This window comes from Pseudophryne corroboree, unplaced genomic scaffold (genome assembly GCF_028390025.1).
Source record: "Pseudophryne corroboree isolate aPseCor3 unplaced genomic scaffold, aPseCor3.hap2 scaffold_798, whole genome shotgun sequence".
NCBI lineage: Eukaryota > Metazoa > Chordata > Amphibia > Anura > Myobatrachidae > Pseudophryne > Pseudophryne corroboree.
This window is the reverse complement of record NW_026970377.1, coordinates 164,771-235,229: the sequence shown is the minus strand read 5'-3', so window position 1 is coordinate 235,229 and position 70,459 is coordinate 164,771. Positions and strand designations below refer to the sequence as shown.

Sequence of the window (70,459 nt, the reverse complement as noted above, 5' to 3'; positions counted from 1 at the left end):
TTACCCACTAAGGAGTGATAGTCACTCAATGGATGCCGGTCTATATGGATATTAAAACTAGATTGGCATTTCTTTATGCATCCATCTTCAACCAGATTATCACAGAGCCTACAGATACAATTTTCTTCAGCTAACAATCCATCACAATTTCTTCTATCGGATCGTTTTCTGATACTCGCCTTTGCTTGTTGGTTTGGTTGATCTTGGAAAACTACGCCTCCATCATCATAATCGGAACCCATTCCAGAACCTCTTTCGACCTCTATGGTACTCTCGCCGGAACAGACTGCTCTGGTCAACATCATGGTTAACATAAAAATCCGGATCACAGTCTCTTGGGGCAAGTCCATCTTTGAGGAGGAAATAGAGAAGAATGAGAAGGGGGAAAAAGAAATTTTAAGGGAGAGGGGATGGGAAGTGGAGAAAACAATAAAAGGGAGAGGGGAGTCGACAGCTGCTTTCGGTCTTCAAGGCTCAGGTGCCGCCTCAGTCCTCCTGGAACAGACACTCTAGTGATACAACCTCTACCGTCTGTTCCTTATCACGGGACTTCTCTGGATCAGCAACCTTCTTGCAGTGGGATGAATGGACCCAAGTCTCTCTCTCAGCAACCTTCAATGCTGTGGTGCTAGTCAATAAGACCTGGTATGGTCCTTCCCATCTATCAATAAGACAACCTGAGCGTAGAAAATTTCGTATCATTACATAATCCCCAGGTTCAATGTCATGACAATTACTATCTGGTAAATCAGGAATCACCAACTTCAGATTATCATTTTGATTCCTCAACTGTTTACTCATGTTAATCAAGTACTTTACAGTTACTTCATTGTTACATTTCAAATCATCCTGAGGGTTAATCATGACATGCGGTTGTCGACCAAACAAGATTTCAAAAGGGGACAGATTAAGAGGGGACCTGGGAGTGGTTCTGATGCTATACAAAACAATGGGTAAAGCTTCTGGCCACGTCAATCCTGTCTCTGCCATTACTTTACTCAATTTATTTTTAATAGTGCTGTTCACTCTTTCGACCTTCGCACTCGCCTGTGGACGGTACGGAGTGTGCAGCTTGCTATCAATTCCCATCAACTTACACATTCCTTGAAAGACATCACCTGTAAAATGGGTACCCCTATCACTTTCAATGATTCTAGGGATACCATATCTACATACAAATTCCTGCACAATTTTCTTAGCTGTAAACATAGCGGTATTTGTAGCTGCTGGAAAAGCTTCGACCCAATTCGAGAAAACATCTATACAGACAAGTACATATTTCAAATTTCTACATGGGGGTAATTGAATGAAGTCAATTTGTATTACCTGGAAAGGGCCGCCGGCAGGTGGGATATGGGATGGTTCTGTAGGTATTGCTTTTCCAATATTCTTTCTCAGACAGGTAAGGCATGACATTGCTCTTTTACTCGCATGAGAGGAGAATCCCGGGGCGCACCAGTATGCTCTTACCAATTTGCACATCCCCTCCTTGCCTAGATGAGTCAGCCCGTGAGCTGCTTCAGCCAGACATGGAAGGTATGTCCTGGGGGCCACTGGTTTACCATGTCCGTCCGTCCAGAGCCCTGAGGACTCCTGGCCATATCCCTTTGCCTTCCAGACTGCTCTTTCCTGTGTGGAACACAAATTCTGCATCTCACACAACTTCTGTGTGTTGATGGTATTAAATACCATCAACTGTGTGGTGTTTGTCCGTGTGGGGGTAGCAGCTGCAAGCTTTGCGGCTTCGTCTGCTCGGCTGTTACCAAGGGATACTGGGTCTTGGCTATATGTATGTGCTTTACATTTGATAACAGCCACTCTGTCGGGTTCCTGTATCGCTGTTAGAAGCCTTTTTATGTGAGCTGCATGCGCTATCGGTGTACCAGCTGCCGTCATGAAATTTCTGAGCCGCCATAGGGCTCCGAAATCATGGACTACCCCGAACGCGTATCTGGAATCGGTGTAGATATTGGCTGACTTACCCTTAGCCAATTCACATGCTCTGGTTAGGGCGACCAGTTCAGCAACCTGGGCTGAGTGAGGTGGGCCTAGCGGTTCCGCTTCTATGGTGTCTTGGTCATCTACGACTGCGTATCCAGTACACAAGTCTCCCGAGTCTGACTGTCTGTGACAACTACCATCCGTGTAGAACGTGAGTTCTGCATCTTCCAGTGGATTGTCACTGATGTCAGGCCTTGCGGTAAAATTTTGGGTCAAATATTCCATACAATCATGTGTATCTCCCTTTGCATTAAATCCTCCTTCCCCATCACTCTCACCTTCCACCCTTTGTGTCTGACCAGGCACACCTGGGAGAAATGTTGCAGGGTTTAATGCACTGCATCTCCTTATGGTGATGTTTACGGGGGCCATTAATGCCAATTCCCATCTTGTAAACCTTGCTGATGAGACGTGTCTGGTTTGGGCAGAATTCAATAAGGCAGATACCGCATGCGGTGTATGGATTGTGAGGTTGTGGCCTAGCACGACATCTTCGCTTTTTGTCACTAGCAATGCTATCGCCGCAACGCTACGCAAGCATGTGGGGAGGGATCGCGCTACCGTGTCTAGCTGAGCGCTGTAGTATGCAATTGGCCTGCTGGCATCACCGTGTTTTTGTGTTAGTACACCTGCTGCGCACCCAGCACTTTCTGTTCCGTATAGTTCAAAGGGTTTCCCATAGTCTGGCATACCTAGTGCTGGTGCCTGCGTTAGGCACTGTTTGAGTCTCTCAAATGCTGTTTCGGATTCGTCTGTATGCGAAATCCGATCAGGTTTGTTTGAGGAGACCATTTCCTGCAAAGGTAGCGCCAATATGGAAAACCCTGGGATCCAATTACGGCAATACCCACACATTCCTAAAAACGTCCTGATCTGTTGCTGGGTTTGTGGCAGTGTCATGTCTCTAATGGCTTGGATTCTATCAGCGGTCAGGTGTCTCAGTCCTTGTGTTAGACAGTGTCCCAAATATTTTACCTTAGCTTGGCATAATTGCAACTTGTCTTTGGAAACCTTGTGACCTGTGTCTGAAAGATGAAACAGGAGCTGTTTCGTATCCTTCAGAGATGTTTCCAGTGAATCTGAACACAGTAATAAATCATCCACGTACTGTATCAACACTGATCCACTTTCCGGTTGGAAAGACTGTAAACAATCATGCAAAGCCTGAGAAAATATACTTGGACTATCTATGAAACCTTGGGGTAACCGAGTCCACGTGTATTGGACTCCTCTGTATGTGAATGCAAACAAATATTGGCTGTCAGGGTGCAGAGGTACCGAAAAGAAAGCGGAGCAGAGGTCAATAACAGTGAAAAATTTGGCAGTGGGAGGAATTTGCATTAGGATGACAGCTGGATTAGGCACTACGGGGAACTGACTCTCAACTATTTTGTTAATCCCCCTTAGATCCTGCACTAGCCTGTAACCCCTCCCCCCACTCTTTTTAACAGGGAAGATGGGACTATTTGCTGTGCTGGACGTTCTTACTAGAATGCCCTGTTGTAGCAAGCGCTCTATTACGGGAAAAACTCCTAACTCCACCTCTGGCTTCAGAGGATACTGTGGGATTTTTGGAGCTATCCTACCATCTTTTACTTGCACAACTACTGGAGCTACGTTTGCCATTAATCCAGTGTCCTGTCCATCTTTTGTCCAAAGCGACTCTGGTATCTGAGATGTCATCTCTTCTACTTGGGATGGATTCCTATTTGTCATAATGGAATGTGACATTAATTTTGATGGGGAGTCTAACATGTCTCGTACTTCCTGAGCGTGATTCTCAGGGATGTCCAAGAATACACCTTCAGGAGTACAATAAATGACGCAACCCATTTTACATAGTAAGTCTCTTCCCAGGAGATTAGTTGGTGCAGATGCAGCCAGCAAAAAGGAATGCTTGGTATGCAAAGGCCCTATTGTAATCTCGGCTGGTTTGCTAACAGGGTAGTGCTGGACTACTCCTGTTACTCCCATGGCTGGAATTGTCCTACCAGTGGTTCTCATGCCCACTGTCGAATTTATCACTGACTTGGCCGCCCCTGTGTCTACAAGAAAGTTTAAAGTTTTTCCAGCTACATTGATTGCAATTTCTGGTTCGTTTCCAAGACTAGCAATCAACTTAACTGGCTGCAGATTACAGGTATGGCCACACCCCTATTGGGTATGCTGACCTCCCTGAATCCCGCTGGCAGCAACTACTTGTGAGGGAGTTAGCTGGGAACTACCAGAGGCATGCCAGTCTCTGTTTGGGGGATATCTTTTTGTTTCCCCTGTATGTGGCTCAAAACTCCGCCTCTGTGGACCCTGCTCCCAATGTCGTGTGTTGTGTTGTTGTCTAGGGGGTTGAAAAGACCTTTGTACATTCTTTGTTCTACATTCTCGTGCAAAGTGTCCCGGTCTGTTACAAGAAAAACATGTTATTACACTTGCCTTACCCACAGGATTCGGTGGTACATACGCAGGCTGCCTTGTGGTCAGCGCCTGTATACTTACGGACATCAACTTATCACTTTGCGACTCCCTGTGCCTAGTGATATTTCTGTCGTGATCAATAGCAGCCTCTCTCAAGGTGGACACTGACAGACCTCGCCAACATGGCTGCGTGGTCTGTACCCTAGCTTTTAATGTTTCTTTCAAACCATCCATCAGTACAGATACTGCTACTTCTCGATGGTTTGGGTTGGTCTTAATGTCTTCTATACCAGTGTACTTTGCCATTTCTAATAGTGCCCGGTGAAAATATTCTGTTGCCGTTTCGGACTCCTTTTGCTTAATGGAAAATATTTTATTCCATTTAACAACGGCTGGGAAATACTCTTTTAGCTGTAAATTTATCCTTTTTACATTATCCTTGTTGTACACGTCTGTAAGCGGTACATCTTTATCCAATGCACAATCAGCTAAAAACTGAGTTGCATCAACATTGGAAGGTAAACAAGCTCTTAGCAGTATCTGCCAATCCTTGTTGTTGGGTTCTACCGTGTTACCTAAATCCCTGATGTATTTTTGGCTAGCAACTAAATCCTTCCTGGGGTCAGGAAATTCGGACACTATTGTTCTTAATTCCATTCTGGAAAATGGAGTGTACATGGCAATGTTCCTTATGGGAGTGGCTCCAGAGACATCTGTTTTTCCATTGGGGACTGCTATTACCCTTACAGGAGCAATTCTAACAGCCTCTTCCTGTGTAGATTCTACAGCTTGTTGTGGTACAATTGTTTCAGTGTAGTGCATGGTGCCGTACTTACCCGTTGACACGACCTCACCTATCCCTCCGCTAGGGGCTTTCACTAATCTCGTGGGTGTCGCTGTGCCTACTGTGGTCTCTGCTATGGTGGCTGCAAGAGAGAGAGCTGAAATTGTTGCTGAATCGTCTTCTTGATCACACTCCTGAGGAAGGTTCAAAACAGGGTACATCTTGCACGGGTTAATACTTGCATGAGTTATTTGGTTAACATCATTAACATTTACAGTGTTACTAAGAGTTTGTGTTTTACAACCCAGTGCGTTTCTCTCCGCAATCAACTTTTCTCCTGCAATGTATGGTGGGGGAGGAGCTGTGGCAATCAACTTCCTGACTGCCCCAGATCCTGCCGCCAGAGCCAAACCTCTCTGTATCTCACCTTCCTGGTGCCATAACTGTAAATAATCATGATGCTGAATTCGTCTCTTTGCTGATTTTACGAGACATATCCTCCTCCTTAAATTTTGTAACACTTCTGGACTGAAGCTACCTATTCTTGGGAATTTGTCCCTGTCTTGTACAGTCATTCTCTCCCATTCATCACATAAAGATTCGGTGTGAATTCCATATTTTTCACACATTACATATCGTGCCGACCCAACTGGTCGGTTCACAGAATCAACCTGAACCAGGGTTGATCGCCCCCTACCTGAGCAACTGGCCCCCATAGTCTGCAGGTGTTGCTTAGTCCTCCTTGGATCTCTGTATCAAGGTTTTCAGCAAGCCTTTTCAGACAACCAAATTACTCCACAGTAGGCCGGCGGTGGCGGTTTACCGAGTACCCCACTCACTCGCCCACCTCGACCAATACGACCTGATCACACCGACGTGGTGCTGGCGTACTCGATACAGGGCCCCTATGGAACCTTCAGTTTACTGGAACATATGAGGGTTACCCGCAGGACACTTACTCTTTCCAGTAAAGGTGGGGTTGTTAGATAGTTCCTGAGTGACCAGCGAACTTCCCTTCCAAAAATAAAAAATTACACAAATCACGTCAGAATGTACAAATAGCGTTTGTGACCACTTTACTCTAATGGTATTAGGTCAGATCACTAACTACTGCACACAATTACGTGCGGTCCAATCGTTCAGTACACGAGCACTACTTGTCATGTACTGAAAGACCAATGGAATCGATGTTTCCGGCCGCGATTCCTTCAGCAAGAGCTTATGGCCTATATGGGTTCTGCACCAACACCCCAGGCGTTGTGCCACTGGACTTTTATAGCGGACCTTTTACCTTACGACCTCCTGGTCTTGTTACCTTATGACCTCCTGGTCTTGTTACCTTATGGTCCGCTATACTCTAATGCTCAAATATTATTTAACCAGGGATGCCTCCCTGGCCACCGTATATGTCACTTACACGTATGTCCCTTGACGAGTACCCGGCTTTCCTTTTGGTTCCACCTTAAAGTTATATAAACTTTTGTATACAAAACACACTCACTCAACACATGTACACTTTGTTTCTATATCTATTTCTGCGCAGAAATTGTCTTCAGGCCAAGAGTGTTACCAATTAGGAGCAGGATCTGTTAAACTAAATTTCAGATTTTCTAAAAATAGATTTGCGTTATTTACCGCTTCGCGTTATCTACCGCTGTGCGTTAATTATCGCCTTGCGCTAATTATCGCTTTGCGCTAATTCAACTTTTTCGTGACTTGAGCTACGTGAGCGTAACCGGACGCTACGTTGCGTAATGAACGCTGCGTGCGTCTGCCTTTGGATTGCGTACGCTAGTCTTTGTTAGCGACACGTGTACGCAATGCAAAGGATCCACCGTAACACAATATATTTATTTATCAATGTAGGTGATCCCTGATCATCTACCGCAATCCACACTGACTGCCTTGTATCTCAGACAAACCGTGTGTTTGTTCTATACTTTAACTATCACCTCTACTATTAAATAACAGCAAATCTCTTTTTAGCACTTTCTATCAACTATAAAATTTGGCAAACAGGAATAGTGATATACGAAAAAATGAAATACACAAGTGAAAAGAAATGCAGGTATGTATGCGTACGCAAGACAAAAGAAAAATAAACAGTTTTAAAAAGACACAAGCGTTTTGTTCTTACTTCCGGTTACCGGGTTCCTTCAGCACTCTTTATCTAAGCGAAGCAGACGCTTATCCCGTCAGCACTGTGAGACAACCTCCCACCCTTTGCTGGAGGGATAATGTCTGCTGATCTACCTAGTGCAGATGTGAGAAGTATAGGACGAGCCCGCAATTGACAATGCTAAATTCCTTTGTCGTATAAACAACCCTTTATGAAGCTAAGAACACTGTACGCTGTTTACTTAAGAAGTACCGTAATGGTACGCTAGTTGCGTAACGATCGCTCAGCCGTAGGCGAGACGCTCAGGCGTCACGTTCGCTCACGGCCCAGGGATCACAGGACACGTTATTGGTTATGTCTAGGGGAATGATTCGCTATGGCGTAGCTTACGCTCGAGACCACGAGGAGGTCACCAGCGATGCAGACGCTCACAACACTATATCTTTATGATAAAACCTTATACCAATGAAATACACTGAATACCTTAATGTGAGTACAGGGTGTGAGTGCAACCTTGTGTAACCTGACTAACTACAAAGCTGCTTGAGCGTCACCGACGCTCAAGTGAACACTTATCACTATAGAAAATACACAGATACTGGTTTAGGTTCCAAGGCCTATTAACTGTATTATATCTTATATACTTGTAAAAGGGGATAACAGTACAAATGATACACTACAATATAACAGAGACTTCCTAACCACAGAACTAAACAATAAATACAAAAGGACAATACTACTCTGACCTAAAAGAAATACAATACAATACTAGCCTAGTCTAGGGGAGATATGAGAGAACAGAACAGAGAGAGAGAGAGAGAGAGAGAGAGAGATGAGATGAGATGAGAGAAATTGGCTCACAGAAAGACAATGATTACGGAGAGAAACTTACGCACAAAGGGTAAGATCGCCTGCGCCTCGATATCCAGCTCCCGGCTATCAGCAGATAACCGTTGATGAGAGAGTGAGAGCTGGATGTGGTCGGTCTGCCTATTTATGCCCCACACACAATGTAATCTCCTGGTCCTACAATCCCATTGTCCATTGGCCGAAGGAATTCGGCCCTGTATCATAACAAAAGGTCATAGGGTGATTCATACAGGTGGGCTGTGACGATTTCCAACAGCTCAGGTGGGTGGGAAACTGGGTTTCCCGCCGCATACCTGAGTATGTGTAAATAATAGAAATGGACATAAACTTCTTATGTCCATAACTATTCGCACGAGCGATTAATACGCTCCAAACCAACACCGGAATATTGCTAATTAAATACTCTTCCGATGGGTACCAAACACTGCTGTATGATTCCTGTCAGACCCTTCGAACGATATAAAGAGGGATTCCTCAGCTCTGGGACATTGTATTTTAACCAAACTTTCAGAATCTATCAAAGGGACCATGATCTATAAACTACATTAATTGTGAACATTTGTAACGAATGAGTCGCACGCTACGACTACATAAACTCTACCGTAAATACGCATACCGCGCCGGCGAGTGCACGTTATTGCGGGTATGCGCATCCACGGGAGAGTGTACGCACGCGCAGCACGGACCAGTGTGCGGTGCAAATATGGCAACGTGCATTGAGACATTTTTCTGACTTTGACACAAGTCCGTGGGAACTGCCACAGATAGACATGATGCCGTCCCGGCTCAACAAAAAGCTACAGAGGTATTGCGCAAGGTCAAGAATCCCTCAGGCAGTAGCTGTAGACGCCCTAGTGACACCGTGGGTGTTCCGGTCGGTCTATGTATTTCCTCCTCTTCCTCTCATACCCAAGGTGTTGAGGATAATAAGACAAAGAGGAGTGAGAACAATCCTCATTGTTCCAGATTGGCCACGGAGGACCTGGTATCCGGATCTGCAGGAAATGCTCACAGAAGATCTGTGGCCTCTCCCTCTAAGACAGGACCTGTTGCATCAGGGGCCCTGTCTGTTCCAAGACTTACCGCGGCTGCGTTTGACGGCATGGCGGTTGAATGCCGGATCCTAGCATTCCGGTTGAGGTCATCCCTACGCTGATAAAGGCTAGGAAGGATGTAACGTTAAAACATTACACCGTATATGGCGAAATTATGTTTCTTGGTGTGAGGCCAGGAATGCTCCTACGGAAGAATTCCATCTGGGCCGTTTCCTTCACTTCCTACAAACTGGAGTGAATTTGGGCCTAAAATTAGGCTCTATTAAGGTCCAGATTTCGGCCTTATCCATTTTCTTTCAAAAAGAATTGGCTTCTCTTCCAGAAGTTCAGACTTTTGTAAAAGGAGTGCTGCATATTCAGCCTCCTTTTGTGCCTCCGGTGGCACCTTGGGACCTTAAAGTGGTGTTAAGTTTTCTAAAATTACACTGGTTTGAACCACTTAAAACAGTGGAGTTAAAATATCTCACATGGAAGGTGGTCATGTTATTAGCCTTGGCTTCGGCTAGGCAAGTGTCGGAATTAGCGGCTTTGTCACATAAAAGCCCATATTTGGTATTCCATGTGGATAGAGCGGAATTGCAGACCCGTCCTCAATTCCTACCAAAAGTGGTCTCATCTTTTCATATGAACCAACCTATTGTGGTGCCTGTGGCTACGCGTGACTTGGAGGATTCCGAGTTACTTGATGTGGTTAGGGCTTTGAAAATTTACGTGGCCAGGACGGCTAGAGTCAGGAAAACTGAAGCGCTGTTTGTCCTGTATGCAACCAACAAGATTGGTGCCCCTGCTTCAAAGCAGGCTATTGCTCGCCGGATTTGTAACACGATTCAGCAAGCGCATTCTATGGCTGGATTGCAGTTACTGAAATCGGTCAAGGCCCATTCCACGAGGAAAGTGGGCTCTTCTTGGGCGGCTGCCCGAGGGGTCTCTGCACTACAGCTGTGTCAAGCTGCTACTTGGTCGGGTTCACACACCTTTGCAAAATACTATAAGTTTGATACCCTGGCTGAGGAGGAACTCATGTTTGCTCAATCGGTGCTGCAGAGTCATCCGCACTCTCCCGCCCGTTTTGGAGCATTGGTATAATCCCCATGGTCCTTACGGAGTCCCCAGCATCCTCTAGGATGTTAGAGAAAATAAGATTTTAAACCTACTGGTAAATCTTTTTCTCGTAGTCCGTAGAGGATGCTGGGCGCCCGTCCCAAGTGCGGACTACTTCTGCAATACTTGTATATAGTTATTGCTTCAATAAGGGTTATGTTATAGTTGCATCGGTCCTGCACTGATGCTATGTTGTTTTTTCATACTGATAACTGGGTAGTTTATCACAAGTTATACGGTGTGATTGGTGTGGCTGGTATGAATCTTGCCCTGGATTAACAAAATCCTTTCTTCATACTGTCCGTCTCCTCTGGGCACAGTTTCTCTAACTGTGGCATAGAGGGAGGAGCCAGTGCACACCCAGAACTAAAGTCTTTCTTAAAGTGCCCATGTCTCCTGTGGAGCCCGTCTATCCCCATGGTCCTTACAGAGTCCCCAGCATCCTCTACGGACTACGAGAAAAAGATTTACCGGTAGGTTTAAAATCTTATTTTCTACTTTATTCTTTTCTATCCTAGTTTATTACGACCAACTCTCATCCAAGGAGTTTGATATTCTACTACCTGCATGCAATTTAAATTGCTTAAATTGTTTATATGGTTGATTTGTCCTTCACAATCCATAATCTGCAACTTGGATGTACTTGTGTCATTGAAAATCTTATAATAAAAATGTATATACAGATACTCAACCTGTATATTGAAAAAAAAAAAAAGTTATAAGACATATGCATTCAATATTTGAAGAAACAAAATAAAATAAAGCTATCTATTGGGTTTCACTAACAAGCACATTGGAAGACTTGACTACTGTTAAAAGACATGCATTACATGGTATAGAGCCACAAACCACAATGTAGTAAAATAAAAACAAACTTACATGTGTATCAAACCTATGTGAGGCTTACATTGATAGTGCAAGATCAACACTCTATCAACTGTGCAAACTAAGAAACAAGGGCCCTCATTCCGAGTTGTTCGCTCGTTCTTTTTCATCGCATCGCAGTGAAAATCCGCTTAGTACGCATGCGCAAAGTTCGCACTGCGACTGCGCCAAGTAACTTTACTATGAAGAAAGTATTTTTACTCACGGCTTTTTCTTCGCTCCGGCGATTGTAATGTGATTGACAGGAAATGGGTGTTACTGGGCGGAAACACGGCGTTTCAGGGGCGTGTGGCTGAAAACGCTACCGTTTCCGGAAAAAACGCAGGAGTGGCCGGAGAAACGGTGGGAGTGCCTGGGCGAACGCTGGGTGTGTTTGTGACGTCAACCAGGAACGACAAGCACTGAAATGATCGCACAGGCAGAGTAAGTCTGGAGCTACTCAGAAACTGCTAAGTAGTTAGTAATCGCAATATTGCGAATACATCGGTCGCAATTTTAAGAAGCTAAGATTCACTCCCAGTAGGCGGCGGCTTAGCGTGTGTAACTCTGCTAAATTCGCCTTGCGACCGATCAACTCGGAATGAGGGCCAATATATGTATGAAAGCGCTACACTGAATAGTGTGTGTCGGTTATCCAACCCTCCTGGTCTTTATAAATTAATTCCTCCCAAAGATGGACTGCTGCCCTCAAATAATTGGGGTGTTGAATCCCAATAATTTATAGCACAAGAAACAGAAAATTGTATTGAAAGCGCTGTCCAAATTTCAAGAGTATTTTATTAAAATTAATTTTTAAAAAACAAAAGTAGATACATCCACATTAAATATTAATCCAAAAGGTGACACCTTTTGGATTAATATTTAATGTGGATGTATTTACTTTTGTTTTTTAAAAATTAATTTTAATAAAATACTCTTGAAATTTGGACAGCGCTTTCAATACAATTTTCTGTAACTGTGCAAACTAGACTGCACATAAATGCCATAAAATTTATCTGAGATTTTAGTAAATAAGGGCCGTTGCTGTCCGGGTCACGCAGCCGTCACGGCCCGCCCCCATACGGTCCGGTCATGTCTGCGTTGTCCTGACTGTGCCCCCAAAATGGCGGCACAACGCCGCTGGCCCGACTCCTCCTGCCCAGTGACCGCCTCTGCCTGTCAATCAGGCAGAGGCGCTCACTGGGCAGAGATGCTGATCGCATCTCTGGCATGTGCCGGTGCACTGCGGCACCAGCACACACGCACTTCAGACCTGATCTCCTGTTGTGTGAATATGCACAGCAGGGATCAGGTCTGAATTAGGCCCTATATACAGCTGTCAGTAAGGCAGGGATGTGCTGCTGCCAGTGAGGCAGGGATGTGCAGCTGGTAGTGAAGCAGTGATGTGCTGCTGTCAGCGAAGCAGTGCTGTGCTGCTGTCAGCGAGACAGGGATGTGCTGCTGTCAGCGAGGCAGGGATGTGCTGCTGTCAGCGAAGCAGGGATGTGCTGCTGTCAGCGAAGCAGGGATGTGCTGCTGTCAGCGAAGCAGGGATGTGCTGCTGTCAGCGAGGCAGGGATGTGCTGCTGTCAGCGAGGCAGGGATGTGCTGCTGTCAGCGAGGCAGGGATGTGCTGCTATAAGTGAGGTAGGGATGTGCTGCTGTCATTGAAGCAGGAATGTGCTGCTGCAGTGAGGCAGAGATATGCAGCCCACTATCTCCCTATCACCCCTGCCTGAGTCACACACTTTCCCTGTCACCCCTGCCTCAGATACCCACTATCTCCCAGTCACCGCTGCCTCAGTCAACCACTATATCTGCGATCCCTGCCTCAGTCACCCACTATACCAGTCACCCCTGCTTTAGTCACCCACTGTCACCCTATCACCCCTGCTTGAGTCACCCACTATCCCTGTCAACCCTGCCTCAGTCACCCACTATCTCCCAGTCACCCCTGCCTCAGTCAGCCACTATCCCTGTCACCCCTGCCTCAGTCTCTTACTGTCCCTGTCACCCCTGCCACAGTCATCCACTATCTCCCTATCACCCCTGCCTTAGTCATTTATTATACCTGTCACCCACTTTCTTCCCATACTTACCCAACCCCTTCCTGTCACCCCTCCCTCAGTAACCCACTATCTCCCTGTCACCCACTATCTCCCAGTCACCCCGGCCTCAGTCACCCACTATCTCCCACTCATACATGCTTCAGTCACCCACTATCTCCCAGTCATCCCTGCCTCAGTCACCTACTGACACCAGTGCAGACATTTCTGCTGCGGCCTCTCCACTCTCCAGCGTGAACGTCCTGACGACTGAGGAAATCCGCTTCCTAGTTGAGGACTCCGGGAATGAACACTGCCGATATTGCTGTCAGATGACTTTCTACCCAACGGAGGATTTTTGATACTTCCAGCTTTGCCATGCAGTTTCGAGTGCCGCCTTGATGATTTGTGTACACTACCGTGGTGGCGTTGTCAGATTGTACTTGAACAGGCCTGTTCTGTACTAGAGGCAGGGCCAGTGTCAATTAATTGAACACTGCCTGCAATTCCAGAATGTATATCAGGAGGAGAGATTCCTCCCTGGTCCACCGACCCTGGAGAAAGTGTTGCTCCAACACCATGGCCCAGCCCAAAAGACTGGCATCCATTGTCAGGAGGACACAGTTGGAGATCCAGAAGGGATGGCCCCTGCTCAACTGTTGGTCCTGTAGCCACCAGCTCAGTGTCAGACGAACCTCCGGAGTCAAGGAGATCATTTGAGACATCATCCGATGAGGCAGGCCGTCCCACTTGGAGAGGATTAACCTCTGCAGAGGGCGGTAATGAAATTGAGCGTACTCTACCATATCGAAAGCCGACACCATGAGGTCTAGTACTTGCATCGCTGTGTGTATCAACACTCTTGGGCGAGAGAGGACGATACTGTCCTGAATTTTCAGGACTTTCTCTGGAGACAGAAACAATTGTTGGCTGTGTGTGTCCAGCAGTGCCCCTAGGTGCACAATGTTCCGAGCAGGGACCAGCGAGGACTTTTTTCAGTTGATGAGCCACCCGTGGACTTTTAGGAATTGGACCGCCAGTTCCAGATAACTGTGGAGAACCTCTTGGGAGTTCACCAGGATCAGCAAGTCGTCCAGACTCGGCAGGATCCTGATTCTCTGATGGTGAAGGGTCGTCATCACGGCCATGACCTTGGTGAATATCCGAGGTGCCGTGGCCAAACCAGAAGGCAGGACTTGAAATCCAAAAACAAACCAGGCACAACACTGCTTAGCTTCCATCATCAGATGAGATTGGACCAGTGGCGTAACTACTGCCCCCGCAGTCCTCGCGGTGGCTTGGGGGCGAGGGGCTGCGGGGGCGCCACTGATTTACAGCAGACTGACATGCGGACGAGCGTCCGCATGTCAGTCTGCAGTCTCCTTCCCTCCGCCGCTTTTTGGAGGGACACGGAGGGCACACAGCGCGCCTCCCTGTGTCCCTCCTGCTGCATCATCTCCGGCGGCCGCGGGTCTAATAGGGGGAAGTGCCGTCCGTGAGCTCTAATTGGCTCACGAACCGGCACTTCCCCCTATTAGACCCGCGGCCGCCGGAGATGATGCAGCAGGAGGGACACAGGAGAGACGAGCTGTGCCCTCCGTGTCCCTCCAAAAAGCGACGGCGGGGGGGGGGGGTAAATATCTGGCACTGGGGGCATATATGGCACGGGGGGGGGAGGGAGGAATATCAGGCACTGGGGCATTTCTGGCACTGGGGGGAATATCTGGCACTGGGGGCATATCTGGCACTGGGGGGGATATCTGGCACTGGGGCATATATGGCACTGGGGGGGAATATCTGGCACTGGGGGCATATATGGCACTGGGGGGGTATCTGGCACTGGGGGCATATATGGCACGGGGGGCATATATGGCACTGGGGGGAATATCTGGCACTGGGGGCATATATGGCACTGGGGGGGAATATCTGGCACTGGGGGCATATGTGTACCTGGCACATGGGGGGGACGACTATATTTGGCACTGGGGCATGTAAGTACCTGGCACCGTGGGGGAATATCTGGCACTGGGGACATATGTGGCACTGGGAGCACAGCCCTAGCAACAAGGACTACCTCCTAGCAACGAGCATGACACCCAGTGCATGAAACATCTGGCAACGAGCATGACACCCAGTGCATGAAACACCTGGCAACGAGCATGACACCCAGTGCATGAAACCCCTGGCAACGAGCATGACACCCTGAGCATGAAAACCCCTGGCACCGTGCATGGAACCAAGAGCATGAAACCCCTGGCAACGAGCATGACACCCAGTGCATGAAACCCCTGACAACGAGCAGGTAATTGAAAAGTAATTAGAAGCCTTACTGTAGGACTTAATGTGTAATGGGCATTACGGTGTGTGGCATAATGTATCACGGACATTGCGGTGTGTGTCATAATGTGTCGCAGGCATTACGGTGTATGGTATACTATATCGCGGGCATTGTGATATGTGGTATAATGTCTCAGGGTCATTGCAGTGTGTGGCATAATGTATCACGGACATTGCGGTGTGTGTCATAATGTGTCAGGCATTACGGTGTGTGGTATACTATATCACGGGCATTGTGGTATGTGGTATAATGTCTCAGGGTCATTGCAGTGTGGCATAATACATAACGGGCATTGCGATGTGTGGCATAGGGTATAACGGGCAGGGCATTGCGGTATGTGTCACAGGCATTACGGTGTATGGTATACTATATCACGGGCATTGTGGTATAATGTCTCAAGGTCATTGCAGTGTGTGGCATAATGTGTCACAGGCATTGTATGTGCTATAATGTATCGGGCATTGCAGTGTGTGGCATAATGTATCACGGACATTGCGGTGTGTGTCATAATGTGTCACAGACATTGTATGTGCTATAATGTATCAGGGGCATTGCAGTGTGTAGCATAATGTATAACGGGCATTGCGATTCCTGTCATAATGTGTCACAGGCATTACGGTGTGTGGCATAATGTGTCACAGACATTACGGTGTGTGGCATAATGTGTCGGGGGCATTACAGTGTGTGCATATTGTGTCGTGCATTATTGTGTGCGGCATAATGTCTAAGGGCCATTGCAGTATGAGGCATAATGTATACTGGGCATTACTATAAGGAGGAAAAATGACAAATAATGTAAGGGGCATGAATCAGGATTATTTTTCTTTCCTGTGGTGGCCAACGTATGGGCGTGCAGGTTGCAAAACTGGGGTATAAGGTAGTCTTTTCCTGCAATGCCACGCCCCTTTATGCAAAACCACGCCCACTCCAACAAAACCACGCCCCTTTTTTGACGCGCGCGCCTTAGGCGCGCGCATATTTATCCCTTTCTTGCTCCCAATTATGGAGCATGAAGGGGGGGGGGGGGCGCCGAAGAATTTTTTGGCTTGGGGGAGAAAAATTTCTAGTTACGCCACTGGATTGGACATATCCAGTGTGATGCGGCTGTAGATGATTTTTGCTGTTTCTAACTTCTACATCAATGAATAAGTTTCAAAATAGAATGCATCAAGAGAACGGTGTTGGTAGTATAAAACTACCTACAGCACCTGGTATTCCCAGGTGGTCTCACATCCAAGAACAAACCAGGCCTAAGATCAGGTGATATTGGGCATATACAGTGTGGTGTGGCTGTAGATGAGCTTAGTGGTTTCTGTTAGAGTTCTTCTACTTCTAACTACTCGTACATAAATGAATAAGCGGACGATTTATTAAACCTGGTGAAATGATAATTTGCATGGTGATAAAGTACCAGCCAATCAGCTCCTAATTGCCATGTCACAGGCTGGGTTTGAAAAATGACAGTTAGGAGCTGACTGGCTGGTACTTTATCACCTTGCACTTTATCAGTTCACCAGGCTTAATAGATCTGCCCCAATGTTTCAAAATGGAATGCATCAAGAGAACGGTGTTGGTATTGTAAAAATACACACAGCTCCTGGTATTTCCTGGTGGTCTCCCATCCAAGTACTAAAACCAGGACCAACACTGCTCAGCTTCCATGATCAGGAGAGATTGGGCAAATCCAGTGTGCTGTGGCTGTAGATGAGCTCGTGGTTTCTGTTAGAGCTCTTCTACTTCTAACTTCTGGTACATAAAAGAATATGTGTAAAAATTAAATGTACAGTACCAAGAAAAGGGTGTTGGTAGTTTAAAAACACCTAAAGAATCTGATAATACATGGATGGGAGACTGCTTGGTAGTAACAAAGTCCAATACTGCTTTGCTTCAAAGATCAAATGAGATTGGGCATATCCAGTGTGGTGTGGCTTTAGATAAGCTTTGTGGTTTCTGTTAGAGCTCTTCTACTTCTAACTACTGGTACATTAATGAATATGTATAAGGTTGTAGTTTATCCAATATCCCTTTACTACCTTACCTCCCCCCCCCTCCCCTCCCCTCCCCTCCCCTCCTTATAGCTTCCTTTGTTCTCTCCTCCTCGTGTGTGCGTTATTTGTTTTCTCATACGTCCTAGAGGATGCTGGGATCACATTAAGAACCATGGGGTATAGACGGGATCCGCAGGAGACATGGGCACTTTAAGACTTTCAAAGGGTGTGAACTGTCTCCTCCCTCTATGCCCCTCCTCCTGACTCCAGTTTTAGAATTATGCCCAGTGAGACTGGATGCACTACAGGGGAGCTCTACTGAGTTTCTCTGAAAAGACTTATGTTAGTTTTTCTTATTTTCAGGGAGGCTGCTGGCAACAGTCTCCCTGCTTCGTGGAACTTAGGGGAGAGAAGTATGACCAACTTCTAGTGAGTTCAATGGCTCTGCTTCTGGCTGACAGGACACCATTAGCTCCTGAGGGTGCTGATCGCTGGGTACGCCTAGATGCCCACTCCCGTAGCCTGCCATCACCCCCTTACAGAGCCAGAAGTCAGAAGACAGGCGAGTAGCAGAAGAACAGAAGACTTCTTCTCCAGTGACGGCATTCTGAGGTACCACGCAGCGAGCGGAATGCTGTGCGCCATGCTTCCACACAAACACAGGCACTGCAGGGTGCAGGGCATGTGGGTGGGTGGGGGGGGGGGCACCCTGGGCAGCATAAATTCCTCACAAAAGGCTGGCAAAAGTGGACATTAGTGCCTGGGCACTGTCCTTACCCCGCCAGCGTAATTAATTATTTGTTTCTGAGCGGGACAGAAGCGTGCCATTACAGCGGCGGGGCTTCTTCCTCACCTCACCAGCACATCTATAGAGCGTTACAAGTCTATCACTATAGAGTTTATTATTTCCCAGACTGTGTACTTTTGGTGCTGGGTTGTGAGCTGAAAAATCCTCTCTGTCCCTCTGACAGATTTACTGTAGGTCTATCCCCCATAAGCCGATGTGTCTGTGGGTACTTGGTACATGTGTGTCAACATGTCGGTGGCTGAATGTTTTTCCCAAGAGGAAACTATATTAGGAATGCAGACATATGATGGTGGCCCTGTTGTCACCACCAATAACTGACTGGGTGAAAGTTTCAATAATATCAGAGTGAGGTTGGATAAATCTGTGTCCCAGACACAGACGTAGAGAATAGATGTGATGTTCATGGCTATGCTTCTTTTCCCTCAGGCCCGCAAAAATGTTACTACACACTGATACTGACTCGGATACTGATTCCTATGTCGACCATAATATTTCCTGATTAGATCCAATATTGGCAAGGAGCATTCAGTACATGATTGTGGATATTAAGGACATATTAACATCACTGAGGACCCTGCTGTTCCTTACAAAGGGGTCTATATGTATGTATATATAGATATATAATGAAAGCTGATGTAACGTTCCTCCATCTCTGTTTGAGAAAGTCTGGGCCAGCTCGACAAGATGGTTTCAAATCCCCAAAAGGTTTCCGATTGTTTATTCATTTCCTGCTGCGGACAGAATAAAGTGGGAGTCACCCCCTGTTCTGCACGGGGCCCTGTCACAAATCCAGCGGATCATATGCAGGAAGCTACATTATTTCTAGTTATGTAACCACGGGTACATTACTTAGACCTGCCATTACATGCGCATGGGTGAGTAGTAGTATTCAAGAATTGGTCGAATACCTTGTCTTCCGATATAGATATCTTGGAGAGATAGGATACTCCTTACGTTGGATCACATCAAGGACACTGCAGCATACTTACGACTGCAAGGGATATAGGACTCTTGAGTTCACGGGCCAATTTCATGGCAGTCTCGGATAGGAGGGCATTGTGGATTCACCAAGGGAATGCTGATGCTGACTCCAAGAAGAAAGGGAGTCTCTTCCCTATGAAGGTGAAGCCTTGTTTGGCAACGGCCTAGTTAATTTGATCTCGGCAGCTCCCGCAGGTAAGTCAACCTTCTTGCCCTATGTTCCCTCTCAACGGATGAAGACCCATCATTGTCTAACGCAGTCATTTTGTCGCAATAGATATGCAAGAAGTTAAGATTCCCCTTTCTTTGCAGGTAGAGGAAGGAGAAGAGGGAAGAGGTCTGTAGCCTCTTCAAGATTGCAGGAGCAGAGATCGTCCTCTGCTTCTGCCAAATCCACTGCATGACGCTGGGGCTCTCTTGCAGGAGCCCACACCAGTGGGGGCACGTCTAAAACACTTCAGTCAGTTCTGGATTAATTTGGACATGGACTCGTGGGTTTTACAAATAGTGTCACAAGGGTACAAACTGGGGTTTCAAGACGTTCCCCCTCACCGATTGTTCAAATCGGCCTTAGTCAGCAGGGAGAAGGTTTTTATTCAAGCCTCTTCGTGCTCCCGAAGCCGGACGGCTCAGTCAGACCAATCTTAAATCTGAAATCCCTCAATTTCTACCTAAAGAAATTAAATTTCAAGATGGAATCTCTCAGGGTAGGGATCTCCAGTCCGGAGGAAGGAGATTTCATGGTTTTGGTAGACATAAGGATGCCTAATTACATGTTCCCGTTTAGCCACTGCATCAAGCTACCTGAGGTTTGCAATTCAGGATTGTCATTACCAATTTCAGACGTTGCCGTTTGGTCTGTCCACGGCTCCGAGGATTTTCACCAGGGTGATGGTGGAAATGATGGTTCTCCTTCGCAAGCAAGGAGTCACAATTATGCCGTACTTGGATGATCTCCTGATAAAGGCGAGATCCAGGGACCAGTTGGTGCAAAACATCTACTCTCCCTGACAGTTCTTCAACAACATGGTTGGCTCCTAAACTTGCCAAAATCGCAGTTGGTCCCAATGACGCGGTTGTTGTTTCTGGGAGTCATACTGGACACAGAAGAGGCTTTCTTCCAGTGGAAAGGCTATGGAGTTCCAGAGTCTGGTCAAACAAATTCTGAAACCAGCAAGAGTGTTAATCCATCAATGCATTCTGTTGCTGGGGAAGATGGTTGCGGCCTACGAGGCCATTCAGTTTTGCAGGTTCCATGCCAGAGTGTTCCAGTGGGACCTGTTGGACAAGTGGTCCGGATCCCACCTACACATGCACCGGAGGATAATCCTGTCTTCCAAGACCAGAATCTTACTCCATTGGTGGCTGCACAGTTCTCACCTCCTAGAGGGGCGATGGTTCGGGATCCAGGACTGGATCCTAGGGACCATGGATGCAACCCTCCGAGGCTGGGGAGCAGTCACACAGGGGGAAAACATCCAAGGAAGATGGTCAAGTCAGGAAAGTTTTCTCCACATAAATGTTCTGGAGTTAAGGGCCATTTAATAACTGCAGACACAGTACGCACTGGGACGGGTGCCCAGCATCCTCTACGGACTAAGAGAAAAGGATTTACCGGTAGGTATTAAAATCCTATTTTCTCTAACGTCCTAGAGGATGCTGGGGACTCCGTAAGGACCATGGGGATAGATAGGCTCCGCAGGAGACATGGGTACTTTAAGAAAGACTTTAGTTCTGGGTGTGCACTGGCTCCTCCCTCTATGCCCCTCCTCAAGACCTCAGTTTGATACTGTGCCCAGTGGAGACTGGGTGCTTTTCAGGAGCTCTCCTGAGCTTTCTGACAGAAAGTATTTTGTTAGGTTTTTAATTTTCAGAGAGCACTGCTGGCAACAGACTCCCTCATCGAGGGACTGAGGGGAGAGAAGCAGCCCTACTCTCTGAGTTGCAAGGTCCTGCTTCTTAGGCTACTGGACACCATTAGCTCCAGAGGGATTGGTACGCAGGATCTCACCCTCGCCGTCCGTCCCAGAGCCGCGCCTCCGTCCCCCTTGCTGAGCCGGAAGATAGAAGCCGGGTGAGTATGAGAAGAAAAGAAGACTTCAGAGGCGGCAGAAGACTTCATGATCTTCACTGAAGTAACGCACAGCACTGCAGCTGTGCGCCATTGCTCCCATACACCTCACACACTCCGGTCACTGTAAGGGTGCAGGGCGCAGGGGGGGGGGGGCACCCTGGGCAGCAATATAAACCTCTTTTTGGCAAAAATATAACACATATACAGCGGGGCACTGTATATATGTATGAGCCCCCGCCAATTTTACAGTTTAAGCGGGACAGAAGCCTGCCGCCGAGGGTGCGGGGCTTCTCCCTCAGCACTCACCAGCGCCATTTTTTCTTCACAGCACCGCTGAGAGGAAGCTCCCCGGACTCTCCCCTGCTTATACCACGGTAGACAAGAGAGTTGAAAAGAGGGGGGGGGGGCACATAATTTGGCGCAAATTACATACAGCAGTACTACTGGGCAAACATTAAGTTACTGTGTATTCCTGGGTTATATAGCGCTGGGGTGTGTGCTGGCATACTCTCTCTCTGTCTCTCCAAAGGGCCTTGTGGGGAAACTGTCTTCAGAAAAAGCATTCCCTGTGTGTGTGGTGTGTCGGTACACGTGTGTCGACATGTCTGAGGAAGAAGGCTATATTAGAGAGGAGCAGGAGCAAATGAATGTGGTGTCTCCGCCGACAGCTGATTGGATGGATATGTGGAATGTTTTAAATGCTAGTGTAAACTCATTGCACAAAAGATTAGACAAGGCTGAAGCTTTGGGACAGTCAGGGTCTCAACCCATGCCTGATCCTATGTTGCAGGGACTGTCAGGGTCTCATAAGCGCCCACTATCCCAGATTGTTGACACAGATACAGACACAGATTCTGACTCCAGTGTCGATTACGATGATGCAAAGTTACAGCCAAAATTGGCAAAATCCATTCGATATATGATTATGGCAATAAAAGATGTTTTGCACATCAGAGAGGAACCCCCTGTCCCTGACAAGAGGGTACATATGTACAAGGTGAAAAAGCCTGAGGTAACCTTTGAGGGGGTCACACGAGCTGAACGAGTTATGTGAAAAAGCTTGGGAATCTCCAGATAAAAGACTGCAGATTTCCAAAAGGATTCTTATGGCGTATCCTTTCCCATCAATGGATAGGTTACGATGGGAATCCTCCCCTAGGGTGGACAAAGCATTAACACGCTTATCCAAGAAGGTAGCCCTCCCGTCCCAGTATACGGCTACCCTCAAAGAGTCTGCTGACCGCAAACAGGAGATTACCCTGAAGTCCATTTATACACATTCAGGTACCTTACTCAGACCGGCAATTGCGTCGGCCAGGGTGTGTAGTGCTGTAGCGGCATGGACGGATACCTTATCTGAGGGGATGGATACCCTAGATAAGGATACTATTTTATTGACCCTGGGGCATATAAGAGATGCTGTCCTATATATGTGTGTATGCAAACTACAGGTGGTGCTGCAGGGCTCACACCCTTTTACTTGTCTTGTAGAGCAACTCTGGAGCTGTTTCTGGGTCCAGCTGCTGCAAGAAATCAGCTTGAATGCTTCAGGGGCTGGGGCATGGCCAACATGAGCCCACACTGATGGGGGGTGGGGGTGTATAAAGCGATTTAGGGGTCATCCAAGCGCAACCCCACAAAGGCCGCCATGCCCTGCGTGACCCTTTTCTCTTTTCATATGCAGACGAGGGTTGCAGCCAACTATGCCCACTGCTTGGATGACATCACTATATGCAAATCCATCTGCTGCAGGCCTTCCCCCAGGAATGCTTGCAGTAGTTGTTGCATTTGGTTTGTTGTTTGGGGGTGCTTCAGTATTAGGCAGCCTTCTGCCCTCCCACATTCGTCTGAAAATGTGTTCTCCCTGCAGTTGTTGTTCCCAGATGAGAGTTCCCTTGTGCTTCCTCAGTTGAATCTCCTTAACTTGACAGGGGTGTGCCCGAGCAGCCGCCCTCCACAGCCCTATCCCAACACATACTTATCTTGCATATGAGATCTCTTGATCATGAAGATAGTTCTCACAGGGTGAGGTTCATCCATTACATTTTAAAGTAGGAAGGTACAAATTACATATTCAAATTACATATATGTGCTGGATTCAAATGTTTTCCCCCTTTCCTTTCTCAATTGTGCCCATCAGCAGCTATTCTAATGTTGCTGCCAATGGGTGTGACGCATTCATTTCTTCTGTGGGGTACACTGGACTCCACAAGGATTCACATTGTATATGTACACCAGAGTAGGATCTTGATCTGAGGCACCAACAGGCTCAAAGCTTTTGACTGTTCCCAAGATGCTCAGCGCCCCCTCCTCTATAACCTCGCTTCCATGAACAGGGAGCTCAGTTTGTAGTTGGTGCCTTCAGTAGCAGGCCACTTAACAGGGGGCTGCCTCAGGCAGCCTATTCTTAGCTATTAATTTTGGCAAGAAAAGAAGAACTTTTTTTATAAGAATCTACAAGGGCTGCAGCAGGCTAGGTCTAATAGACCTCTTTACTGCAGCTCCATCACTCCCAGTGGCGCAGTATACTCCCGTGCCCCGGTTGCTGGGTCACTGCAGCGGAGGCTCCGGTTTCTTCCTAAGGTCAGTCACACACACACCGCCCTCCGGGATCACGAGGCCGCTGATGGGGGCGGGCCGTGTGCGCACTGGCGTGGACACTGATTACTGGGCAGCCGCTCCACTAGCCACCAGGGACAGTTAAGGAGCACAGCTCTGGGGTTTTTTCTCCTATATTAACCCCATTTTGTACTACCCGCAGTGCATTGTGATAGGTAATGGGGCCTGATTCAGGTTGGATCGCAATCCAACTGCAAAAACTGCTAAGAGCATACGCATCCGCCTGCATTTTCTGCGGCACCCCGCAGATAATGCGATCACCTCTGACTGTGAATCAGTGAAGGGGGGGGGGGAGGGGGGTCAACAACACTCCATTTCCAAGTCGGAGATGGAGCGGTGCGGGGGCACGGTTTCAAAATGGGGTCGGCAACGGAGAAACAGGAGGCGTGGTCAGAGCAGCTGCATGACATCACATGGGCCGGACTCTGCCAGTGGAGCCCCAGCGTCATGAGGTAGATTTTGTAGAGGCCGGGGAGGACTTCTGTTCCTGGGAACTAGCTGTGTTGTGCAGCTTTATTCCTCTGCCCCTACCTCTGGCAAGAAAGGACGCACCTCGCACTTTCTTGTTTCTTTGTGACCGAAAGGACTGCATTTGATAATGCGGAGCTTTCTTATGTTGTGAGGGAACATAAGGTAAAAAATTTGATTTTCCAACTGTAGCTGTGCGTGTTAATGCTTTGTCCATCCTACGGGAGGATTTCCATCGTAACCTATCCGTTGATGGAAAAGGATACGCCATAAGAATCCTTTTGGAAATCTGCAGTCTTTTATCTGGAGATTCCCAAGCTTTTTCACATAACTCGTTCAGCTCGTGTGACCCCCTCAAAGGTTACCTCAGGCTTCTTTCCCTTGTACATATGTACCCTCTTGTCAGGGACAGGGGGTTCCTCTGTGATGTGCAAAACATCTTTTATTGCCATAATCATATATCGAATGGATTTTGCCAATTTTGCCTGTAACTTTGCATCATCGTAATCGACACTGGAGTCAGAATCCGTGTCGGTATCTGTGTCAACAATCTGGGATAGTGGGCGCTTATGAGACCCTGACAGTCCCTGCAACATAGGATCAGGCATGGGTTGAGTCCCTGACTGTCCCAAAGCTTCAGCCTTGTCTAATCTTTTGTACAATGAGTTTACACTAGCATTTAAAACATTCCACATATCCATCCAATCAGGTGTCAGCGGAGACACCACATTCATTTGCTCCCGCTCCTCTCTAATATAGCCTTCTTCCTCAGACATGTCGACACACGTGTACCGACACACCACACACACAGGGAATACTTTTTCTGAAGACAGTTTCCCCACAAGGCCCTTTGGAGAGACAGAGAGAGAGTATGCCAGCACACTCACCAGCGCTATATAACCCAGGAATAACACAGTAACTTAATGTTTGTCCAGTAGCGCTGCTGTATGTAATTTGCGCCGAATTATGTTCCCCCCCCCTCTCTTTTCAACCCTCTTCTCTACCGTGGTATAAGCAGGGGAGAGTCCGGGGAGCTTCCTCTCAGCGGTGCTGTTGAGAAAAAATGGCGCTGGTGAGTGCTGAGGGAGAAGCCCCGCCCCCTCGGCGGCGGGCTTCTGTCCCGCTTAAACTGTAAAATTGGTGGGGGCTCATACATATATACAGTGCCCAGCTGTATATATGTTATATTTTTGCCAAAAAGAGGTTTATATTGCTGCCCAGGGTGCCCCCCCTGCGCCCTGCACCCTTACAGTGACCGGAGTATGTGAGGTGTATGGGAGCAATGGCGCACAGCTGCAGTGCTGTGCGCTACCTCAGTGAAGATCATGAAGTCCTCTGCCGCCTCTGAAGTCTTCTTTTCTTCTCATACTCACCCGGCTTCTATCTTCCGGCTCTGCGAGGGGGACGGACGGCGAGGGTGAGATCCTGCGTACCAATCCCTTTGGAGCTAATCCCTTTGGAGCTAATGGTGTACAGTAGCTTAAGAAGCAGGACCTTGCAACTCGGAGAGTAGGGCTGCTTCTCTCCCCTCAGTCCCTCGATGCAGGGAGTCTGTTGCCAGCAGTGCTCCCTGAAAATTAAAAACCTAACAAAATACTTTCTGTCAGAAAGCTCAGGAGAGCTCCTGAAAAGCACCCAGTCTCCACTGGGCACAGTATCAAACTGAGGTATGGAGGAGGGGCATAGAGGGAGGAGCCAGTGCACACCCAGAACTAAAGTCTTTCTTAAAGTGCCCATGTCTCCTGCGGAGCCCGTCTATCCCCATGGTCCTTACGGAGTCCCCAGCATCCTCTAGGACGTTAGAGAAAATAGGATTTTAATACCTACCGGTAAATCCTTTTCTCTTAGTCCGTAGAGGATGCTGGGCACCCGTCCCAGTGCGTACTGTGTCTGCAGTTATTAAATGGCCCTTAACTCCAGAACATTTATGTGGAGACAACTTTCCCGACTTGACCATCTTCCTTGGACGTTTTCCCCCTGTGTGACTGCTCCCCAGCCTCGGAGGGTTGCATCCATGGTCCCTAGGATCCAGTCCTGGATCCCGAACCTTCGCCCCTCTAGGAGGTGAGAACTGAGTGTGCAGCCACCAATGGAGTGAGATTCTGGTCTTGGAAGACAGGATTATCCTCCGGTGCGTGTGTAGGTGGGATCCGGACCACTTGTCCAACAGGTCCCACTGGAACACTCTGGCATGGAACCTGCCAAACTGAATGGGCTCGTAGGCCGCAACCATCTTCCCCAGCAACCAAATGCATTGATGGATTAACACTCTTGCTGGTTTCAGAATTTGTTTGACCAGACTCTGGATCTCCAGAGCCTTTCCACTGGAAGAAAACCTCTTCTGTGTCCAGTATCACTCCCAAAAACAACAACCGCGTCATTGGGACCAACTGCGATTTTGGCAAGTTTAGGAGCCAACCATGTTGTTGAAGAACTGTCAGGGAGAGTGCAATGTTTTGCACTAACTGGTCCCTGGATCTCGCCTTTATCAAGAGATCATCCAAGTACGGGATAATTGTTACTCCTTGCTTGCGATCACCCTGGTGAAAATCCTCAGAGCCGTGGACAGACCAAACGGCAATGTCTGAAATTGGTAATGACAATACTGAATTGCAAACCTCAGGTAGCTTGATGCAGAGGCTAAATGGGAACATGTAAGTAGGCATCCTTTATGTCTACTAAAACCATGAAATCTCCTTCCTCCGGACTGGAGATCACTGCACTGAGAGATTCCATCTTGAAATTGAATTTCCTTAGGTAGAAATTGAGGGATTTCAGATTTCAGATTGGTCTGACTGAGCCGTCCGGCTTAGGGACCACGAAGAGGCTTGAATAAAAACCTTCTCCCTGCTGACTAAGGCCGATTTGAACAATCGTTGAGGGGGAACATCTTGAAACCCCAGTTTGTACCCTTGGGACACTATTTGTAAAACACACGAGTCCATGTCCGAATGAATCCAGAACTGACTGAAGAGTTTTAGACGTGCCCCCACTGGTGCGGGCTCCTGCAAGAGAGCCCCAGCGTCATGCAGTGGATTTGGCAGAAGCAGAGGATGATCTCTGCTCCTGCGATCTTGAAGAGGTTGCAGACCTCTTCTCTCTTCTCCCTCCTCTACCTGCAAAGAAAGGGGAATCTTAACTTCTTGCATATCTATTGGGCCGAAATGACTGCATCAGATAATGATGCGTCTTCATCCGTTGGGAGGGAACATAGGGCAAGAAGGTTGACTTACCTGCGGGAGCTGCCGAGATCAAATTAACTAGGCAGTCACCAAACAAGGCTTCACCTTCATAGGGAAGAGACTCCCTTTCTTCTTGGAGTCAGCATCAGCATTCTCCTGGTGAATCCACAATGCCCTCCTATCCGAGACTGCCATGAAATTGGCCCGTGAACTCAAGAGTCCTATATCCCTTGCAGTCTCACGTAAGTATGCTGCAGTGTCCTTGATATGATACAACGTAAGGAGTATCCCATCTCTCCAGGGTATCTATATCGGATGACAAGGTATTCGACCAATTCTTGAATACTACTACTCACCCATGCACATGTAATGGCAGGTCTAAGTAATGTACCCGTGGTTACATAACTAGAAATAATGTAGCTTCCTGCATACGATCCGCTGGATTTGTTAGAGGGCCCCGTGCAGAACAGGGGGTGACTCCCACTTTATTCTGTCCACGGCGGGAAATGAATAAACAACCAGAATCCTTTTGGGGATTTGAAACCATCTTGTCGAGCTGGCCCAGACTTTCTCAAACAGAGATGGAGGAACGTTACATCAGCTTTCATTATATATCTATATATACATACATATAGACCCCTTTGTCAGGAACAGCAGGGTCTTCAGTGATTTTAATATGTCCTTAATATCCACAATCATGTACTGAATGCTCCTTGCCAATATTGGATCTAATCAGGAAACATTATGGTCGACATAGGAATCAGTATCCGTGTCAGTATCAGTGTGTAGTAACTGGGCAAAATAACATTTTTGCGACCCCGCGGGGCCTGAGGGAAAAGAAACATAGCCATGAACATCACATCTATTCTCTACGTCTGTGTCTGGGACACAGATTTATCCAACCTTACTCTGATATTACTGAAACATTTACCCAGTCAGTTATTGGTGGTGCCAACAGGGCCACCATCATATGTCTGCATTCCTAATATAGTTTCCTCTTGGGAAAAACATTCAGCCACTGACATGTTGACACACATGTACCAAGTACCCACAGACACACCGGCTTATGGGGGACAGACCATCAGTAAATCTGTCAGAGGGACACAGCACGAGTGGAGAGGCCGCAGCAGAAATGTCTGCACTGGTGTCAGTAGGTGACTGAGGCAGGGATGACTGGGAGATAGTGGGTGACTGAAGCATGTATGAGTGGGAGATAGTGGGTGACTGAGGCCGGGGTGACTGGGAGATAGTGAGTGACAGGGAGATAGTGGGTTACTGAGGGAGGCGTGATAGGAAGGGGTTGGGTAAGTATGGGAAGAAAGTGGGTGACAGGGATAATAAATGACTAAGGCAGGGGTGATAGGGAGATAGTGGATGACTGTGGCAGGGGTGACAGGGACAGTAAGAGACTGAGGCAGGGGTGACAGGGATAGTGGCTGACTGAGGCAGGGGTGACTGGGAGATAGTGGGTGACTGAGGCAGGGTTGACAGGGATAGTGGGTGACTGAAGCAGGGGTGATAGGGTGACAGTGGGTGACTCAAGCAGGGGTGACTGGTATAGTGGGTGACTGAGGCAGGGATCGCAGGTATAGTGGTTGACTGAGGCAGCGGTGACTGGGAGATAGTGGGTAACTGAGGCAGGGGTGACAGGGAAAGTGTGTGACTCAGGCAGGGGTGATAGGGAGATAGTGGGCAGCATATCTCTGCGTCACTGCAGCAGCACATTCCTGCTTCAATGACAGCAGCACATCCCTGCCTCACTTATAGCAGCACATCCCTGCCTCGCTGACAGCAGCACATCCCTGCCTCGCTGACAGCAGCACATCCCTGCCTCGCTGACAGCAGCACATCCCTGCTTCGCTGACAGCAGCACATCCCTGCTTCGCTGACAGCAGCACATCCCTGCCTCGCTGACAGCAGCACATCCCTGTCTCGCTGACAGCAGCACAGCACTGCTTCGCTGACAGCAGCACATCACTGCTTCACTACCAGCAGCACATCCCTGCCTCACTGGCAGCAGCACATCCCTGCCTTACTGACAGCTGTATATAGGGCCTAATTCAGACCTGATCCCTGCTGTGCATATTCACACAACAGGAGATCAGGTCTGAAGTGCGTGTGTGCTGGTGCCGCAGTGCACCGGCACATGCCAGAGATGCGATCAGCATCTCTGCCCAGTGAGCGCCTCTGCCTGATTGACAGGCAGAGGCGGTCACTGGGCAGGAGGAGTCGGGCCAGCGGCGTTGTGCCGCCATTTTGGGGGCACAGTCAGGACAACGCAGACATGACCGGACCGTATGGGGGCGGGCCGTGACGGCTGCGTGACCCGGACAGCAACGGGCCTTATTTACTAAAATCTCAGATAAATTTTATGGCATTTATGTGCAGTCTAGTTTGCACAGTTGATAGAGTGTTGATCTTGCACTATCAATGTAAGCCTCACATAGGTTTGATACACATGTAAGTTTGTTTTTATTTTACTACATTGTGGTTTGTGGCTCTATACCATGTAATGCATGTCTTTTAACAGTAGTCAAGTCTTCCAATGTGCTTGTTAGTGAAACCCAATAGATAGCTTTATTTTATTTTGTTTCTTCAAATATTGAATGCATATGTCTTATAACTTTTTTTTTTAAATATATATACATTTTTATTATAAGATTTTCAATGACACAAGTACATACAAGTTGCAGATTATGGATTGTGAAGGACAAATCAACCATATAAACAATTTAAGCAATTTAAATTACATGCAGGTAGTAGAATATCAAACTCCTTGGATGAGAGTTGGTCGTAATAAACTAGGATAGAAAAGAATAAAGTAGAAAATAATATTTTAAACCTACCGGTAAATCTTTTTCTCGTAGTCCGTAGAGGATGCTGGGGACTCCGTAAGGACCATGGGGATAGACAGGCTCCACAGGAGACACGGGCACTTTAAGAAAGACTTTAGTTCTGGGTGTGCACTGGCTCCTCCCTCTATGCCACAGTTAGAGAAACTGTGCCCAGAGGAGACGGACAGTATGAGGAAAGGATTTTGTTAATCCAGGGCAAGATTCATACCAGCCACACCAATCACACCGTATAACTTGTGATAAACTACCCAGTTATCAGTATGAAAAAACAACATAGCATCAGTGCAGGACCGATGCAACTATAACATAACCCTTATTGAAGCAATAACTATATACAAGTATTGCAGAAGTAGTCCGCACTTGGGATGGGCGCCCAGCATCCTCTACGGACTACGAGAAAAAGATTTACCGGTAGGTTTAAAATCTTATTTTCTCTAACGTCCTAGAGGATGCTGGGGACTCCGTAAGGACCATGGGGATTATACCAATGCTCCAAAACGGGCGGGAGAGTGCGGATGACTCTGCAGCACCGATTGAGCAAACATGAGTTCCTCCTCAGCCAGGGTATCAAACTTATAGTATTTTGCAAAGGTGTTTGAACCCGACCAAGTAGCAGCTTGACAAAGCTGTAGTGCCGAGACCCCTCGGGCAGCCGCCCAAGAAGAGCCCACTTTCCTCGTGGAATGGGCCTTGACCGATTTCAGTAACTGCAATCCAGCCATAGAATGCGCTTGCTGAATCGTGTTACAAATCCGGCGAGCAATAGCCTGTTTTGAAGCAGGGGCACCAATCTTGTTGGTTGCATACAGGACAAACAGCGCTTCAGTTTTCCTGACTCTAGCCGTCCTGGCCATGTAAATTTTCAAAGCCCTGACCACATCAAGTAACTCGGAATCCTCCAAGTCACGCGTAGCCACAGGCACCACAATAGGTTGGTTCATATGAAAAGATGAGACCACTTTTGGTAGGAATTGAGGACGGGTCCGCAATTCCGCTCTATCCACATGGAATACCAAATATGGGCTTTTATGTGACAAAGCCGCTAATTCCGACACTCGCCTAGCCGAAGCCAAGGCTAATAACATGACCACCTTCCATGTGAGATATTTTAACTCCACTGTTTTAAGTGGTTCAAACCAGTGTGATTTTAGAAAACTTAACACCACGTTAAGGTCCCAAGGTGCCACCGGAGGCACAAAAGGAGGCTGAATATGCAGCACTCCTTTTACAAAAGTCTGAACTTCTGGAAGAGAAGCCAATTCTTTTTGAAAGAAAATGGATAAGGCCGAAATCTGGACCTTAATAGAGCCTAATTTTAGGCCCAAATTCACTCCAGTTTGTAGGAAGTGAAGGAAACGGCCCAGATGGAATTCTTCCGTAGGAGCATTCCTGGCCTCACACCAAGAAACATAATTTCGCCATATACGGTGTAATGTTTTAACGTTACATCCTTCCTAGCCTTTATCAGCGTAGGGATGACCTCAACCGGAATGCTAGGATCCGGCATTCAACCGCCATGCCATCAAACGCAGCCGCGGTAAGTCTTGGAACAGACAGGGCCCCTGATGCAACAGGTCCTGTCTTAGAGGGAGAGGCCACAGATCTTCTGTGAGCATTTCCTGCAGATCCGGATACCAGATGGCCAATACTCCGGATACTCCGTGGCCAATCTGGAACAATGAGGATTGTTCTCACTCCTCTTTGTCTTATTATCCTCAACACCTTGGGTATGAGAGGAAGAGGAGGAAATACATAGACCGACCGGAACACCCACGGTGTCACTAGGGCGTCTACAGCTACTGCCTGAGGGTCTCTTGACCTTGCGCAATACCTCTGTAGCTTTTTGTTGAGCCGGGACAACATCATGTCTATCTGTGGCAGTTCCCACTGACTTGTAATCTGTGCAAAGACTTCCTGATGAAGTCCCCACTCTCCCGGATGTAGGTCGTGTCTGCTGAGGAAGTCTGCTTCCCAGTTGTCCACTCCCGGAATGAACACTGCTGACAGTGCGCTTGCGTGATTCTCCACCCAGCGAAGAATTCTGGTGGCTTGTGCCATCGCCACTCTGCTCCTTGTGCCGCCTTGGCGGTTTACATGAGCCACTGCGGTGACGTTGTCTGACTGGATCAGAACCGGTTGGTCGCAAAGTAAGGTCTCCGCTTGACGTAGGGCATTGTATATGGCCCTTAGATCCAGGATGTTGATGTGAAGACAAGTCTCTTGACTTGACCAAATAGCTTGGAAATTTCTTCCCTGTGTGACTGCTCCCCAACCTTGGAGGCTTGCGTCTGTGGTCACCAGGATCCAGCCCTGAATGCTGAATCTGCGTCCCTCGAGAAGGTGAGCACTCTGCAGCCACCACAGGAGTGATACCCTGACCCTGGGGGACAGGGTGATCAACCAATGCATCTGTAAATGTGACCCGGACCACTTGTCCAGTAGGTCCCATTGGAAAGTCCTCGCATGGATCCTGCCGAATGGAATGGCCTTGTATGATGCCACCATCTTTCCCAGGACTCGAGTGCAGTGATGCACTGACACCTGTTTTGGTTTCAATAGGTTCCTGACAAGAGTCATGTGTTCCTGGGCCTTTTCCATCAGGAGATAAACCCTCTTCTCGTCCGTGTCCAGAATCATGCCCAAGAAAGACAGACGAGTAGTAGGAATCAACTGCGACTTCGGGATATTGAGAATCCAGCCGTGTTGCTGTAACACTTTCAGTGAAAGTGATACGCTGTTCAGCAACTGCTCTCTTGATCTCGCTTTTATGAGATCGCCCAAGTACGGGATAATTGTGACACCTTGCTTGCACAGGAGCACCATCATTTCCGTCATTACCTTGGTGAAAATTCTCAGGGCCATGGAGAGACCAAACAGCAACGTCTGAAATTGGCAATGACAGTCCTGTACCGCAAATCTGAGGTACGCCTGATGAGGTGGATAAATGGGGACATGAAGGTATGCATCCTGTACACAAATGCGGACAACAGGTGTCAAGCCGTGTGTTGCCTTTGTCAAGCTGTAATAAGTAGGGATAAGGACGTTAACCACCTCGGAACATCCTCCCTTATACGTCACCTGCAGCGCATTCATCATAAGTCAGTGACAAGTTCAAAAACTTTGGATGACAGCGGAAGCAGTCCACTGACCACCTTCCTCTTGTAACCAAGCTCCTGCAAACCACACCACCAACTCCCTCAGTGTCAATTTCCTCCTTAGACAGGAGAGCCAATAGTCCTGCAGGCCATGTCACTGGCAAGTCTGACGAGTCCTCTCCTGCCTGGGATTCCTCCGATGCATCCTTGAGTGTAACGCCTACTGCTGCTGGCGCTGCTGTTGTTGCTGCTGGGAGTCGATCGTCATCCCAGAGGGGAAGTCGGAAGACCACTTGTACTACTTCCAGTAAGCAATTGACTGTCCAACAGTCCTTTGCGAGGAAGATGAAATATCACAGCAGTCATCCTGCTGCAAAGCGGATAACTCAGGTCTGGGTGGTGAGAAACGTGGTTCCGGTATCCATCGTTAATTTAGAGGCAACTAGAGACTTGATTGAGGTACTGTGTCCCCGGTACCAAATACCCTCTAGGTTCCATTTCTCTAGGCAGGCGATACCGAAAATGTACACAGACCTCAGAAAAAGAGTCACCAGTGTCCTAAAAAATGCAGTTGTACCCAATGTCCACTTGTCTGTGGTTAAGTGGAGCAGGGCAGACTCAGGACTATATGACTGTGACAGCCCACTGGGTAGATGTATTGCCTCCCGCAGCAAGAACAGCAGCGGCGGCACCAGTAGCAGCATCTCGCAATTGCCAACTCGTTCCTAGGCAGGCTACGCTTTGTATCACCGCTTTCCATAAGAGGCACACAGCTGACAACCTCTTACGGAAACTGAGGAACATCATCGCAAAATGGCTTACCCCAATTGAACTCTCCTGGGGATTTGTGACATCGGACAACGCCACCAATATTGTGCGTGCATTACATCTGGGCAAATTCCAGCACGTCCCATGTTTTGCACATACATTGAACTTTGTGGTGCAGAATTATTTAAAAAACGACAGGGGCGTGCAAGAGATGCTGTCGGTGGCCCGAAGAATTGCGGGCCACTTTCTGCATTCAGCCACCGCATGCCGAAGACTGGAGCACCACCAAACATTCCTGAACCTGCCCTGCCATCATCTGAAGCAAGAGGTGGTAACGAGGTGGAATTCAACCCTCTATATGCTTCAGAGGATGGAGGAGCAGCAAAAGGCCATTCAAGCCTATACATCTGCCCACGATATAGGCAAAGGAGGGGGAATGCACCTGACTCAAGCGCAGTGGAGAATGATTTCAACGTTGTGCAAGGTTCTGCAACCCTTTGAACTTGCCACACGTGAAGTCAGTTCAGACACTGCCAGCCCTAGTCAGGTCATTCCCCTCATCAGGCTTTTGCAGAAGAAGCTGGAGACATTGAAGGAGGAGCTAAAACAGAGCGATTCCACTAGGCATGTGGAACTTGTGGATGGAGCCCTTAATTCGCTTAACCAGGATTCAATCTGTTGAAATCAGAGCACTACATTTTGGCCACCGTGCTCGATCCTAGATTTAAAACCTACATTGTATCTCTCTTTCCGGCAGACACAAGTCTGCAGAGGTTCAAAGACCTGCTGGTGAGAAAATTGTCAAGTCAAGCGGAACGTGACCCGTCAACAGCTCCTCCTTCACATTCTCCCGCAACTGGGGGTGCGAGGAAAAGGCTAAGAATTCCGAGCCCACCCGCCTGCAATAAGCAATCCAACTGCAAAAATTGCTAAGAGCATACGCATGCGCCTGCATTTTCTGTGGCACCCCGCAGATAATGCGATCGCCTCTGACTTTCAATCGGTGCGGGGGGGGGGGGGTCAGCAACACTCCATTTCAAAGTCGGAGATGGAGCGGTGCGGGGGCAGGGCTTCAACGGAGAAACAGGAGGCGTGGTCAGAGTGGCTGCATGACATCACATGCAGTCGCTGCGATCACAAAAATGGTGGCGGCTTCCTGCGCACACGTACAGTCTGCACCAACAGGAGGCTAAACCATTTTTTATGATCACGCTGAACTGCACTGAGACTGCAATTTCAGCGTGGTCAAGAAGGGAGGCGGCATACTGGGTGGCCATGCCCTGTGATGGGTGGCCCCAGCATGCGAACCAAAGGATTGCAAATTCTGTTACTTAGCAGAATGTGCAATCCTTACTGAATTAGGCCCATTGATTACAAAATTATAAACAATATTTGAAGTTTTTCTTCAGGGACTAACACAAAAGATGCTTGGGGCTACTAACACATGGGTAAGCCACGTAAAGCTTCCCATGGGTCAGTGGCATCACAACGGGGTTGCGGCACACACCCGAGTGTCACCCGCCAAGGGGGGTGACACCAAAGTGCCGGCTCTTCTTCAGTGACAGAATATGGGTGTTTCACTGTGACATTACGTGCAACACCCAGTTTCTGTCACTGTGCAGGAGCCAGCACTACTCACACACTAGTCCCCGGGTGCAGCCCCCAACCCCCGGGATACCCGCAGCAACAAAATGGTGATTCAGGCCACGCCCCTACCTATGAGACCATGCCTCCTTTTTACCATTGCCCTGCTTATCTGCGCGCACTGCATTACAATCTCCCTCGCCGCCTCTCTGGGTGTCACCAGTGATAGTGACACCTCTGCCATGCTTGTAGCAGCTGGTCCTAAGATCTACGCCTCCAGCCCTGAGTGTTTTCCCTTGTGACGTGTTGATCATCATAGCGAAGCAGATGCTTACAGAAAACTGCTGGTGCTTAGATTGAAAAGAAAAACATTGACGAACCCATCATTTCAGCGACAGGGTCTGCCACACGACTGACTGAAATGACTGGTTGGTTTGGGCCCCCACCAAAAAAGAATCAATCAATCTCTCCTTGCACAAACTGGCTCTACAGAGGCAAGATGTCCTCCCTTGTGCTGCCTCAGTTGAATCTCCTTTACTTGACAGAGATGTGCCTGAGCAGCGGCCCTCCCCAGCCCTATCCCAAATCATACCTATTTTGCATAATACCATGGTCATGAAGATTGTTCTCCCAGGGTGAGGTTCATTCATTGCATTCTGGGTATGCTGACCCCTGTGATTTCCCCAAATGTGGGAAACTCAATTGCATTATTTGTGGTAGTGGGGGACTGTGTTTGTGCTTTCTTCTGGTCAACTCTGGTAAAAATCAGATTTCTTTGTCTCAGATCTTCCTCTAGCCTTGTTCCTCTTTCGAGAGTTCCCTTGTGCTGCCTCAGTTGGATCTCCTTCACTTGACAGGGGGGTACCCGAGCAGCGACCCTCCCCAGCTCTAGCCCAACTCCTACTTACCTGCCAGGTGAGATACTATGATCATGTAGGTGCTTCTCCCAGGGCAAGGCTCACCCATTGCACTCTGGGTGTGCTGCCCCTGTGATTTCCCCAAATGTTGGAAACTTGACTGCATAATTTGTGTTTCCCCTGGTCGGCTCTCGTATAATTCAGATCTCTTTGTCTCAGGTCTCTCTCCAGCCTAGTTTGCTGTCTGTTTCCACTTCTCTTTTCTTGAGCCGCTCCCTTCTATGCCCTTGCGCACTATCCTGACTTCTCCCGTCTGCTTACTTTGTGCCTTCCAATGCACAATGCGAACTACAGGTAGTGCTGCAGGACCCACACCCTTTAACTTGCCTTACAGAGCAGCTCTGGAGCTGTTACAGTGCCCAGCTGCTGCAGAGAAATCAGCTTGAATGCTTCAGGGGCTGGGGCATTGCCAACATGAGCCCCACACCGAAGGAGGGTGGGGGTGTTTAATGCGAACTAAGGGTCATCCAAGCGCCGCAAAAGGCCGCCATGCCCTGCATACCCCTTTTCTCTTTTCATATGCAGATGAGGGTTCCAGCCAACTTTGGCCCACTGCTTGGATGACATCACCATATGCAAATCCATCTGCTGTAGGCCTTCCCCCAGGAATGCTTGCACTAGTTGTTGCATTTGGTTTGTTGTTTGGGGGTGCTTCAGTATTAGGCAGCCTTCTGCCCTCCCATGTTCATCTGAAAATATGTGTTCTCCCTGCAGTTGTTGTCCCCAGATGAGAGTTCCCTTGTGCTGCCTCAGTTGAATCTCCTTTACTTGACAGAGATGTGCCTGAGCAGCGGCCCTCCCCAGCCCTATCTCAAATCATACTTATTTTGCATAGGAGATACCATGGTCAAGAAGATTGTTCTCCCAGGGTGAGGGTCATTCATTGCATTCTGGGTATGCTGACCCCTGTGATTTCCCCAAATGTGGGAAACTTGGCTGCATTATTTGTAGTAGTGGGGGACTGTGTTTGTGCTTTCCTCTGGTCAGCTCTGGTAAAAGTCAGATTTTTTTGTCTCATTTCTTCCTCTAGCCTTATTCTTCTTTTGAGAGTTCCCTTGTGCTGCCTCAGTTGGATCTCCTTCACTTGACAGAAGGGTGCTTGAGCAGCGACCCTCCCCAGCTATAGCCCAACTCCTACTTACCTGCCAGGTTAGATACTATGATCATGAAGCTGCTTCTCCCAGGGCAAGGCTCACCCATTGCACTCTGGGTGTGCTGCTCCTGCGATTTCCCCAAATGTGGGACACTTGACTGCATAATTTGTGTTTCCCTTGGTCGGCTCTCGTATAATTCAGATCTCTTTGTCTCAGGTCTCTCTCCAGCCTAGTTTGCTGTCTGTTTCCACTTCTCTTTTCTTGAGCCGCTCCCTTCTATGCCCTTGCGCACTATCCTGACTTCTCCCGTCTGCTTACTTTGTGCCTTCCAATGCACAATGCGAACTACAGGTAGTGCTGCAGGACCCACACCCTTTTACTTGCCTTACAGAGCAGCTCTGGAGCTGTTACAGTGCCCAGCTGCTGCAAGAAATCAGCTTGAATGCTTCAGGGGCTGGGGCATTGCCAACATGAGCCCCACACCGAAGGAGGGTGGGGGTGTTTAATGCGAACTAAGGGTCATCCAAGCGCCACAAAAGGCCGCCATGCCCTGCATACCCCTTTTCTCTTTTCATATGCAGATGAGGGTTCCAGCCAACTTTGGCCCACTGCTTGGATGACATCACTGTATGCAAATCCGTCTTCTGCAGACCTTCCCCCAGGAATGCTTGTACTAGTTGTTGCATTTGGTTTGTTGTTTGGGGGTGCTTCAGTATTAGGCAGCCTTCTGCCCTCCCATGTTCATTTGAAAATATGTGTTCTCCCTGCAGTTGTTGTCCCCAGATGAGAGTTCCCTTGTGCTGCCTCAGTTGAATCTCCTTTACTTGACAGAGATATGCCTGAGCAGCGGCCCTCCCCAGCCCTATCCCAAATCATACTTATTTTGCATAGGAGTTACCATGGTCATGAAGATTGTTCTCCCAGGGTGAGGTTCATTCATTGCATTCTGGGTATGCTGACCCCTGTGATTTCCCCAAATGTGGGAAACTCGACTGCATTATTTGTGGTAGTGGGGGACTGTGTTTGTGCTTTCCTCTGGTCAGCTCTGGTAAAAGTCAGATTTCTTTGTCTCAGATCTTCCTCTAGCCTTGTTCTTCTTTCGAGAGTTCCCTTGTGCTGCCTCAGTTGGATCTCCTTCACTTGACAGGGGGGTGCCCGAGCAGCGACCCTCCCCAGCTCTAGCCCAACTCCTACTTACCTGCCAGGTGAGATACTATGATCAGGAAGGTGCTTCTCCCAGGGCAAGGCTCACCCATTGCACTCTGGGTGTGCTGCTCCTGCGATTTCCCCAAATGTGGGACACTTGACTGCATAATTTGTGTTTCCTCTGGTCGGCTCTCGTATAATTCAGATCTCTTTGTCTCAGGTCTCTCTCCAGCCTAGTTTGCTGTCTGTTTCCACTTCTCTTTTCTTGAGCCGCTCCCTTCTATGCCCTTGCGCACTATCCTGACTTCTCCCGTCTGCTTACTTTGTGCCTTCCAACGCACAATGCGAACTACAGGTAGTGCTGCAGGGCCCACACCCTTTTAGTTGCCTTACAGAGCAGCTCTGGAGCTGTTACAGTGCCCAGCTGCTGCAAGAAATCAGTTGGAATGCTTCAGGGGCTGGGGCATTGCCAACATGAGCCCCACACCGAAGGAGGGTGGGGGTGTTTAATGCGAACTAAGGGTCATCCAAGCGCAGCAAAAGGCCGCCATGCCCTGCATACCCCTTTTCTCTTTTCATATGCAGATGAGGGTTCCAGCCAACTTTGGCCCACTGCTTGGATGACATCACTGTATGCAAATCCGTCTTCTGCAGACCTTCCCCCAGGAATGCTTGTACTAGTTGTTGCATTTGGTTTGTTGTTTGGGGGTGCTTCAGTATTAGGCAGCCTTCTGCCCTCCCATGTTCATTTGAAAATATGCGTTCTCCCTGCAGTTGTTGTCCCCAGATGAGAGTTCCCTTGTGCTGCCTCAGTTGAATCTTCTTTACTTGACAGATATATGCCTGAGCAGCGGCCCTCCCCAGCCCTATCCCAAATCATACTTATTTTGCATAGGAGATACCATGGTCATGAAGATTGTTCTCCCAGGGTGAGGTTCATTCATTGCATTCTGGGTATGCTGACCCCTGTGATTTCCCCAAATGTGGGAAACTCGACTGCATTATTTGTGATAGTGGGGGACTGTGTTTGTGCTTTCCTCTGGTCAGCTCTGGTAAAAGTCAGATTTCTTTGTCTCAGATCTTCCTCTAGCCTTGTTCTTCTTTCGAGAGTTCCCTTGTGCTGCCTCAGTTGGATCTCCTTCACTTGACAGGGGGGTGCCCGAGCAGCGACCCTCCCCAGCTCTAGCCCAACTCCTACTTACCTGCCAGGTGAGATACTATGATCAGGAAGTTGCTACTCCCAGTGCAAGGCTCACCCATTGCACTCTGGGTGTGCTGCTCCTGCGATTTCCCCAAATGTGGGAAACTTGACTGCATAATTTGTGTTTCCCCTGGTCGGCTCTCGTATAATTCAGATCTCTTTGTCTCAGGTCTCTCTCCAGCCTAGTTTGCTGTCTGTTTCCACTTCTCTTTTCTTGAGCCGCTCCCTTCTATGCCCTTGCGCACTATCCTGACTTCTCCCGTCTGCTTACTTTGTGCTTTCCAATGCACAATGCAAACTACAGGTAGTGCTGCAGGGCCCACACCCTTTTACTTGCCTTACAGAGCAGCTCTGGGGATGTTACAGTGCCCAGCTGCTGCAAGAAATCAGCTTGAATGCTTCAGGGGCTGGGGCATAGCCAACATGAGCCCCACACCGAAGGAGGGTGGAGGTGTTTAATGCGAACTAGGGGTCATCCAAGCGCCGCAAAAGGCCGCCATGCCCTGCACGCACCTTTTCTCTTTTCATATGCAGACGAGGGTTGAAGCCAACTTTGACCCACTGCTTGGATGGCATTACCATATGCAAATCAATCTGCTGCAGGCCTTCCCCCAGGAATGCTTGCACTAGTTGTTGCATTTGGTTTGTTGTTTGGGGGTGCTTCAGTATTAGGCAGCCTTCTGCCCTCCCATGTTCATCTGAAAATATGTGTTCTCCCTGCAGTTGTTGTCCCCAGATGAGAGTTCCCTTGTGCTGCCTCAGTTGAATCTCCTTTACTTGACAGAGATGTGCCTGAGCAGCGGACCTCCCTAGCCCTATCTCAAATCATACTTATTTTGCATAGGAGATACCATGGTCAAGAAGATTGTTCCCCCAGGGTGAGGGTCATTCATTGCATTCTGGGTATGCTGACCCCTGTGATTTCCCCAAATGTGGGAAACTTGACTGCATTATTTGTAGTAGTGGGGGACTGTGTTTGTGCTTTCCTCTGGTCAGCTCTGGTAAAAGTCAGATTTCTTTGTCTCATTTCTTCCTCTAGCCTTATTCTTCTTTTGAGAGTTCCCTTGTGCTGCCTCAGTTGGATCTCCTTCACTTGACAGAGGGGTGCTTGAGCAGCGACCCTCCCCAGCTATAGCCCAACTCCTACTTACCTGCCAGGTGAGATACTATGATCATGAAGGTGCTTCTCCCAGGGCAAGGCTCACCCATTGCACTCTGGGTGTGCTGCTCCTGCGATTTCCCCAAATGTGGGACACTTGACTGCATAATTTGTGTTTCCCCTGGTCGGCTCTCGTATAATTCAGATCTCTTTGTCTCAGGTCTCTCTCCAGCCTAGTTTGCTGTCTGTTTCCACTTCTCTTTTCTTGAGCCGCTCCCTTCTATGCCCTTGCGCACTATCCTGACTTCTCCCGTCTGCTTACTTTGTGCCTTCCAATGCACAATGCGAACTACAGGTAGTGCTGCAGGACCCACACCCTTTAACTTGCCTTACAGAGCAGCTATGGAGCTGTTACAGTGCCCAGATGCTGCAAGAAATCAGCTTGAATGCTTCAGGGGCTGGGGCATTGCCAACATGAGCCCCACACCGAAGGAGGGTGGGGGTGTTTAATGCGAACTAAGGGTCATCCAAGCGCCGCAAAAGGCCGCCATGCCCTGCATACCCCTTTTCTCTTTTCATATGCAGATGAGGGTTCCAGCCAACTTTGGCCCACTGCTTGGATGACATCACTGTATGCAAATCCGTCTTCTGCAGACCTTCCCCCAGGAATGCTTGTACTAGTTGTTGCATTTGGTTTGTTGTTTGGGGGTGCTTCAGTATTAGGCAGCCTTCTGCCCTCCCATGTTCATTTGAAAATATGTGTTCTCCCTGCAGTTGTTGTCCCCAGATGAGAGTTCCCTTGTGTTGCCTCAGTTGAATCTCCTTTACTTGACAGAGATGTGCCTGAGCAGCGGCCCTCCCCAGCCCTATCCCAAATCATACTTATTTTGCATAGGAGATACCATGGTCATGAAAATTGTTCTCCCAGGGTGAGGTTCATTCATTGCATTCTGGGTATGCTGACCCCTGTGATTTCCCCAAATGTGGGAAACTCGACTGCATTATTTGTGGTAGTGGGGGACTGTGTTTGTGCTTTCCTCTGGTCAGCTCTGGTAAAAGTCAGATTTCTTTGTCTCAGATCTTCCTCTAGCCTTGTTCTTCTTTCGAGAGTTCCCTTGTGCTGCCTCAGTTGGATCTCCTTCACTTGACAGGGGGGTGCCCGAGCAGCGACCCTCCCCAGCTCTAGCCCAACTCCTACTTACCTGCCAGGTGAGATACTATGATCAGGAAGTTGCTACTCCCAGTGCAAGGCTCACCCATTGCACTCTGGGTGTGCTGCTCCTGCGATTTCCCCAAATGTGGGAAACTTGACTGCATAATTTGTGTTTCCCCTGGTCGGCTCTCGTATAATTCAGATCTCTTTGTCTCAGGTCTCTCTCCAGCCTAGTTTGCTGTCTGTTTCCACTTCTCTTTTCTTGAGCCGCTCCCTTCTATGCCCTTGCGCACTATCCTGACTTCTCCCGTCTGCTTACTTTGTGCTTTCCAATGCACAATGCAAACTACAGGTAGTGCTGCAGGGCCCACACCCTTTTACTTGCCTTACAGAGCAGCTCTGGGGATGTTACAGTGCCCAGCTGCTGCAAGAAATCAGCTTGAATGCTTCAGGGGCTGGGGCATAGCCAACATGAGCCCCACACCGAAGGAGGGTGGAGGTGTTTAATGCGAACTAGGGGTCATCCAAGCGCCGCAAAAGGCCGCCATGCCCTGCACGCACCTTTTCTCTTTTCATATGCAGACGAGGGTTGAAGCCAACTTTGACCCACTGCTTGGATGGCATTACCATATGCAAATCAATCTGCTGCAGGCCTTCCCCCAGGAATGCTTGCACTAGTTGTTGCATTTGGTTTGTTGTTTGGGGGTGCTTCAGTATTAGGCAGCCTTCTGCCCTCCCATGTTCATCTGAAAATATGTGTTCTCCCTGCAGTTGTTGTCCCCAGATGAGAGTTCCCTTGTGCTGCCTCAGTTGAATCTCCTTTACTTGACAGAGATGTGCCTGAGCAGCGGACCTCCCTAGCCCTATCTCAAATCATACTTATTTTGCATAGGAGATACCATGGTCAAGAAGATTGTTCCCCCAGGGTGAGGGTCATTCATTGCATTCTGGGTATGCTGACCCCTGTGATTTCCCCAAATGTGGGAAACTTGACTGCATTATTTGTAGTAGTGGGGGACTGTGTTTGTGCTTTCCTCTGGTCAGCTCTGGTAAAAGTCAGATTTCTTTGTCTCATTTCTTCCTCTAGCCTTATTCTTCTTTTGAGAGTTCCCTTGTGCTGCCTCAGTTGGATCTCCTTCACTTGACAGAGGGGTGCTTGAGCAGCGACCCTCCCCAGCTATAGCCCAACTCCTACTTACCTGCCAGGTGAGATACTATGATCATGAAGGTGCTTCTCCCAGGGCAAGGCTCACCCATTGCACTCTGGGTGTGCTGCTCCTGCGATTTCCCCAAATGTGGGACACTTGACTGCATAATTTGTGTTTCCCCTGGTCGGCTCTCGTATAATTCAGATCTCTTTGTCTCAGGTCTCTCTCCAGCCTAGTTTGCTGTCTGTTTCCACTTCTCTTTTCTTGAGCCGCTCCCTTCTATGCCCTTGCGCACTATCCTGACTTCTCCCGTCTGCTTACTTTGTGCCTTCCAATGCACAATGCGAACTACAGGTAGTGCTGCAGGACCCACACCCTTTAACTTGCCTTACAGAGCAGCTATGGAGCTGTTACAGTGCCCAGATGCTGCAAGAAATCAGCTTGAATGCTTCAGGGGCTGGGGCATTGCCAACATGAGCCCCACACCGAAGGAGGGTGGGGGTGTTTAATGCGAACTAAGGGTCATCCAAGCGCCGCAAAAGGCCGCCATGCCCTGCATACCCCTTTTCTCTTTTCATATGCAGATGAGGGTTCCAGCCAACTTTGGCCCACTGCTTGGATGACATCACTGTATGCAAATCCGTCTTCTGCAGACCTTCCCCCAGGAATGCTTGTACTAGTTGTTGCATTTGGTTTGTTGTTTGGGGGTGCTTCAGTATTAGGCAGCCTTCTGCCCTCCCATGTTCATTTGAAAATATGTGTTCTCCCTGCAGTTGTTGTCCCCAGATGAGAGTTCCCTTGTGTTGCCTCAGTTGAATCTCCTTTACTTGACAGAGATGTGCCTGAGCAGCGGCCCTCCCCAGCCCTATCCCAAATCATACTTATTTTGCATAGGAGATACCATGGTCATGAAAATTGTTCTCCCAGGGTGAGGTTCATTCATTGCATTCTGGGTATGCTGACCCCTGTGATTTCCCCAAATGTGGGAAACTCGACTGCATTATTTGTGGTAGTGGGGGACTGTGTTTGTGCTTTCCTCTGGTCAGCTCTGGTAAAAGTCAGATTTCTTTGTCTCAGATCTTCCTCTAGCCTTGTTCTTCTTTCGAGAGTTCCCTTGTGCTGCCTCAGTTGGATCTCCTTCACTTGACAGGGGGGTGCCCGAGCAGCGACCCTCCCCAGCTCTAGCCCAACTCCTACTTACCTGCCAGGTGAGATACTATGATCATGAAGGTGCTTCTCCCAGGGCAAGGCTCACCCATTGCACTCTGGGTGTGCTGCCCCTGTGATTTCCCCAAATGTGGGAAACTTGACTGCATAATTTGTGTTTCCACTGGTCGGCTTTCATATAATTCAGATCTCTTTGTCTAAGGTCTCTCTCCAGCCTAGTTTGCTGTCTGTTTCCACTTCTTTTTTTTTGAGCCCCTCCCTTCTATACCCTTGTGCACTATCCTGACTTCTCCTGTCTGCTTACTTTGTGCCTTCCAATGCACAATGCAAACTACAGGTAGTGCTGCATGGCCCACAACCTGTTACTTGCCTTACAGAGCAGCTCTGGAGCTGTTACAGTGCCAAGCTGCTGCAAGAAATCAGCTTGAATGCTCGGGCATTGCCAACATGAGCCCCACACCGAAGGAGGGTGGGGGTGTTTAATGCGAACTAAGGGTCATCCAAGCGCCGCAAAAGGCCGCCATGCCCTGCATACCCCTTTTCTCTTTTCATATGCAGATGAGGGTTCCAGCCAACTTTGGCCCACTGCTTGGATGACATCACTGTATGCAAATCCGTCTTCTGCAGACCTTCCCCCAGGAATGCTTGTACTAGTTGTTGCATTTGGTTTGTTGTTTGGGGGTGCTTCAGTATTAGGCAGCCTTCTGCCCTCCCATGTTCATTTGAAAATATGTGTTCTCCCTGCAGTTGTTGTCCCCAGATGAGAGTTCCCTTGTGCTGCCTCAGTTGAATCTCCTTTACTTGACAGAGATATGCCTGAGCAGCGGCCCTCCCCAGCCCTATCCCAAATCATACTTATTTTGCATAGGAGATACCATGGTCATGAAGATTGTTCTCCCAGGGTGAGGTTCATTCATTGCATTCTGGGTATGCTGACCCCTGTGATTTCCCCAAATGTGGGAAACTCGACTGCATTATTTGTGGTAGTGGGGGACTGTGTTTGTGCTTTCCTCTGGTCAGCTCTGGTAAAAGTCAGATTTCTTTGTCTCAGATCTTCCTCTAGCCTTGTTCTTCTTTCGAGAGTTCCCTTGTGCTGCCTCAGTTGGATCTCCTTCACTTGACAGGGGGGTGCCCGAGCAGCGACCCTCCCCAGCTCTAGCCCAACTCCTACTTACCTGCCAGGTGAGATACTATGATCATGTAGGTGCTTCTCCCAGGGCAAGGCTCACCCATTGCACTCTGGGTGTGCTGCCCCTTTGAATTCCCCAAATGTGGGAAACTTGACTGCATAATTTGTGTTTCCCCTGGTCGGCTCTCATATAATTCAGATCTCTTTGTCTCAGGTCTCTCTCCAGCCTAGTTTGCTGACTGTTTCCACTTCTCTTTTCTTGAGCCGCTCCCTTCTATGCCCTTGCGCACTACCCTGACTTCTCCCGTCTGCTTACTTTGTGCCTTCCAACGCACAATGCGAACTACAGGTAGTGCTGCAGGGCCCACACCCTTTTAGTTGCCTTACAGAGCAGCTCTGGAGCTGTTACAGTGCCCAGCTGCTGCAAGAAATCAGCTTGAATGCTTCAGGGGCTGGGGCATGGCCAACATGAGCCCCACACCGAAGGAGGGTGGGGGTGTTTAATGCGAACTAGGGGTCATCCAAGCGCAGCAAAAGGCCGCCATGCCCTGCATACCCCTTTTCTCTTTTCATATGCAGATAAGGGTTCCAGCCAACTTTGGCCCACTGCTTGGATGACATCACCGTATGCAATTCCATCTTCTGCAGACCTTCCCCAAGGAATGCTTGTACTAGTTGTTGCATTTGGTTTGTTGTTTGGGGGTGCTTCAGTATTAGGCAGCCTTCTGCCCTCCCATGTTCATCTGAAAATATGTGTTCTCCCTGCAGTTGTTGTCCCCAGATGAGAGTTCCCTTGTGCTGCCTCAGTTGAATCTCCTTTACTTGACAAGGGAGGCATTTTGGATTTTTTCTTTGGGTACCCCTACACCTGATGGTCTGATTGAGAGCATCGAACTGAACAACATTGTCAGTCTCTGAAGATTTTATCTATTGATTTACCTAATATATTATTTATTGAATATCCATTTATTGTATGTTTAATAAATAAACAAAATTATTAGAAGTAGCTATTTTGGGAACAGCATTCCTCTTAGTATGAAACTGTATAATCCTGTTGTGTGTGTTCCTTTAAAGTTCTTTAGTAAAATCCACTAGTAATGATGAACATCAGATTTCTTCCTCCATCCTCTTTTTACACTTTCTCTTGGTTCTATATATATATATTTTTTATTTTTTTATTTTTTTTCCCTCCTTCTCCCAAAAGGCCCCCCTCCCTCCCCCCCCCCCCCTCCCTGTTTTAAATTTTTACATCTTTAAATCTTTAAATCTTCGAATCCTTAAATTGTCTGTTTAATAATTATTCTTTCTTCAATTCTTTTTGTTGTTTAAGCAGCAATGTAATTATTCCAGGGGTTAAAATAATGAAATATAGAAATAATATTAACAAAAATTAAAGGTAAAAATGAATTGATAGAATGATCCCATTAAAAGTAAATAAATAATATGGATGTTAAGCTGAGCGGGTTGGATTCGAACATGGGACTCGCTGCATAGAGTGCAGGTGATGTTTCCCCTGCGCCACAAGAGCTGCTTTAGTAGTGGGTTGGATTTATGTTACCCTAAAAGGTTTTATATAAGTAAATGGGGATCCTTAGTGCTGGGTCTCTGAATTATGTGTATGTGATTATAGAGATGAGGTATTGATTGAAAGATTAGAGGTTAATCTGTATATAGATTATATATTTTCTGTTATTTTTTAAACCACCTTGTTGCTTATTTTATTATTATTTTTAATCACCATGTTGCTTATTTTTATATTATGAAATGCCTTTATATGTGCAATTGCAATTAGAAAGTTGTTCCATATGTGAGTCATTACATGTATGCATCCAATTAGTACATGTATATATCCAATCAACTAATTAGTAATGCTATTGGTCCGGTGCATTTTAAAAAGAGCCTGCTAGGCTGCTGATGTATCCTCTGACGAAACCGCTCTTGGATAACAGCGGAGAAACGCGTAAGGAAGGTGACTACCAGACACTCTGATTGCTGAGATATAAGCCCATTCATGAACGAGCTACATCACGGCGGACGTCTGATGTAAAGACAGCGGTGAAGGGGAAAAAGCAATTTGAGACCGAGCAAAAGGAGGTCTCTACCCCACGGCAGGGAGGAATATCCCGACCGCGAGTGCCAATAAGATCCAGCCACGGTTAACGACTGAGGCAGCATAAGGAAACTCTCATCTGGGGACAACAACTGCAGGGAGAACACATATTTTCAGATGAACATGGGAGGGCAGAAGGCTGCCTAATACTGAAGCACCCCCAAACAACAAACCAAATGCAACAACTAGTGCAAGCATTCCTGGGGGAAGGCCTGCAGCAGATGGATTTGCATATGGTGATGTCATCCAAGCAGTGGGTCAAAGTTGGCGTCAACCCTCGTCTGCATATGAAAAGAGAAAAGGGGCGTGCAGGGCATTACGGCCTTTTGCGGCGCTTGGATGACCCCTAGTTCACATTAAACACCTCCACCCTCCTTCGGTGTGGGGCTCATGTTGGCTATGCCCCAGCCCCTGAAGCATTCAAGCTGATTTCTTGCAGCAGCTGGGCACTGTAACAGCTCCAGAGCTGCTCTGTAAGGCAAGTAAAAGGGCGTGGGCCCTGCAGCACTACCTGTAGTTTGTATTGTGCGTTGGAAGGCACAAAGTAAGCAGACTGGAGAAGTCAGGATAGTGAGCAAGGGCATAGAAGGGAGTGGCTCAAGAAAAGAGAAGTGGAAACAGACAGCAAACTAGGCTGGAGAGAGACCTGAGACAAAGAGATCTATATTATACGAGAGCCGACCAGGGGAAACACAAATTATGCAGTCAAGTGTCCAACATTTGGGGAAACCGCAGGAGCAGCACACCCAGAGTGCAATGGGTGAGCCTTGCCCTGGGAGAAGCACCTTCATGATCATAGTATCTCACCTGGCAGGTAAGTAGGAGTTGGGCTAGAGCTGGGGAGGGTCGCTGCTCGGGCACCCCCCTGTCAAGTGAAGGAGATCCAACTGAGGCAGCACAAGGGAACTCTCGAAAGAAGAACAAGGCTAGAGGAAGATCTGAGATAAAGAAATCTGACTTTTACCAGAGCTGACCAGAGGAAAGCACAAACACAGTACCTCACTACCACAAATAATGCAGTCCAGTTTCCCACATTTGGGGAAATCACAGGGATCAGCATACCCAGAATGCAATGAATGAACCTCACCCTGGGAGAACAATCTTCATGACCATGGTATCTCCTATGCAAAATAAGTATGATTTGAGATAGGGCTGGGGAGGGCTGCTGCTCAGGCACATCTCTGTCAAGAATTTATAAAGTCTATACATATATATAACCAAATGTCAATATATATATATATATATAGAACCCAGCGCTCCTATCAAAACTTATCTATTTCACCAATTTGTTGCTTATTTAATCTTTATACATCTATTAATTTTTACCATATATTATAAAATGCTGCTCCCATAGTTAGTACTGTTCTACCAATAATAAACCAAATTTTAAAGATAATCACACTTGTTATCAAGGGAGCGCAAAAAATAGAATATACAAGCTCTTTATTTAAAAAAAAATATATATAGACAGAAGAAACCCACATTCAACAAAATACAATGGAGTCAACATATATAGGCACCACTATCCATATCTAAATGTAATCAGTATCTATTTCATATTGCCCTTGATGACAACGGAATGTCTATTAAAGTGTCCAAAAAATCCTCCTGGATACAGCTGTTGTAATTAAATCGTTACTTTCCAATTGTAATTGATACATTAAATTCCTTCTTGTGGATGAACAGCAACAGTTGTAACCAACGCCTCTTATTTACTGCAGTTAAAGTTCATATGTAACTCACGTGAGTAATGAAAGAAAATAGGGGGAGAGCGCTGTGATGGTTGGTGAAACACAGCGGTATGCTACAACGTACCCACATTTGCATCCATGCATATATAGATGTAGGTGTGTGTACGTCGGTGTGCGTCCAGGTGTCAACGCGTGTATGTATAGATGCAGGTGTGGGTACGTCTGTGTATGTCCAGGTGTCAGAATGTGTATGTATAGATGCAGGTGTGGGAACGTCAGTGTAGGTTCAGATGTCAGCGCGTGTATGTATAGATGCAGGTGCTTGTATGTCCAGATGTCAGTGCATGTATGTATAGATGCAAGTGTGGGTACGTCGGTGTATGTCCATTTGTCAGCGCGTGTATATATAGATGCAGGTGCTTGTATGTTGGTGTATGTCCAGGTGTCAGCGTGTGTATGTATAGATGCAGGTGTGGGAATGTTAGTGTATGTCCAGGTGTCAGGGTGTGTATGTATGGATATTAGGTGTGGGTACATCAGTGTATGTCCAGGTGTCAGCGCATGTATGTATAGATGCAGGATAATAATCACACAGCGTGCCCCCCACCAACCACAAACCTCCCCCACCCCCCTGTATGACAAACACAGCTAATTACACTTACACACAATAATTTCAGTTTGCGACCAGGAGCCGGCAATGTATGTGCACCCAAATGAAGCCACTGTACATGCCCTGCAGGCTGCTATGTACTGCACAGGTGCAACAAATTTAAATGCCCTATCTTTAAAATGGGGCATATTTTACTAAATTAAAAAAACCTGTAACTTTCTGTAAAACCTTAACCCCAAAAGGCACTACACTAACATAGGGGTGTAGAGTTGGATCTTGATCCAAGGCACCAACAGGCTAAAGCTTTGACTGTTCCCAGGATGCCTTGCACCGCCTCCTCTATAACCCTGCCCAGTGACGTAACTAGACCTTTGTGGTCCCCATAGCAAAATTCTGAATGGGCCCACCAGCACTCAACAAGAATGAGTGGCGTTTGGGGTCAGAAAAGTAGAGGGGAAGGGGTCTGACAGAGTAGGGGGCAGGACATGAATGAATAGAAACTGAGGTGTCCATTATATAAAGAAATATAGGCCCTCATTCCGAGTTGATCGGTCGCAAGGCGAATTTAGCAGAGTTACACACGCTAAGCCGCCGCCTACTGGGAGTGAATCTTAGCTTCTTAAAATTGCGACCGATGTATTCGCAATATTGCGATTACTAACTACTTAGCAGTTTCAGAGTAGCTCCAGACTTACTCTGCCTGTGCGATCAGTTCAGTGCTTGTCGTTCCTGGTTGACGTCACAAACACACCCAGCGTTCGGCCAGGCACTCCCACCGTTTCTCCGGCCACTCCTGCGTTTTTTCCGGAAACGGTAGCGTTTTCAGCCACACGCCCCTGAAACGCCGTGTTTCCGCCCAGTAACACCCATTTCCTGTCAATCACATTACGATCGCCGGAGCGAAGAAAAAGCCGTGAGTAAAAATACTTTCTTCATAGTAAAGTTACTTGGCGCAGTCGCAGTGCGAACATTGCGCATGCGTACTAAGCGGATTTTCACTGCGATGCGAAGAAAAATACTGAGCGATCAACTCGGAATGAGGGCCATAGTATGTGTGTCTGTGTGTATATCACACACACACACATATAAGGGAAATTCAAATGCCCTCAATTATTGCGCCCATTACACTCTGGTTTAGGTGCACAAAGCACCTAAACCTGAATAAAGTAATGGGCGCGATCGTGAAAAGACACCGTTTGGTTGCCCAAATGGGTCTCTTTGCACACATTTCAGCTTGTTTCCCCTGGGGGTAGCGAGCTGAAATAAACATGTCGCACCGGTTGGCAGCAACATTAGAATAGCTGCTGACGGGCACGATTGAGGGAGGAAAGGGACATTTGAATCCAGCCCATAGATGCAATGTGAATATGTAATTTGTACCTTTCTTTCTTAAAATGTATATAGTAGTGTATACACTAGAGGTCTTTCCGAACCCCCTAATCCTAACATTGTAATTTGCTTTAGGGCGCACCTCCAATTAGTCTAGTGTTTCGTATTTTCACATTAAATACTTTCTTGCATTGGTTGGTTAAAGATTAGATCGTATATTTTTCTAGATATAGCTGTGCATAGTCTACAAGGCTACATGCTTCTCCCCTAACTAGAGATGTGCAGCGGGCATTTTTCGTGTTTCATGTTTTGGTTTTGGATTCGGATCCGCAGTTGTGTTTTGGATACGGACGCGTTTTGGCAAAACCACCTTTTGGGTTTTGTATTCGGGTGATTTTTTTTTAAACCCTCAAACAGCTAAAATCATAGAATTTGGGGGTAATTTTGATCCTATAGTATTAAGCTCAATAACCATAATTTCTACTCCTTTCCAGTCTATTCTGAACACCTCACACCTCCCAATATTATTTTTAGTCCTAAAATTTGCACCAAGGTCCCTGGATGACTAAGCTAAGCGACCCAATTGGGCAGCACAAACACCTGGCCCATCTAGGAGTGGCACTGCAGTGTCAGACAGGATGGTACTTAAAAAAATAGCCCCAAACAGCACATGATGCAAAGATAAATAAAAAAAGAGGCGCAAGATGAAATTGTAGTGTGTCTCTCCTGCTCAGTGTCAGTTCTCAGTAGTATCCTCATCAGTGCTCAGTATCACTGCTCATTGTCTTGTGCTGCATTGTGGTGCTCAGTATACTAGAGTACATTACTAATAGTCCAGTGCTGCATCTTGCTGCTCAGTGTCAGTTCTAGTATCCTCATCAGTGCTCAGTATCACTGCTCATTGTCTTGTGCTGCATTGTGGTGCTCAGTATACTACAGAACATTACTAATAGTCCAGTGCTGCATCTGGCTGCTCAGTGTCAGTTCTAGTAATCTCATCAGTGCTCCGTATCACTGCTCATTGTCTTGTGGTGCTCAGTATACTACAGTACATTACTAATACTCCAGTGTCTTGTGCCGCATATGGCTGCTGTAGGGTGCTGTGGTAGTGTCCTGTCACTGTGCATATGTCATCATTCCAGTCACAGTGATATCTGGTATCTATCTAGTGGTATCTAATTCCAGACATTACCACCGTCTAATTCCAGATATATTACTGGCATATAATTCCACACATTAAAAAATGGAGAACAAAAAGGTGGAGGGTAAAATAGGGAAAGCTCAAGATCCACTTCCACCTAGTGCTGAAGCTGCTGCCACTAGTCAAGGAAGAGACTATTCAATGCCATCAACATTATGTAATGATTATACGATACATTATATATCATATCATTGTATGGTTGTAAAATACAACTTAAAAACTTTAATTAATAAATACATAAAGGGGTATATGCAATTGTGGTCGAATTCCCGAAATTGTCGAATTTCGGGTCATTTTCCCCCAAAAAAAAAAAAATCGTCAATGCAATTCAGTGCTTTCCGTCAAAAAAACGGACTTTCAAAATTCGACTTTTTGAAATTCGACTTTTTGCAAATTCGACTTTTCTGCAATGATACAAGTGCTGCAATTCTACAAAAGCATATTCAATTCAAGTTTGGAAATTCGACAGCAGTGCTTTTAGACAGTAAATTCGTCATTTTCAATCCGTCACACTTTGGAGGGTGAAAACAATAAAAAAAAATTTAAACATGTTTTTTTTGTGTGTTTTTTTTTTGTGGGAATAGCATATCTATTTATATTAGAAGGGATTAGGTACTTTTTTTTTTTTTTTTTTTTTGGAGGCACAAGTATTATTTATATATTTTTTAAAATATTATTTATTTATTTATTTTTTAGTGCTGGAACGGGAAAATTTAAAAAAAAAATGGCGTGGGGTCCCCCCTCCAAAGCATAACCAGCCTCGGGCTCTTCGAGCTGGTCCTGGTTCTAAAAATGCGGGGAAAAATTGGGCAGGGATCCCCCGTATTTTTAAAACCAGCACCGGGCTCTGCGCCTGGTGCTGGTGCAAAAAATACGGGGGACAAAACGAGCAGGGGTCCCCCGTATTTTTTACACCAGCATCGGGCTCCACTAGCTGGACAGATAATGCCACAGCCGGGGGTCACTTTTATACAGTGCCCTGCGGCCGTGGCATTAAATATCCAACTAGTCACCCTTGGCCGGGGTACCCTGGGGGAGTGGGGACCCCTTCAATCAAGGGGTCCCCCCCCCAGCCACCCAAGGGCCAGGGGTGAAGCCCGAGGCTGTCCCCCCCATCCAAGGGCTGCGGATGGGAGGCTGATAGCCTTGAGTAAAATGACAAGAATATTGTTTTTTCCAGTAGTACTACAAGTCCCAGCAAGCCTCCCCCGCAAGCTGGTACTTGGAGAACCACAAGTACCAGCATGCGGGAGAAAAACGGGCCCGCTGGTACCTGTAGTACTACTGGGAAAAAAATACCCAAATAAAAACAGGACACAGGCACCGTGACAGTAAAACTTTATTACACACTGCCGACACACACATACTTACCTATGTTCACACGCCGACATCGGTCCTCTTCTCCATGTAGAATCCACGGATACCTGAAAAGAAAAGTTCAATATACTCACCTCAGCCAGGGTCCAGAGATAAATCCACGTACTTGGCAAAAAAAGAAAATGGACACACGGACCACCGGACTGAAAGGGGTCCCATGCTGACACATGAGACCCCTTACCCCGAATGCCGGGACACCACGTGACTCCTGTCACTGAAGTCCCTTCAGCCAATCAGGAAGCGCTACTTCTGTGGCGCTCACCTGATTGGCTGTGCGCTGTCTGTGCTGTGACAGCGCATCGCACAGCTCGGTCCATTAGTTTCAATGGTGGGAACTTTGCCGTCAGCGGTGGGGTTACCCGCGGTCAGCCGCTGACCGGCGGGTGACCTCACCGCTAGCCGCTAAGTTCCCACCATTGAATATAATGGACGGAGCTGTGCGATGCGCTGTCACAGCACAGACAGCGCACAGCCAATCAGGTGAGCGCCACGGAAGTAGCGCTTCCTGATTGGCTGAAGGGACTTCAGTGACAGGAGTCACGTGGTGTCCCGGCATTCGGGGTAAGGGGTCTCATGTGTCAGCATGGGACCCCTTTCAGTCCGGTGGTCCGTGTGTCCGTTTTCTTTTTTTGCCAAGTACGTGGATGTATCTCTGGACGTGGATGTACCTCTGGACGCTGGAAGGTGAGTATAATTTTTTTCACAGGTACCCTCGGATCGTCGGAGACCGTGGCAGTCGGCGTGTCAACATAGGTAAGTATGAATGTGTCGGCAGTGTGTAATAAAGTTTTACTGTCACGGTGTCTGTGTCCTGTTTTTATTTGGGTATTTTTTTCCCAGTAGAACTACAGGTACCAGCGGGCCCGTTTTTCTCCCGCATGCTGGTACTTGTGGTTCTCCAAGTACCAGTATGCGGGGGAGGCTTGCTGGGACTTGTAGTTCTTCTGGAAAAAACAATATTCTTGTCATTTTACTCTAGGCTATCAGCCTCCCATCCGCAGCCATTGGATGGGGGGGACAGCCTCGGGCTTCACCCCTTGCCCTTGGGTGGCTGGGGACCCCTTGATTGAAGGGGTCCCCACTCCCCCAGGGTACCCCGGCCAGGGGTGACTAGTTGGATATTTAATGCCACGGCCGCAGGGCACTGCATAAAAGTGACCCCCGGCTGTGGCATTATCTGTCCAGCTAGTGGAGCCCGATGCTGGTGTAAAAAATACGGGGGACCCCTACTCTTTTTGTCCCCCGTATTTTTTGCACCAGCACCAGGCGCAGAGCCCGGTGCTGGTTTTAAAAATACGGGGGATCCCTGCCCAATTTTCCCCCCGCATTTTTGGAACGAGGACCAGCTCGAAGAGCCCGAGGCTGGTTATGCTTTGGAGGGGGGACCCCACGCCATTTTTTTTTTCGTGTTTTTCCCGTTTTTTCCCGTTTTTTTAATTCGCGGCAAAATACGGCAAATTGGCCGTTTTTCGCCCGCGGGACTGTCGAATCCGTTTTTCATTGAATATGGTGAATTCCGGCAGCCACCTGCCGGAATTCACATGTCGAATTGTGTCGAATTTAAAAACGGCCATAATTTGCCGCGATTCGCCGTGAATTGCATATACCCCAAAGTAGCTTTTATGTAACCTTTTTAAACCTATTAGCATAGACCGAATCTCATCGTGTGTATAGGCCTTTAGTTCAACAACAGCATGGGACCAGTTAGTGTGTTTTGACCACTGCACAGCACCTGGTGTTATATAGTAAGCACCACTATGGCATAGTATACAGCATTATGGGCCTGATATGAGTGTGACCAGCGGTGATGTGGAATGCAGTAGGAGGTGCTGTTTAGCAAGCACCACTTCTATATTCACCATGCAGTATATTGTGTGAATATAGAAGTGTTGGTTGTGTTATGTATTAGAGTAATTATTGCAGCTCCCAGCTAAAATTGCAACAATGTAATTTAGTGACAAGCTGCAGAGATTAACCCTTTCTGTGGCTGCTGCACAACCTCTATTCATATCGCTGAATTAAATTAGGGAGATGTTCTCACCCCGCGAGCAAGCGCAGGTATATGCCACACTTATGGTAACATTGGATTTGCAGATATTTTCTTGCAGGGGTGTTTCTAAACAATTTGGCTTCAAATGCGAGATTTAAAAATGCGTGCCCCCCGCCACCATTGGCATTAAAAATTGTGCCCCTCCCCCATATATATATATAAAAAAAACTATATTTGCATGAGCGCTCCGGACGGGATGGGGGGGCGTGACCTCGCAAAAATGGGTATGGTCTCCATAAAATGGGCGTAGCCTTTCAGGCAAAGACTACCTTACACCCCAGTTCTTGACCCTGCACCAACAGACCTCGGCCACCACAGGGAAAAAAGTACAGTCATTTCCACCATGTTAAGCCCCACACATTAATGCCCTTTGGAACATATTATGTCACTCACCACAATATCTGTGATACACTATGCCCTACAGTAAAGCTTCTAATTACTTTTACAAAAACTGCTCAACGCCAAGAGTTTCACGTGCTGGGTGTCATGCTCATTGCCAGGGGTTTCACTCTCTGGGTGTCATGCTCATTGCCAGGGGGAACGCAGTAGGAGGTGTTATATAGTAAGCACCACTATGGCATAGTATATAGCATTATATATATTGTGAGCACTGGTGATGTTGAGTGCAGTAGAGCTGCTGCTGGGTAATTACAATTGACTACAACCACCAATATATTCTGCTGCACTATATATATGCAAAGCTAATTCTGCTGGGTAATTACAATTGAATACAACCACCAATATATTCTGCTGCACTATATCTATATATGCAAGCTAATTCTGCTGGGTAATTACAATTGACTACAACCACCAATATATTCTGCTGCACTATATCTATATATGCAAAGCTAATTCTGCTGAGTAATTACAATTGACTACAACCACCATTATATTCTGCTGCACTATATCTATATATGCAATGCTAATTCTGCTGGGTAATGCAAATTGAAACATTATTGCATAGTATGTGATTTTGAAGTACTTTTTTAAAGTTTTGAATGATATAGACCCAGTTTAATCTTTGTGGAATGCCTGGTTGTTGTTTTTAAGGTAATTTATTGCCTGGCATTTGAGGGGGTGGGGTGTGGTTACAGATTTCAATTATTGGTTTCACTTGTAATAGTCTTCTACTTAAGTCCAATGGTGTAGGCTGTGCAAAGCCATTTGGCTGTGCATTTATTGATCTAAGCGTGCATTTTTATCAAAGCGTGATAAAATTGACACATAACAGCAGCGTTCAATCAGTATCAATTTATCTTCAGCTGATGTCGATTGTGAATTTACGTTTCTTCTCTTCTTGTCACCTGCAGGTAATTACAATTGACTACAACCACCAATATATTCTGCTGCACTATATCTATATATGCAAAGCTAATTCTGCTGGGTAATGCAAATTGAAACATTATTGCATAGTATGCAATAATATAGTATGCATATAGCAGAGGATAGTTTCAATCTGCCTACCTCTGGGTTATGGGCCCAGAATGCTTTCATTGCAGTACTCTGCTGCACATGTAAGTGCAAGAGATCCTGAAGCACTCACTCATCATGGGAAAGTACCAATGTGTTTCTTCGTTGATTGATGGAAGAAACATCTTACAAAAACTCTCCAGATTATTGACTTTTAAAGTTTTTCTAGGAAACGTTCTACATGAATGCTTATTAGCGTTTGTCAGAACATACGTTTGCAAAGTGTCTCTGTGGCGCAATCAGTTAGCGTGTTTGGTTATTAACCAAAAGGTTGGTGGTTCAATCCCACCCAGGGACGTAATTTACCTTGTTATCAGATTTTGGTGATCTTTAAGTAGACAAGTCAAAATTTCAAACCCCCTCTTATGGTGTAGGGTACCTGGCCTTCTCTGATGTAATCAGAGTTAGATTTGATTAAGTGATTTTATAAAAAAAAAACAGCTAGGAAGCACAATTTAGCAGTGGGTTGCAGAGAAAAAGAAATATGCTGGCAAAAAAATCCAATTGAGTGATTAAACAGCTCTTCATTTTCTGGCTTTATTTTTAAGCTAACAAATTTGTTCTCTGAAAAGTGTCCACAAAGCAAAGTATCTGATTAACACCTTTGTAGGGATGGTTTTTCACCTATTACTAAATTAAACTTGCTTCATTGGAAAGGCAGCAAGATGCATCGTCATTTCAATATCTACTGAAATAATACAGGTTGACACCAGGAAACATTAACGCCACTGCATCCTTGCTGCTTTCTCATGTGGAAGTCTGTTTAATGTGAAAACAAGGTGATATCTAATTAGCACACAGGTAAGGAATTAAGAAAATCTTTATTTAAGGGTGAAGATGTTTCTCACAAAATCGTTGCCCCAATGCATCATTGAAATTCAAGCTGGAAAGATGATTTTAATATATCACTTGTACATTTTGTATTGCTCTTCTGGTGACAATGTAGTTTGTTTTTGTCAATTACCATTTTAATAATAGGGTAAAGAAAATTAAGTGGATTTTTGAAAGAAAACAATACTGTCAATATACTATTAAACAAATTAAAATGGTAAAAGTTATTGTACTTTAAGTAAAAATAAAAGAGCTAAAATATCAATCCCAATTTTGGATTACTTTAATAAAAAAAAATGCATATAGCAGAGGATAGTTTCAATCTGCCTACCTCTGGGTTATCGGCCCAGCATGCTTCCATTGCAGTACTCTGCTGCACATGTAAGTGCAAGAGATCCTGAAGCACTCACTCATCATGGGAAAGTACCAATGTGTTTCTTCGTTGGTTGATGGAAGAAACATCTTACAAAAACTCTCCAGATTATTGACTTTTTTAAGTTTTTCTAGGAAACGTTCTAGATGAATGCTTATTAGCCTTTGTCAGTATGTACTTTTTGCAAAGTGTCTCTGTGGCGCAATCGGTTAGTGTGTTCGGCTATTAACCAAAAGGTTGGTGTTTCAATCCCACCAAGGGACGTAATTGACCTTGTGATCAGATTTTGGTGATATTTAAGTCGACAAGTCAAAATTTCAAACCCCCTGTTATGGTGTGGGTACCTTGCCTTCCCTGATGTAATCAGAGTTAGATTTGATTCAGTGATTTTATAAAAACAGCTAGGAAGCACAATTTAGCAGTGGGTTGCAGAGAAAAAAAATATGCTGGCAGAAAAATCCAATTGAGTGATTAAACAGCTCTTCATTTTCTGGCTTTATTTTTATGCTAACAAATTTGTTCTCTGAAAAGTGTCCACAAAGCCAAGTCTCTGATTAACACCTTTGTAAGGATGGTTTTTCACCTATTACTAAATTAAACTTGCTTCATTGGAAAGGCAGCAAGATGCATCCTCATTTCAATGTCTACTGAAATAATACAGGTTGACACCAGGAAACATTAACGCCACTGCATCCTTGCTGCTTTCTCATGTGGAAGTCTGTTTAATGTGAAAACAAGGTGATATCTAATTAGCACACAGGTAAGGAATTAAGAAAATCTTTATTTAAGGGTGAAGATGTTTCTCACAAAATCGTTGCCCCAATGCATCATTGAAATTCAACCTGGAAAGATGATTTTAATATATCACTTGTACATTTTGTATTGCTCTTCTGGTGACAATGTAGTTTGTTTTTGTCAATTACCATTTTAATAATAGGGTAAAGAAAATTAAGTGGATTTTTGAAATAAAACAATACTGTCAATATACTATTAAAACAAATTAAAATTGTAAAAGTTATTGTACTTTAAGTAAAAATAAAAGAGCAAAAATATCAATCCCAGTTTTGGATTACTTTAATTAACAAAAAAAATGCATATAGCAAAGGATAGTTTCAATCTACCTACCTCTGGGTTATGGGCCCAGCATGCTTCCATTGCAGTACTCTGCTGCACATGTAAGTGCAAGAGATCCTGAAGCACTCACTCATCATGGGAAAGTACCAATGTGTTTCTTCGTTGGTTGATGGAAGAAACATCTTACAAAAACTCTCCAGATTATTGACTTTTTAAAGTTTTTCTAGGAAACGTTCTAGATGAATGCTTATTAGCCTTTGTCAGTACGTACTTTTTGCAAAGTGTATCTGTGGCGCAATCGGTTAGTGTGTTCGGCTATTAACCAAAAGGTTGGTGGTTCAATCCCACCCAGGGACGTAATTGACCTTGTGATCAGATTTTGGTGATATTTAAATCGACAAGTCAAAATTTCAAACCCCCTGTTATGGTGTGGGTAGCTGGCCTTCCCTGATGTAATCAGAGTTAGATCTGATTCAGTGATTTTATAAAAACAGCTAGGAAGCACAATTTAGCAGTGGGTTGCAGAGAAAAAAAATATGCTGGCAGAAAAATCCAATTGAGTGATTAAACAGCTCTTCATTTTCTGGCTTTATTTTTATGCTAACAAATTTGTTCTCTGAAAAGTGTCCACAAAGCCAAGTCTCTGATTAACACCTTTGTAAGGATGGTTTTTCACCTATTACTAAATTAAACTTGCTTCATTGGAAAGGCAGCAAGATGCATCCTCATTTCAATGTCTACTGAAATAATACAGGTTGACACCAGGAAACATTAACGCCACTGCATCCTTGCTGCTTTCTCATGTGGAAGTCTGTTTAATGTGAAAACAAGGTGATATCTAATTAGCACACAGGTAAGGAATTAAGAAAATCTTTATTTAAGGGTGAAGATGTTTCTCACAAAATCGTTGCCCCAATGCATCATTGAAATTCAACCTGGAAAGATGATTTTAATATATCACTTGTACATTTTGTATTGCTCTTCTGGTGACAATGTAGTTTGTTTTTGTCAATTACCATTTTAATAATAGGGTAAAGAAAATTAAGTGGATTTTTGAAAGAAAACAATACTGTCAATATACTATTAAACAAATTAAAATGGTAAAAGTTATTGTACTTTAAGTAAAAATAAAAGAGCTAAAATATCAATCCCAATTTTGGATTACTTTAATTAAAAAAAAATGCATATAGCAGAGGATAGTTTCTATCTGCCTACCTCTGGGTTATCGGCCCAGCATGCTTCCATTGCAGTACTCTGCTGCACATGTAAGTGCAAGAGATCCTGAAGCACTCACTCATCATGGGAAAGTACCAATGTGTTTCTTCGTTGGTTGATGGAAGAAACATCTTACAAAAACTCTCCAGATTATTGACTTTTTTAAGTTTTTCTAGGAAACGTTCTAGATGAATGCTTATTAGCCTTTGTCAGTATGTACTTTTTGCAAAGTGTCTCTGTGGCGCAATCGGTTAGTGTGTTCGGCTATTAACCAAAAGGTTGGTGGTTCAATCCCACCCAGGGACGTAATTGACCTTGTGATCAGATTTTGGTGATATTTAAGTCGACAAGTCAAAATTTCAAACCCCCTGTTATGGTGTGGGTATCTGGCCTTCCCTGATGTAATCAGAGTTAGATTTGATTCAGTGATTTTATAAAAACAGCTAGGAAGCACAATTTATCAGTGGGTTGCAGAGAAAAAAAATATGCTGGCAGAAAAATCCAATTGAGTGATTAAACAGCTCTTCATTTTCTGGCTTTATTTTTATGCTAACAAATTTGTTCTCTGAAAAGTGTCCACAAAGCCAAGTCTCTGATTAACACCTTTGTAAGGATGGTTTTTCACCTATTACTAAATTAAACTTGTTTCATTGGAAAGGCAGCAAGATGCATCCTCATTTCAATGTCTACTGAAATAATACAGGTTGACACCAGGAAACATTAACTCCACTGCATCCTTGCTGCTTTCTCATGTTGAAGTCTGTTTAATGCGAAAACAAGGTGATATCTAATTAGCACACAGGTAAGGAATTAAGAAAATCTTTATTTAAGGGTGAAGATGTTTCTCACAAAATCGTTGCCCCAATGCATCATTGAAATTCAAGCTGGAAAGATGATTTTAATATATCACTTGTACATTTTGTATTGCTCTTCTGGTGACAATGTAGTTTGTTTTTGTCAATTACCATTTTAATAATAGGGTAAAGAAAATTAAGTGGATTTTTGAAAGAAAACAATACTGTCAATATACTATTAAAACAAATTAAAATGGTAAAAGTTATTGTACTTTAAGTAAAAATAAAAGAGCCAAAATATCAATCCCAGTTTTGAATTACTTTAATTGACAAAAAAAAATTGCATATAGCAGAGGATAGTTTCAATCTGCCTACCTCTGGGTTATGGGCCCAGCATGCTTCCGTTGCTGTACTCTGCTGCACATGTAAGTGCAAGAGATCCTGAAGCACTCACTCATCATGGGAAAGTACCAATGTGTTTCTTCGTTGGTTGATGGAAGAAACATTTTACAAAAACTCTCCAGATTATTGACTTTTTAAAGTTTTTCTAGGAAACGTTCTAGATGAATGCTTATTAGCCTTTGTCAGTATGTACTTTTTGCAAAGTGTCTCTGTGGCGCAATTGGTTAGTGTGTACGGCTATTAACCAAAAGGTTGGTGGTTAAATCCTACCCAGGGACGTAATTGACCTTGTGATCAGATTTTGGTAATATTTAAGTAGACAAGTCAAAATTTCAAGCCCCCTCTTATGGTGTAGGGTACCTGGCCTTCTCTGATGTAATCAGAGTTAGATTTGATTCAGTGATTTTATAAAAAACAGCTAGGAAGCACAATTTAGCAGTGGGTTGCAGAGAAAAAAAATATGCTGGCAGAAAAATCCAATTGAGTGATTAAACAGCTCTTCATTTTCTGGCTTTATTTTTATGCTAACAAATTTGTTCTCTGAAAAGTGTCCACAAAGCCAAGTCTCTGATTAACACCTTTGTAAGGATGGTTTTTCACCTATTACTAAATTAAACTTGCTTCATTGGAAAGGCAGCAAGATGCATCCTCATTTCAATGTCTACTGAAATAATACAAGTTGACACCAGGAAACATTAACGCCACTGCATCCTTGCTGCTTTCTCATGTGGAAGTCTGTTTAATGTGAAAACAAGGTGATATCTAATTAGCACACAGGTAAGGAATTAAGAAAATCTTTATTTAAGGGTGAAGATGTTTCTCACAAAATCGTTGCCCCAATGCATCATTGAAATTCAAGCTGGAAAGATGATTTTAATATATCACTTGTACATTTTGTATTGCTCTTCTTGTGACAATGTAGTTTGTTTTTGTCAATTACCATTTTAATAATAGGGTAAAGAAAATGAAGTGGATTTTTGAAAGAAAACAATACTGTCAATATACTATTAAAACAAATTAAAATTGTAAAAGTTATTGTACTTTAAGTAAAAATAAAAGAGCCAAAATATCAATCCCAGTTTTGAATTACTTTAATTAACAAAAAAAAATGCATATAGCAGAGGATAGTTTCAATCTGCCTACCTCTGGGTTATGGGCCCAGCATGCTTCCATTGCTGTACTCTGCTGCACATGTAAGTGCAAGAGATCCTGAAGCACTCACTCATCATGGGAAAGTACCAATGTGTTTCTTCGTTGGTTGATGGAAGAAACATCTTACAAAAACTCTCCAGATTATTGACTTTTTATAGTTTTTCTAGGAAACGTTTTAGATGAATGCTTATTAGCCTTTGTCAGTATTTATTTTTGTAAAGTGTCTCTGTGGCGCAATCAGTTAGTATGTACGGCTATTAACTAAAAGGTTGGTGGTTCAATCCCACCCAGGGACCTAATTGACCTTGTTATCAAATTTTGGTGATCTTTAAGTAGACAAGTCAAAATTTCAAACCCCCTATTATGGTGTAGGGTACCTGGCCTTCTCTGATGTAATCAGAGTTAGATTTGATTCAGTGATTTTATAAAAACAGCTAGGAAGCACAATTTAGCAGTGGGTTGCAGAGAAAAAAAATATGCTGGCAGAAAAATCCAATTGAGTGATTAAACAGCTCTTCATTGTCTGGCTTTATTTTTATGCTAACAAATTTGTTCTCTGAAAAGTGTCCACAAAGCCAAGTCTCTGATTAACACCTTTGTAAGGATGGTTTATCACCTATTACTAAATTAAACTTGCTTCATTGGAAAGGCAGCAAGATGCTTCCTCATTTCAATGTCTACTGAAATAATACAAGTTGACACCAGGAAACATTAACGCCACTGCATCCTTGCTGCTTTCTCATGTGGAAGTCTGTTTAATGTGAAAACAATGTGATATCTAATTAGCACACAGGTAAGGAATTAAGAAAATCTTTATTTAAGGGTGAAGATGTTTCTCACAAAATTGTTGACCCAATGCATCATTGAAATTCAAGCTGGAAAGATGATTTTAATATATCACTTGTACATTTTGTATTGCTCTTCTGGTGACAATGTAGTTTGTTTTTGTCAATTACCATTTTAATAATAGGGTAAAGAAAATGAAGTGGATTTTTGAAAGAAAACAATACTGTCAATATACTATTAAAACAAATTAAAATGGTAAAAGTTATTGTACTTTAAGTAAAAATAAAAGAGACAAAATATCAATCCCAGTTTTGGATTTCTTTAATTAACAGAAAAAAATGCATATAGCAGAGGATAGTTTCAATCTGCCTACCTCTGGGTTATGGGCCCAGCATGCTTCCATTGCAGTACTCTGCTGCACATGTAAGTGCAAGAGATCCTGAAGCACTCACTCATCATGGGAAAGTACCAATGTGTTTCTTCGTTGGTTGATGGAAGAAACATCTTACAAAAACTCTCCAGATTATTGACTTTTTAAAGTTTTTCTAGGAAATGTTTTAGATGAATGCTTATTAGCCTTTGTCAGTATGGACTTTTGCAAAGTGTCTCTGTGGCGCAATCAGTTAGTATGTACGGCTATTAACCAAAAGGTTGGTGGTTCAATCCCACCCAGGGACGTAATTGACCTTGTTATCAGATTTTGGTGATCTTTAAGTAGACAAGTCAAAATTTCAAACCCCCTGTTATGGTGTAGGGTACCTGGCCTTCTCTGATGTAATCAGAGTTAGATTTGATTCAGTGATTTTATAAAAACAGCTAGGAAGCACAATTTAGCAGTGGGTTGCAGAGAAAAAAAATATGCTGGCAGAAAAATCCAATTGAGTGATTAAACAGCTCTTCATTTTCTGGCTTTATTTTTATGCTAACAAATTTGTTCTCTGAAAAGTGTCCACAAAGCCAAGTCTCTGATTAACACCTTTGTAAGGATGGTTTTTCACCTATTACTAAATTAAACTTGCTTCATTGGAAAGGCAGCAAGATGCATCCTCATTTCAATGTCTACTGAAATAATACAAGTTGACACCAGGAAACATTAACGCCACTGCATCCTTGCTGCTTTCTCATGTGGAAGTCTGTTTAATATGAAAACAAGGTGATATCTAATTAGCACACAGGTAAGGAATTAAGAAAATCTTTATTTAAGGGTGAAGATGTTTCTCACAAAATCGTTGCCCCAATGCATCATTGAAATTCAAGCTGGAAATATGATTTTAATATATCACTTGTACATTTTGTATTGCTCTTCTGGTGACAATGTAGTTTGTTTTTGTCAATTACCATTTTAATAATAGGGTAAAGAAAATTAAGTGGATTTTTGAAAGAAAACAATACTGTCAATATACTATTAAAACAAATTAAAATGGTAAAAGTTATTGTACTTTAAGTAAAAATAAAAGAGCCAAAATATCAATCCCAGTTTTGGATTACTTTAATTAACAAACAAAAAAATGCATATAGCAGAGGATAGTTTCAATCTGCCTACCTCTGGGTTATGGGCCCAGCATGCTTCCTTTGCTGTACTCTGCTGCACATATAAGTGCAAGAGATCCTGAAGCACTCACTCATCATGGGAAAGTACCAATGTGTTTCTTCGTTGGTTGATAGAAGAAACATCTTACAAAAACTCTCTAGATTATTGACTTTTTTAAGTTTTTCTAGGAAACGTTTTAGATGAATGCTTATTAGCATTTGTCAGTATGTACTTTCAGAAAGTGTCTCTGTGGCGCAATCAGTTAGTATGTACGGCTACTAACCAAAAAGTTGGTGGTTCAATCCCACCCAGAGACCTAATTGACCTTGTTATCAGATTTTGGTGATCTTTAAGTAGACAAGTCAAAATTTCAAACCCCCTGTTATGGTGTAGGGTACCTGGCCTTCTCTGATGTAATCAGAGTTAGATTTGATTCAGTGATTTTATAAAAACAGCTAGGAAGCACAATTTAGCAGTGGGTTGCAGAGAAAAAAAATATGCTGGCAGAAAAATCCAATTGAGTGATTAAACAGCTCTTTATTTTCTGGCTTTATTTTTATGCTAACAAATTTGTTCTCTGAAAAGTGTCCACAAAGCCAAGTCTCTGATTAACACCTTTGTAAGGATGGTTTTTCACCTATTACTAAATTAAACTTGCTTCATTGGAAAGGCAGCAAGATGCATCCTCATTTCAATGTCTACTGAAATAATACAGGTTGACACCAGGAAACATTAACGCCACTGCATCCTTGCTGCTTTCTCATGTGGAAGTCTGTTTAATGTGAAAACAAGGTGATATCTAATTAGCACACAGGTAAGGAATTAAGAAAATCTTTATTTAAGGGTGAAGATGTTTCTCACAAAATCGTTGCCCCAATGCATCATTGAAATTCAAGCTGGAAAGATGATTTTAATATATCACTTGTACATTTTGTATTGCTCTTCTGGTGACAATGTAGTTTGTTTTTGTCAATTACCATTTTAATAATAGGGTAAAGAAAATTAAGTGGATTTTTGAAAGAAAACAATACTGTCAATATACTATTAAAACAAATTAAAATGGTAAAAGTTATTGTACTTTAAGTAAAAATAAAAGAGCCAAAATATCAATCCCAGTTTTGGATTACTTTAATTAACAAACAAAAAAATGCATATAGCAGAGGATAGTTTCAATCTGCCTACCTCTGGGTTATGGGCCCAGCATGCTTCCATTGCTGTACTCTGCTGCACATATAAGTGCAAGAGATCCTGAAGCACTCACTCATCATTGGAAAGTACCAATGTGTTTCTTCGTTGGTTGATAGAAGAAACATCTTACAAAAACTCTCCAGATTATTGACTTTTTTAAGTTTTTCTAGGAAACGTTTTAGATGAATGCTTATTAGTATTTGTCAGTATGTACTTTTGGAAAGTGTCTCTGTGGCGCAATCAGTTAGTGTGTACGGCAATTAACCAAAAGGTTGGTGGTTCAATCCCACCCAGGGACGTAATTGACCTTGTATTAAGATTTTGGTGATCTTTAAGTAGACAAGTCAAATTTCATACCCCCTGTTATGGTGTAGGGTACCTGGCCTTCTCTGATGTAATCAGAGTTAGATTTGATTCAGTGATTTTATAAAAACAGCTAGGAAGCACAATTTAGCAGTGGGTTACAGAGAAAAAGAAATATGCTGGCAAAAAAATCAAATTGCGTGATTAAACAGCTCTTCATTTTCTGGCTTTATTTTTATGCTAACAAATTTGTTCTCTGAAAAGTGTCCACAAAGCCAAGTCTCTGATTAACACCTTTGTAGGGATGGTTTTTCACCTATTACTAAATTAAACTTGCTTCATTGGAAAGGCAGCAAGATGCATCCTCATTTCAATGTCTACTGAAATAATACAGGTTGACACCAGGAAACATTAACGCCACTGCATCCTTGCTGCTTTCTCATGTGGAAGTCTGTTTAATGTGAAAACAAGGTGATATCTAATTAGCACACAGGTAAGGAATTAAGAAAATCTTTATTTAAGGGTGAAGATGTTTCTCACAAAATCGTTGCCCCAATGCATCATTGAAATTCAAGCTGGAAAGATGATTTTAATATATCACTTGTACATTTTGTATTGCTCTTCTGGTGACAATGTAGTTTGTTTTTGTCAATTACCATTTTAATAATAGGGTAAAGAAAATTAAGTGGATTTTTGAAAGAAAACAATACTGTCAATATACTATTAAAACAAATTAAAATGGTAAAAGTTATTGTACTTTAAGTAAAAATAAAAGAGCCAAAATATCAATCCCAGTTTTGGATTACTTTAATTAACAAACAAAAAAATGCATATAGCAGAGGATAGTTTCAATCTGCCTACCTCTGGGTTATGGGCCCAGCATGCTTCCATTGCTGTACTCTGCTGCACATATAAGTGCAAGAGATCCTGAAGCACTCACTCATCATGGGAAAGTACCAATGTGTTTCTTCGTTGGTTGATAGAAGAAACATCTTACAAAAACTCTCCAGATTATTGACTTTTTTAAGTTTTTCTAGGAAACGTTTTAGATGAATGCTTATTAGCATTTGTCAGTATGTGCTTTCGGAAAGTGTCTCTGTGGCGCAATCAGTTAGTGTGTACGGCTATTAACCAAAAGGTTGGTGGTTCAATCCCACCCAGGGACGTAATTGACCTTGTATTCAGATTTTGGTGATCTTTAAGTAGACAAGTCAAATTTCATACCCCCTGTTATGGTGTAGGGTACCTGGCCTTCTCTGATGTAATCAGAGTTAGATTTGATTCAGTGATTTTATAAAAACAGCTAGGAAGCACAATTTAGCAGTGGGTTGCAGAGAAAAAGAAATATGCTGGCAAAAAAATCAAATTGCGTGATTAAACAGCTCTTCATTTTCTGGCTTTATTTTTATGCTAACAAATTTGTTCTCTGAAAAGTGTCCACAAAGCCAAGTCTCTGATTAACACCTTTGTAGGGATGGTTTTTCACCTATTACTAAATTAAACTTGCTTCATTGGAAAGGCAGCAAGATGCATCCTCATTTCAATGTCTACTGAAATAATACAGGTTGACACCAGGAAACATTAACGCCACTGCATCCTTGCTGCTTTCTCATGTGGAAGTCTGTTTAATGTGAAAACAAGGTGATATCTAATTAGCACACAGGTAAGGAATTACGAAAATCTTTATTTAAGGGTGAAGATGTTTCTCACAAAATTGTTGCCCCAATGCATCATTGAAATTCAAGCTGGAAAGATGATTTTAATATATCACTTGTACATTTTGTATTGCTCTTCTGGTGACAATGTAGTTTTTTTTGTCAATTACCATTTTAATAACAGGGTAAAGAAAATTAAGTGGATTTTTGAAAGAAAACTATACTGTCAATATACTATTCAAACAAATTAAAATGGTAAAAGTTATTGTACTTTAAGTAAAAATAAAAGAGACAAAATATCAATCCCAGTTTTGGATTACTTTAATTAACAAAAAAAAAATGCATATAGCAGAGGATAGTTTCAATCTGCCTACCTCTGGGTTATGGGCCCAGCATGCTTCCATTGCAGTGCTCTGCTGCACATGTAAGTGCAAGAGATCCTGAAGCACTCACTCATCATGGGAATGTACCAATGTGTTTCTTCGTTGGTTGATGGAAGAAACATCTTACAAAAACTCTCCAGATTATTGACTTTTTAAAGTTTTTCTAGGAAACGTTTTAGATGAATGCTTATTAGCCTTTGTCAGTATGGACTTTTGCAAAGTGTCTCTGTGGCGCAATCAGTTAGTATGTACGGCTATTAACTAAAAGATTGGTGGTTCAATCCCACCCAGGGACCTAATTGACCTTGTTATCAAATTTTGGTGATCTTTAAGTAGACAAGTCAAAATTTCAAACCCCCTGTTATGGTGTAGGGTACCTGGCCTTCTCTGATGTAATCAGAGTTAGATTTGATTCAGTGATTTTATAAAAACAGCTAGGAAGCACAATTTAGCAGTGGGTTGCAGAGAAAAAAAATATGCTGGCAGAAAAATCCAATTGAGTGATTAAACAGCTCTTCATTTTCTGGCTTTATTTTTATGCTAACAAATTTGTTCTCTGAAAAGTGTCCACAAAGCCAAGTCTCTGATTAACACCTTTTTAAGGATGGTTTTTCACCTATTACTAAATTGCACCTCAATTATTTTCTTTACCCTATTATTAAAATGGTAATTGACAAAAACAAACTACATTGTCACCAGAAGAGCAATACAAAATGTACAAGTGATATATTAAAATCATATTTCCAGCTTGAATTTCAATGATGCATTGGGGCAACGATTTTGTGAGAAACATCTTCACCCTTAAATAAAGATTTTCTTAATTCCTTACCTGTGTGCTAATTAGATATCACCTTGTTTTCACATTAAAC

The 70,459-nt window shown here is 45.2% G+C and overlaps 19 non-coding genes and 2 pseudogenes across 19 annotated transcripts; 19 read left to right on the top strand and 2 right to left on the bottom strand.

Annotated features, from left to right (window-relative positions):
* The first annotated feature begins 36,599 nt into the window (after window positions 1-36,599).
* LOC135041319 (U1 spliceosomal RNA) lies at window positions 36,600-36,759 on the top strand. The gene has a single exon (XR_010235017.1). It is a non-coding gene; the product is annotated as a U1 spliceosomal RNA (small nuclear RNA).
* Window positions 36,760-36,911: 152 nt separating this feature from the next.
* Window positions 36,912-37,074, top strand: LOC135041335 (U1 spliceosomal RNA). Its single transcript, XR_010235033.1, has one exon. It is a non-coding gene; the product is annotated as a U1 spliceosomal RNA (small nuclear RNA).
* A 672-nt stretch (window positions 37,075-37,746) lies between these two features.
* LOC135041311 (U1 spliceosomal RNA) lies at window positions 37,747-37,910 on the top strand. Its single transcript, XR_010235009.1, has one exon. It is a non-coding gene; the product is annotated as a U1 spliceosomal RNA (small nuclear RNA).
* Window positions 37,911-38,062: 152 nt separating this feature from the next.
* Window positions 38,063-38,225, top strand: LOC135041341 (U1 spliceosomal RNA). The gene has a single exon (XR_010235036.1). It is a non-coding gene; the product is annotated as a U1 spliceosomal RNA (small nuclear RNA).
* A 671-nt stretch (window positions 38,226-38,896) lies between these two features.
* LOC135041306 (U1 spliceosomal RNA) lies at window positions 38,897-39,060 on the top strand. Its single transcript, XR_010235004.1, has one exon. It is a non-coding gene; the product is annotated as a U1 spliceosomal RNA (small nuclear RNA).
* A 152-nt stretch (window positions 39,061-39,212) lies between these two features.
* Window positions 39,213-39,375, top strand: LOC135041323 (U1 spliceosomal RNA). The gene has a single exon (XR_010235022.1). It is a non-coding gene; the product is annotated as a U1 spliceosomal RNA (small nuclear RNA).
* Window positions 39,376-40,046: 671 nt separating this feature from the next.
* On the top strand, window positions 40,047-40,210 carry LOC135041303 (U1 spliceosomal RNA). Its single transcript, XR_010235001.1, has one exon. It is a non-coding gene; the product is annotated as a U1 spliceosomal RNA (small nuclear RNA).
* Window positions 40,211-40,362: 152 nt separating this feature from the next.
* On the top strand, window positions 40,363-40,525 carry LOC135041337 (U1 spliceosomal RNA). Its single transcript, XR_010235035.1, has one exon. It is a non-coding gene; the product is annotated as a U1 spliceosomal RNA (small nuclear RNA).
* A 671-nt stretch (window positions 40,526-41,196) lies between these two features.
* Window positions 41,197-41,360, top strand: LOC135041315 (U1 spliceosomal RNA). Its single transcript, XR_010235012.1, has one exon. It is a non-coding gene; the product is annotated as a U1 spliceosomal RNA (small nuclear RNA).
* Window positions 41,361-41,512: 152 nt separating this feature from the next.
* On the top strand, window positions 41,513-41,675 carry LOC135041326 (U1 spliceosomal RNA). Its single transcript, XR_010235025.1, has one exon. It is a non-coding gene; the product is annotated as a U1 spliceosomal RNA (small nuclear RNA).
* A 671-nt stretch (window positions 41,676-42,346) lies between these two features.
* On the top strand, window positions 42,347-42,510 carry LOC135041305 (U1 spliceosomal RNA). The gene has a single exon (XR_010235003.1). It is a non-coding gene; the product is annotated as a U1 spliceosomal RNA (small nuclear RNA).
* Window positions 42,511-42,662: 152 nt separating this feature from the next.
* Window positions 42,663-42,825, top strand: LOC135041336 (U1 spliceosomal RNA). Its single transcript, XR_010235034.1, has one exon. It is a non-coding gene; the product is annotated as a U1 spliceosomal RNA (small nuclear RNA).
* A 671-nt stretch (window positions 42,826-43,496) lies between these two features.
* On the top strand, window positions 43,497-43,660 carry LOC135041314 (U1 spliceosomal RNA). The gene has a single exon (XR_010235011.1). It is a non-coding gene; the product is annotated as a U1 spliceosomal RNA (small nuclear RNA).
* A 152-nt stretch (window positions 43,661-43,812) lies between these two features.
* On the top strand, window positions 43,813-43,975 carry LOC135041325 (U1 spliceosomal RNA). The gene has a single exon (XR_010235024.1). It is a non-coding gene; the product is annotated as a U1 spliceosomal RNA (small nuclear RNA).
* Window positions 43,976-44,646: 671 nt separating this feature from the next.
* Window positions 44,647-44,810, top strand: LOC135041304 (U1 spliceosomal RNA). Its single transcript, XR_010235002.1, has one exon. It is a non-coding gene; the product is annotated as a U1 spliceosomal RNA (small nuclear RNA).
* A 152-nt stretch (window positions 44,811-44,962) lies between these two features.
* Window positions 44,963-45,125, top strand: LOC135041327 (U1 spliceosomal RNA). The gene has a single exon (XR_010235026.1). It is a non-coding gene; the product is annotated as a U1 spliceosomal RNA (small nuclear RNA).
* Window positions 45,126-45,787: 662 nt separating this feature from the next.
* On the top strand, window positions 45,788-45,951 carry LOC135041301 (U1 spliceosomal RNA). The gene has a single exon (XR_010234999.1). It is a non-coding gene; the product is annotated as a U1 spliceosomal RNA (small nuclear RNA).
* A 152-nt stretch (window positions 45,952-46,103) lies between these two features.
* Window positions 46,104-46,245, top strand: LOC135041338 (U1 spliceosomal RNA; annotated as a pseudogene).
* Window positions 46,246-48,855: 2,610 nt separating this feature from the next.
* Window positions 48,856-48,997, bottom strand: LOC135041340 (U1 spliceosomal RNA; annotated as a pseudogene).
* Window positions 48,998-49,149: 152 nt separating this feature from the next.
* On the bottom strand, window positions 49,150-49,313 carry LOC135041317 (U1 spliceosomal RNA). Its single transcript, XR_010235014.1, has one exon. It is a non-coding gene; the product is annotated as a U1 spliceosomal RNA (small nuclear RNA).
* Window positions 49,314-58,127: 8,814 nt separating this feature from the next.
* TRNAN-AUU (transfer RNA asparagine (anticodon AUU)) lies at window positions 58,128-58,201 on the top strand. Its single transcript has one exon. It is a non-coding gene; the product is annotated as a tRNA-Asn (tRNA).
* Window positions 58,202-70,459: the final 12,258 nt, after the last annotated feature.